The 71,680-nt window shown below is 37.1% G+C and overlaps 6 protein-coding genes and 1 non-coding gene across 8 annotated transcripts in view; 5 read left to right on the plus strand and 2 right to left on the minus strand.

Moving 5' to 3' along the window:
* The first annotated feature begins 17,109 nt into the window (after window positions 1-17,109).
* Window positions 17,110-21,579, plus strand: LOC137735237 (synaptotagmin-3-like). 2 transcript variants are annotated; one of them, XM_068474646.2, is made up of 12 exons: window positions 17,110-17,515; window positions 18,093-18,191; window positions 18,295-18,345; window positions 18,417-18,540; window positions 18,730-18,848; window positions 18,942-19,043; window positions 19,161-19,235; window positions 19,371-19,447; window positions 19,693-19,939; window positions 20,467-20,835; window positions 21,002-21,127; window positions 21,228-21,579. In XM_068474646.2, the coding sequence occupies exons 1-12, from the start codon at window positions 17,405-17,407 to the stop codon at window positions 21,354-21,356; spliced, it is 1,629 nt and encodes a 542-aa protein (XP_068330747.2). In that variant the 5' UTR covers window positions 17,110-17,404; the 3' UTR covers window positions 21,357-21,579. The 2 variants fall into 2 exon arrangements, with proteins under 2 accessions (XP_068330747.2, XP_068330748.2); XM_068474647.2 differs by having other exon boundaries at window positions 17,389-17,515; window positions 18,100-18,191.
* Window positions 21,580-29,073: 7,494 nt separating this feature from the next.
* On the plus strand, window positions 29,074-33,542 carry LOC137734899 (E3 ubiquitin-protein ligase WAV3-like). The gene is made up of 2 exons (XM_068474216.2): window positions 29,074-29,804; window positions 31,273-33,542. Exons 1-2 carry the CDS (start codon window positions 29,574-29,576, stop codon window positions 33,199-33,201), a joined length of 2,160 nt encoding a protein of 719 aa, XP_068330317.2. The 5' UTR covers window positions 29,074-29,573; the 3' UTR covers window positions 33,202-33,542.
* A 10,477-nt stretch (window positions 33,543-44,019) lies between these two features.
* Window positions 44,020-44,748, plus strand: LOC148695904 (uncharacterized). The gene has a single exon (XM_088697426.1). The coding sequence runs from the start codon at window positions 44,020-44,022 to the stop codon at window positions 44,746-44,748; it is 729 nt and encodes a 242-aa protein (XP_088553552.1).
* Window positions 44,749-51,682: 6,934 nt separating this feature from the next.
* LOC137734401 (F-box/LRR-repeat protein At3g48880) lies at window positions 51,683-52,711 on the minus strand. Its single transcript, XM_068473676.2, has one exon. The coding sequence runs from the start codon at window positions 52,572-52,574 to the stop codon at window positions 51,771-51,773; it is 804 nt and encodes a 267-aa protein (XP_068329777.2). The 5' UTR covers window positions 52,575-52,711; the 3' UTR covers window positions 51,683-51,770.
* Window positions 52,712-53,630: 919 nt separating this feature from the next.
* Window positions 53,631-53,771, plus strand: LOC137749110 (small nucleolar RNA Z247). The gene has a single exon (XR_011070180.2). It is a non-coding gene; the product is annotated as a small nucleolar RNA Z247 (small nucleolar RNA).
* Window positions 53,772-62,120: 8,349 nt separating this feature from the next.
* Window positions 62,121-66,532, minus strand: LOC137734403 (BTB/POZ domain-containing protein At5g03250-like). Its single transcript, XM_088696586.1, has 4 exons — window positions 66,332-66,532; window positions 64,488-64,557; window positions 63,042-64,253; window positions 62,121-62,777 (listed from the first exon to the last, which is right to left on the minus strand). Exons 1-4 carry the CDS (start codon window positions 66,388-66,390, stop codon window positions 62,238-62,240), a joined length of 1,881 nt encoding a protein of 626 aa, XP_088552712.1. The 5' UTR covers window positions 66,391-66,532; the 3' UTR covers window positions 62,121-62,237.
* A 3,252-nt stretch (window positions 66,533-69,784) lies between these two features.
* LOC137734837 (dolichyl-diphosphooligosaccharide--protein glycosyltransferase subunit 1B) overlaps window positions 69,785-71,680 on the plus strand; it is a 4,802-nt gene continuing 2,906 nt past the window's right edge. Inside the window, exons 1-3 of the mRNA XM_088696588.1 lie at window positions 69,785-70,036; window positions 70,132-70,176; window positions 70,919-71,550. Coding sequence (XP_088552714.1) covers window positions 69,917-70,036; window positions 70,132-70,176; window positions 70,919-71,550 — 797 coding nt within the window. The 5' untranslated portion in view covers window positions 69,785-69,916. The remainder of the gene's footprint in view (window positions 70,037-70,131; window positions 70,177-70,918; window positions 71,551-71,680) is intronic.

Here is a 71,680-nt window from a genome sequence, read left to right on the forward strand (position 1 = left end):
CAGTTGCTCTAAACCCACGGGCACAAAAGGAGTAAGTGTTCCACCGATTCATCATGTGCATTGCATATAGGGCACATTGGAGAAGGTGAACTTCGCCGCTTAAAGAGGTCTGCCATGGTGGCCATAGCCTAATTCAATGCTCTCCACATGAAGCTGTGAATTTTCAAGGGGTCTTCGGCTTCCAGATGAAGTTCCAAACATGGCTTGGAGTCGATAAGGAGGAAGAGGCAACCCGACCAGCTAAAGACACCGCCCTAGAATGCTTCCAATGATATCTCGACCTCACAGAATAGATACCATTCCGATTAATATCCGGCGATACAATTCTATCCTTCCTCAAAGGGTCACCAATGCTAGTATCCAAAATTGCATTATATTCCACTTCAGAAATAAAGGGCATAAGGAAATTGATGTCCCAATTCCCCGAAGTCCCGCATATTAGTGTTTCCACACGTGTATTCCTAGATACCGACCCATCACATTGCAGAGAAGGGATCCATCTATCTAACCAAAGCCTAACGTTACTTCCATTCATTATTTGCCAATGGGCCCCCTGAAGCAGTATATCTCTCCTTACCAATAAACTTGTCCAAAACCACGAGGCCCTACCTCCCCGTTTAGCATAAAAAAAGGGAACAATGTGGGAAGTATCGAGCTTTAAGTACTTGTCCCCGTTTGCAAAGTAGGCATCAATAATTTTGACCAGGCTACAGCAGTTCTGTTTATCAGCCCGTAGAAAGATCAATGTGTCATCCACGAAGAAAATATGTGAGATGATTGGTCCAAGAGGATTAGTGCGAATACTCATGAGATGCCTCCTCTCAACTGCCGTCTGGATAAGTCTTGATAAGACCTCACTAATAAGAAGGAAGAGATACGGGGATAAAGGGTCACCCTGATGAATAAACCGTGACGGGACAAACTTCTTCCCCAGCTGCCCATTCAAGGTCATCGCAAAATCCACCAATTTGACACAACCCACAACAAGATTCCTCCACCTGGTACAGAACCCCATCTTTTCCATTACAGCCTCCAAAAAATCCCACTCACTCTATCGTATGCCTTGTGCATATCAAGCTTGATTCCCAACTCAAATTTTCGTTTTGTACAGAACAAATATTACTGTTGATAGTTTCAATATATGTTTTTCACAAGACAACATACAGAGAAATTGGACAAGCCAATGTCAACACATTTTTATATCTAGGATCTACCAATTCTAATATTTATATAAGGCCAAATCATACTTTTGGTTCCCTTAGTTTAGTTGAAGTTCCTTGATTTGATTTCAATTGTCTCTATTGTAGTTATTCATCCATTTAGTTAACTGAAAAAATCATGTGTCACTCACATGCATTAGCATTTTAGATCTTCACAAACTCGGCTAACCATTTTCAACTCCGGTACATACTGCATCATAATAACAGAAGCTTATTCATCAACACTATTATTTAAGAAAAATGATGAAGAAACAGCTTAAGAAAAAGAGAGAAAACCAAGAACCGTATTCAACTTTCATTTCAAATTTCGATGTTAGGTTTTCCTGATATAATATAATAGTACGAAGTCTTCCAAACTTTCAACTTTTTTTTCTTTCTACATATTAATATTCTTGATTTTTTTTTTATTAATATTCTTGATTTTTTTTTAATTAATATCCTTGATTATGTTTAGTGTGCAATGAGGAGAGAGGATCCTTTCAGTGAGAATTCCAGAAATCCTCCAAACATATCCGTTCATGATACATTGTGCGTCTAATTTTTGTCAGGTACTATTTATATTCAATTTTAAATAAAAAAATTACAATGATTTCTAATCATATGATGTACAATAAATGAGTATGATTAGAGGATCCGTCGAGAATCTTCCTGATGCAATGAGCATTGACGTACCAATCTCAAAGTGCCAAGCTTGTTTCTTAATAATGAGGGTTGCCAGCACATAATTTAACAGATACAGAGTTTTCTTCGACGCTAATATTTTAGCCTGTAAAGCACACCAATATAAACAGAATCTACACATTTAGTTTGTCAAAAAAAAATTAAAATCACAGATAAATCAAAAGTACATCTCCCGTATTTTGTTGTTTATTAGCTGTATTATCCCTCCAAAGTTGAAAGATTCCTTGTACTAATATTCTAACAGGCATATTTTATTAATTTTTCATACTGACTAATTTGTCAGAACATGTAAAAAAGATTAATCTTTGTTTTTTGTTGGAATATATTACAAAGAAGCTCCAAATAATAAAGTTTTAAATTTTCTACCCTTGTCAAGTTTTTTGTATTTTATTATTATTTAATTGAAACCCAAATGGAAAACCACTTGTTCTACTTCCTACCTTATTTTTTTTGGTTTTTCTTGGTGTTGTTTTCATATTTTCTACCTTTGCATGCAGGTCTAGTTTTTTTTGTGTTTTATTATTACTTAGCTGAAAGCCGAATGAAAAACCACTAGTTCTACCTTCTACCTTTTTTTGTTGGTTTTTCTTGGTGTTGTATGTATCATATTTTGTATCCTTGCAGACAAGTCAAATTTTTTGTGTTTTATTATTATTTAGCTGAAAGCAAAACGGAAAACCACTTGTCCTCCTACCTATTTTTTTTGGTTGGTTTTTTTGGTGTTGTATGTATTCATATGATCTATCCTTGCAGACAGGTCAAGTTTTTTGTATTTTATTATTATTTACATGAAAGCTGAATGGAAAACCACGTGTCCTCTACCTCCTACCTTTTTTTCTGGTTAGGTTTTCTTGGTGTTGTATATGTGGATTTCACTTATAAATTTATAATTGCAATTTTTTATTTCCCGAAAGATAGAAATGAAGGTTTAGTTGTACTTAATCCATAATATTTCCAAGTAGAGTAAATTACCGTTTGCTCCCGAAACATTTGTATTTAGTTGTTTTGATATCCTCAACAATACATACCTGTTCTAACATTTTTTTATGAAATATATTTTTGATATCCTAGTGTTTCGTACTAAAATTACAATGTGCTTCTATCCTCTAATAACAAAATAACAATCACATCATCAAGTTCCTCAAACCAGAAGACACATATGTAGTTAAAGACTATGGCACACTAAACATCCTCTCCTAAATTTGAAACTAAGGAGTGTGGCTACAGTGGTACGTGTCACTCAATGCTACGAATTTATGATATTTATGCAAGATTTAACAATTGCAAAGATCTATTAGAGGCCTACATATAAGATCTAATCGTTGATCTTTCTGATAGCTCAATGCTACATATCATAGAATAAAAAATCCCAAAAGAAGACAAACCAAATAAAGTAAAATGAAATATTGAATCTCTAGACAAATTATGAATTGCCCATAGTGGGCAAAAATGTCATTTCAAATATTGAGAACGTAAACATGTTAAGTCAGGATTTACACGTACACGTAGTGAGTATTGAGAGGCACTGTTTTCTTTGAAGCAAAGCAAAGAAACAAAACAAATTCAAAGTCTCATACTTTAAAGAAGATGAAGAAAGCCAGAATAATTTCAGGTGAAACGACATTGCTTTGTTTCTGTTTGGGTAAATATTTGAATACTAGGCCTTAATGAAGGAAAACCCAAGGACGCCAACTAAAAGGGAAATTTGCCTGAAGGCCAGCATCGAGCCCAGAAGCAAATTGAAGCCCTTTCAGCCATGATACAAGCCACGTATCTATAATTGAAATGACAAGTGATGGAGACTAACCTATTACCAGCCAAAGAACACTTTCCAGTGGCATTGTTAGTAAAAAGTTGATGACTCACTACCCTCCAAGTGCTTTCGAGCAAGAGCAACAGCTACAACAGTTGGGTCAAATTGTCTATAAAAGGAAAGATAGGCCCCAGAGTTAAGGACACTCAACCAATCCAACAAATAAACATACAAACTCTGATCTCAAGCTAGATTTCCATCCAAAAGCTGTAATCAACCCAGATTCAGTCCTTTTTAGCGATAGTTCTTTGACAAAGCTATCTCTTGTCTAGTATAAAAGCTCTACTACCTCCCCTAGTGTTGTAGTATCAATTCCCTTATGTGAACTTGCTTACCACCCATCCCTTTTTAGCTAGTGTTCTAAAAAACGCCCTAGGTGGCACCTTGGAACCGAGGCGATTTTGTGCAAAATGGCTGGAAAAATCGGGGTGGCTCTAGGTGGCTGCCTAGGTGGTGCTAGGCAGCTGGGTGGTTTTTTTTTTTTTTTTTTTTTGGTGAAATTTTTTAAAGTCTAAGTTCTAATTATACCTTGAAATTTTGTTAATTTTATAGAATAGGTGTGTTGTGTATCAACTTAAATTCCGGGATGCTAAAGGTAAGTAGCTTGCATTACTAAATTTCCTTATTTTCCTCCTATTTTCCATTTTATGTTGTTTTAAATTGTGAACTTGTTGTACATGTGTCATCCTACAACACTCCTCACTATGGTTATATGGCATATATGCTTAATGTGTTTTTAAATTTTGGACTTGTTGGATACTCTTTTTGCAATTTATCATTCTTTTATTATTTTATCCATGGATTTAATACAAGTATAATTTTTTGTAAGTGTCAATATGCACTTATTTACAAGATATACAAGAAACTTATCTAAATCCATCTAGGCGCCGCCTAGCCGCCTAGGCGTTAGGCACTAGCCCGCCGCCCGACTAGCGCCTAGCGTTTTTTAGAATCTTGTTTTTAGCATATAAATCCTGTAAATTCAAAGAGAAGTGACTGCAAGAAGTTCAACCTTGCCAAACAAGGTGAAATCTTGCTCGAAGCTCTTTGTTTGCTTTCTAAATTAGTAAATATATTGCTTAATGCATTATCCAGCATGTATTCAAGTTATTTCCACCTGTTTTTCTATTCTAAGAGTCCTATTTGTATTTGGATCTGGTTAGTTTAATGAATATGTTTTCATTAAGATTAGTTTAGGATCAAACAAATAACTTAAGGGGCTCTGGACTCCCTTCATTCAAACATACAAGACTATGAACTAAAAGTCCTTGTTTACAAGGCAAGAAAAAGAACTTAATGTGAACTTAACCCATCCACGACAATCCTTTGATAACAAGAAGTTTAAGTAACTTGGGAAGCAAGTAATCAACTTAAAACACACTTGTTCTACATCTGCTATGCCGAGATAGTAGTGGCACGCCTAGCACTCGGTTAGTTTTGATTGTGAGCTTCAAGCCTACACCTAAGGCCCCATAAAGGCACCTTTTAGAACTAACTTTGTTCTCTTCTTGTAGCACTTCAACAAGCAAAAACCCGACTACACATCCAATGTGCCAATCCCTTGGGAAGCTGTGTTGAGGTTCGAGGATCCTTCTCTAGAGAAATCTTTGCCCGAACATAGTTTTGGCACGCCCGGTGGGATACCGTTAGTCTTATATGCAAAGAAGAAGAAGGAAAGAGAGAACCTTTGGGTGGAATATAGAATACAGGCCACCCCAATATCTACCAAGATTAAGCATGACAGATTATCCAGAAGATTTTCCCTCCTTACGAGGACCAGTTATTCTGGAAAGCCCGACTTCATCTGAGAAGTCAGGAGGAAAGGTGACTAAAGAAGACTTACAAGCCACCATGGTATGATTATTGAAAAGTATGGAAAAAATTACTCTAGAGACTAGAGGAGAAGTGAGTAAACTCTATTCCTTAACAGGGAGTCTATAAAGAAGATTAGATCTGGAGTACTCTATCAGAGAGCAAAGCCCTGAGAAAGAACTAGTTATTCCCCTATTTCCTTTGCTTGAGGAAGAGAATGATAAAGGGAAAAACAAGGAAGGATCGGGAGTTAGTCAGCCAGTATTAGAAGAGATTCTGGAAGCAGAATTGCCCGACCCCCTATTATTTTCACTAGTTAATAGGTGGCAGAGCATGCAAGAAAGAAAGAAGTACAGGATGCTCTAATTAATCGGAGAATCTAGCGGGAAAGGTGAGCTCACAATTGTGGACAAACCTCCCCCTTATAGGCCACCACCATTGGCTAATAAGGGAGGAGGGGCCAGATGGAGGAAACCTGAACTAAAAAAAGACAGGGAAGATGAATTTGCCTATCTCATACTAAAGTTGAAGCTATGAATTTAGAACACTGTTAATATACAAAAATTGTGTACGAATTCAAAATTGTTTGCCTACTATTTTTACAAATTAATGTAACCATTTTTTTTTTTTTGTTACGGGAAAATGTTTTTAGAGAAATGCTAAGGAGACTCTCAAGGTGGACTCTCCACTAGTTCACAGTTTAACATCAATTTCCGAGCCAACAATATAAAAATTATGCAAAAACACGAGGTGTCATATAGTCCATGAAGAATCGCATTTCTGAGAAAGTCTTCTCAGCATTTCTCATGCTTTTATTAACTGTTGATAGTTTCAATATTTGTATTTCAGAAGACAACAATTGGAAATGCCTATGTGAACACATTTTTATATCTAGGATCTAGCAATTCTAATATTATATATAAGGCCAAAGCTCACTTTTGGTTCTGTAGTTTAGTTGAAGTTCATTATTGGTTCATGTGATTTCAATTGTCTTAAAGTTCTTGTAGGGTGGCAAATGATGCAATTTAAGATATGTTATATGTTATATATATTAGGCCCTTTATGCAAAGGATATCTATTTTTTTCAAAAAAATGGGGATTAGGTGTAGGGCCCATTCTATATTGAACTTCAATGATTTGAACCATTTATTTTGTAAGTCTCGATTCATAGGTCATCCTTGCAAAAGTTCAATTCAATCAGAAATCATTTGCCTATTTAATTATCATGATAAAATTTCATTGTTTCTTATATAATAAACTATTCGTTAATTTTTTTGAACCCAATTAGATGTCTTAAATTTTTTTGATTTGACTAATATTTTGCAAGGATGATCTATGAGTAGACATGACAATTTCTTACAAGACTTGTTAACACGACACGAAAATAACGGATTAATAACGGATCCTTAATAGGTTTACGCGAAGGTGACGCGTAGGTAACCTGTTTCGACACGTTAAGAAAAAGGTTATTTTGATGATTTTAATTTTTTAAGCTACTAAAAAAACTTAATATAAAATACAATAGTCATAGTGTATATATATGTATTGTATATTAAATATTTATTATTGTATTATTATTCTATATAAATTTAAAAAATTTAAGTTTTATTTATTTATTTTTATAGTATACTATATGCAAAGAGTGAGATTAGAAAATTATAAAACACATTAAAAAATAATAATAATTACTTTACAAATGCGAAAAAATGTGATATAAATATGCAAAGGCTCGTGATCGCATCCTTTACGCTATGAGTATGGGTACATTGTCGCTTGAATTTTTAAAACCATACAAACCATCATGAATAGTATTTTTAAGGGAGTTTAAAATAAATAAAATTCATAATAATGAATGTACAAGTCTAAAAAATGTGAAAGCATATATAAACGTGCAAGGTTCCTTAACCTTGAAACGGCATTCCCTTCATTTTGCATATCCTTGAACATTTGGTTTTTCATAGTTATGTACTAATGCTCTCTTATTTTGGAGTATGTAACACTTGAAAAGCAAATGGTTTTTTTTTTGGCTTTTTTTCAATGTTTTGAAGTAATATTTATGCGACAATGCGGTATGCATATATACTAATTTAATATTATGTTAATGGATCATAATACCCTTTTACTTTAATAGGTGTTACACGACAAGACCTGTTAAGATATCGAGTATGACATGAATACGGAAAATACGACACAAATGCCAGATCTATCTATGAGGTGCAACTTGAAAAATAGACGGTTCGGATCGTTAAGATTCGATGTGGAGTGGACCCTACAACTAATCTTCGTTTTTATTATATAAAAAAATGAAAACTAATGAAAGGGCTCCAATCTTTGCATTTTACTCAAAAACCATCCACTAACTTTATTTAATGATAAGGGACAAAATAATAAATAAAATAAAAAAACATAAAAAAAACACCACATGCGCTGACGTGCATACACCCTACCCCACCCCTCATTTCCACTCTGTTTTCTCCCCATTGTTAGTTATCATTAGACATTATTTTTTTTATTTTTTTTGCTTAGAATAAGAGAAAGACTTCAAATTGAATTACATTTTTCCAGTTTTATTTTTGTGGTGTTGTTTCCCACTAGTAGTCAAGATGACAAGAGATTTTTCAATGTGCCCTGAACATAGAGTGATACACCATGTCTCTATACAAGTGATGAGATTCTTATGTTAAAAAATAAAATTTCCCAAAACTTGCATAATAACACATGGTATAGAAAGTTAAGATTGTAGGTGGAGAAGAAAAGGAAGCCGCAGATGGGTGGACAATAGAAGAAAATTAAGTAATTGGTGTAGAAAGTTAAGAAATTGAAGAGATACAGAGAAATTTTGATGAGTATTGAAGAAAATTAGAAGAAGAAATTGTGTTTGGAATGTGAGAATATGCCAAGAAAATTCAAGAAGAGTAGAGAGAAGAATGTAGTACCGTTAAGTTTCATAAACGGTGTAGTACTATTAAGTTTCATAAACAGTGTAGCATCGTTAAATTTCATAAACTGTGTAGTACCGTTAAGAAGTTCCATAAATAGTGTAGTAAGTTTCATAAACAATGTAGCACCATTAAGTTTCATAAAAAGTGTAGAAAATTTCATAAACAATTTGTGCGAGGACTCGTGGGTCCAGGCGTCAGATTTTTTTTTTTTAATTGTTTTAATATTAAAATTATGTCTTTTTCATTAAAATTTAAGTTTTTTTTGTCATTTTTTATTAAAATTTAAGTTTTTTTAATTAAATAAAATTATAGCATGGTTTTTTTTTATTAAAATAAACTTAGCTCAAACCCTTTCCATGAAAGTGTCAAAAAAAAAAAAAAAAAAAAAAAAAAAAAAGGGAATCTCATCCCTTAAAAGCTTCATTATATATATAAGTTTGTTAAAAAAAAAAAAAAAGGATATGTTATATTTTTCATCCATTAGTTGACGGAAAAAATTATGTGCCACTCATATGCATGGACATTTTAGTAATTTCACAAACTATGTTTGGTGTGTTAATCATCTTTTAACTCCGGTTATAATAAGAAAAACTTATTCATCAACGCCATCATTTGAGGAAAAAGATGAAGAAGAAGCTTAAAAAAAAAAAAGAGAGAAATTAGAGTCATATTCAACTTTCATTCCAAATTCTAATGTTAGGTTTTCCCTTATATAAAATAATAATACATAGTTTTCCAAAGTACCAAGTTTGTTTCTTGGTTATAGAACCGATTTATTATGAGAGTTTCGAGCACATAATTTATACACTCTTTTTTACCTCTCATACATCATTTTAATATTCAGCCACTGGATTGAATAAATTAAAAAATAATAAATGATATAAATTAATAAAGGATGTATGAGAAATAAAAAAGAATATATGGATATCATACCCTTTTAACATATGGAGTTTTCTTTAACACTAATGTTTCAGCCTGTAAAGCACACCAAGATGTCCACAAAAAAGTTCTAATTAAAAAATCAGAAAATTGTTGTTATCCTAGGTGTCCACAAACCTAAAAGATTAGTTCAGAACATTGAAAAAAGATTATTTTTCTGTTGTTGGAAAATATAAGTAATATTCCAACACTTGCAAGAAGCTCCAAATATTAGTTTTATATTTTTTATCCATGTGGAGTCGTGGACAAGAGATTTTCAATATGCTCATAACAGAGTAAATAAGTTATATATCATTATACGAATTTCCTCTTAATTGTGACATCCCACATCGCTTAGGGGAGTCATCCTTAAATGTATATTTCAATCCCTACCTAGCACGAGGCCTTTTGGGAGCTCACTGGCTTCAGGTTCCGTAGGAACTCCGAAGTTAAGCGAGAAGCAGGCTAGAGCAATTCCATGATGGGTGACCCACTGGGAAGTTGCTCGTGAGTTTCCAAAAACAAAACTGTGAGGGAATGGTAAGCCCAAAGCGGACAATATCGTGCTACGGTGGTGGAGTGGGCCCGGGAAGTGATCCGCCCCGGGCTGGGATGTGACAATTTGGCATCAGAGCCTAACCCTGGTCGCGTATGTGCCGACGAGGACGTCGGGCCCCTAAGGGGGGTGGATTGTGACATCCCACATCGCCCAGGGGAGTGATCCTTAAATGTATATTCCAATCCCTACCTAGCATGAGGCTTTTTGGGAGCTCACTGGCTTCGGGTTCAGTAGGAACTCCGAAGTTAAGCAAGAAGCAGGCTAGAGCAATCCCATGATGGGTGACCCACTGGGAAGTTGCTCGTGAGTTTCCAAAAACAAAACCGTGAGGGAATGGTAAGCCCAAAGCGGACAATATCATGCTAAGGTGGTGGAGTGGGCCCGGGAAGTGATCCGTCCCGGGCTGGGATGTGACATTAATTCTATAATAACATAAGGTAAACTGTCAATTTAGTTCATGAATTATCACTTCAGTGAAAATTAGGTCCCTAAACTTTTTTTTTTTAAATCAGTTATTGAATTATAAAAATCTGCCGATTACATCCCTAATATTATATTTGAAGCTACTATATTCGATTTTCCATCAATTTAAGTCACGTAACTTGTATGTGATACACATTGAAGGGTAGATTTGTAGTTTTTCATAAAGAAATAGTGTATGCAGTTAACTTTGATGAGTAAATTGGTAGATTTTCATAAGAAATAGTGTAAGTTAACTTTGGAGGGTAAATTAGACGTTAGACTCGCAACCTATGTGAAATGTTAAAGGCTTATAGGCAAGAAAATGAAGGTATTACTCTAAAGTGTGTCAAGTAACTTAAGTTGACGAAAAATTGAATAAAATAACCTTGAATATAATAGTAAGGATGAAATTAGCAATTTTTAATGAATTTTGGGACTTATTTTACCCAAAAAATAATTCAAGAACCTAATTTTCACTGAGATAATAGTTCAAAGACTAAATCGGCACTTCACCCAATAACATATAGTGTACCACTCCGTGTTCTGGACACATTGAAAGTCAAGCTTTTTATGTTTTATTATTATTTAGTTGAAAAACTGAATAGAAAGCACCCTGCCTAGTTCTACCTTGGTTTTTTTGTTGTTGTATGTTTTCACTTATGATATCAATTTTTTATTTCTTGAAAAATAGAAAATTAAGGTTTAGTTGTACTTAATCCATTGCATTTCGAAGTATAAAAATTGTTTATATTAACTGTTGATAGTTTTAATATATGTGTTTCACAAGACGACAAACAAAGACATTTGACAAGCAAATGTCAACACATTTTTACGCTTAATTAGGGGTTTTTTTGGTGTCTGAGAAGGTGTCTTTTGATGAAGGACCCTTATGGAAACGTGTTTGGGACAACTAAAGCTTCAAGAAGAGCCATCTTGGGTCTGTTTTGGAGTTGCATAGGGTCCAAAACATGGCCGTTTTATCTACTGCTAGATTCTCCTTGTCAACTAGGGATTATGTTTACTACTTTCTCTTAATTTATTTTGTTTATTAGTCTTATTCTAAAACTTTTTCTAGGAAGGATTTATAATGTAGTAGTATAAATAAAGCCTTTGGCCGGCCCTAGTTTTCTTCTTCTGGATGCGATTTTTTAAAGAGGAATTCGGCCAAAGTTTAGAGATTTCAGATTTTTACGTACAAGGAGTTTTCAATCTTTTCTTTCTTTCTTTTTTTTTCAATAAAAATTCATTTGATTTTAATTATTAATATGCATAACTAATCTCTTTTGCTAAGGTGAGGTCATAAATTGTTTTCTTTTCCTTCTATTTAATATTGCAGAATTTTTTTTTAAAATTTTTTTAATTAAATTCTTTTCTTCTTAAATTAGGTCATAAATCAATCTTTCCAAAATTTTGTTTTTAAATAATTAAATGGGATTTTTTTTTTCTTTTAAAAAGGAAGACAACAGATGGCAGACCACAGTTATCTACCCCTTCCAAGGGTCGGGAAGACTCACAGAGGCATTTTAGCCTCCATCTGGCCACAAGTCTGGCTGCCACACCAACAGCGGGTTTCGAACCCGAAACCTCCAGTTTTTAGTTTTAAGGAAGCCTCGTAATCCATTGGACCACAAGCTTATAATTAATTAATAATCCTTATGAAGAACGATAACCTTGTTTCTCTTACAAATATTTTACGTATTTTTAACCCTTTTTATGCATGTGATAAAAATCCTATCAACTATAATAAGAGAAGCTTGTTCATCGACGCTTTATCACCCTATCAACTATAATAAGAGAAGCTTGTTCATCAACGCTATCCTTTAAGGAAAAAAATGAAGAAGAAGCTTCAAAAAAAGATTAAAAAAAACCAAATCAGAGTCGTATTCAACTTTCATTTCAAATTTCAATGTTAGATTTTCCCTCATGCAATATAATAGTACAAAGTCTTCTAAAATTTGAACCTTGTTTTCTTCCTACATATTAATAATCTTGATTTTTTTTAAATTAATATTCTTATTATGTTTAGTGTGCAATGAGCATTGACAAACCAACCGCAAAGTGTCGAGTTTATGGGCTTATTTGGATGTACTTTTAAAATAATTGAAAGTACTTTTAGTGAAAATGTTTTTGGAATCAATCCTTAGTAAAAGTGCAAGTAAATCCTAGAAAAGCACTTAAAGTACTTCCTGGAATAATCACATAACTGGTGTTTCTTGCATAAAACACTTAAAGTACTTTTGGAACCTAAAAACATTTTCTCTAAAAACGTTTTCAGCCATATTAAAAGCACATTTAAACAAGTCATATTTCTTTGTTGTAGAAATGCATTTGCGTGTACGGAGTTTCCTGTAAAGCACACCAATGAGAAAAGCGTCTACAAAGTTGGTTTGTCCAAAAGAATTTCTAATTAAAATTATAAAAAATAAAAAATAAAAAAAAAAGCACGGATAAATCAAGGGTACATATATTTTGTTGTTCATTAGAAGTATCCTAGGTTTCTCTCCCAACCTAAAAGATTCATTCAGTTTGTACTCACAGGCATATTCTATTAATTTTTCTTACTGACCAAATTATTATCTTTTTTTTTTTTTGGCCAGGGGGGCATAAGCCCAAAAAAAAAAAAAAAAAAAAAAAAGATTACATAAGATTATCATGAAGTTATGAAATCCGAGCAATATCTATAACTAATAACCGACAACAAGAAGGAAGAGTTTGCGTAAAAAAAATAAACCTAAACTGCATGACAAGCCACAAATCCAAATAAGCCAAATTACCAACAACAAAATCTTTCACCGTAAAAATGTCAAATTTACAAAACTAGTTTTAGTGCATGAGAGCACAATAATTCAATACCAAACTTCACATAAGAAGATTATCGACTTTAGCATCTAAACCAAATTTAATATTTTGCCAACCCATCAAGCAATATATTAAGCAGAACACGTTAAAAATATTATTATTTTTTTTGTTGGATATGTAATATTCGAACACTTGGAAAGAAGCTCCAAATATTAAAGTTTTGTATTTTGTATCCTTGAAGACATGTTTTTTTGTGTTTTATTATTATTTAGCTGAAAAATCGAATGGAAAACACCTTGACTAGTCCTAACTTTTTTTTAGCATCTAAACCAAATTTAATATTTTGCCAACCCATCAAGCAATATAGTAAGCAGAACACGTTAAAAATATATATATATATATATATATATATTTTTGTTGGATACGTAATATTCGAACACTTGGAAAGAAGCTCCAAATATTAAAGTTTTGTATTTTGTATCCTTGAAGACATGTTTTTTTTTGTGTTTTATTATTATTTAGCTGAAAAATCGAATGGAAAACACCTTGACTAGTCCTACCCTTTTTTTGTTTGTTGGTTTTTCTTGGTGTTGTATGTATTCACTTATGATATCAATTTTTTGTTTTCATGAAAAATAGAAATCAAGGTCTAGTTGTACTTAATCTCCTGCATTTTGAAGTAGAGCAAATTACAGAGTGAGATTCACTTTGAATCTTTATGTCCAAAGCCTGCGAGCTAAGACATTCAAATTACTCAATTCTTGTTGTTGTTGAAAGTTATGTTATAGTCAAACACTTACAAAGAAGCTCCAAATATTAAAGTTTTAAATTTGGTATCCTTGCAGACTGATCAAGCTTTTTGTATTTTATTATTATTTAGCTGAAAAACCGAATGGAAAACACCTTGTCTAGTCCTACCTTTTTTTTTGTTGGTTTTTCTTGGTGTTTTATGGAACGAGATCCTTTCCGGATCACTCTTTCCAAAGCCCAAGGATCAAGTAATTCGGGCCTTTGAAATTTGATTCTACGGCTAAAAATTATTATAGCTTTTAAAAGTTTTTACTAACTTCTCTATTTTTAGCCGTTGGAACAAATTTCAAAGCCCTGGATCACTTGATCCTTGGGCTTTGGAGGAAGAGATCTGGAGAGGATCTCTTTCCGTGTTTTATGTATTCACTTATGATATCAATTTTTATTTTCTTGAAAGATAGAAATCATAGGTTTAGTTGTACTTAATCCATTGCATTTCAAAGTAGAGCAAATTACAGATTGAGATCCACTTTGGATCTTTGTGTCCGGAGTTTGTGGACCGAAAGATCTAGACCACTCATTTTTTGTTGAAAGATATGTAATATTCCAACACTTACAAAGAAACTCCAAACATTAAAGTTCTATATTTTATATCCTTACCGATCAAGCATTTTGTGTTTTATTATAATTTAGCTGAAAAGCCGAATGAAAAACACCTTGTCTAGTCCTACCTTTTTTTTGGTGTCGTATGTATTCACTTATGATATCAATTTTTTATTTACTGAAAGATAGAAAATATGAAGTTTTAACGAAACACTCATAGTACTGTTCACTTTTAACGAAAATGACATTTTTACTCTAAAAAGTCACTCTTGGTACTATTCACTTACAACACCTTTTTGTCATTTTGATTAAAATTTAAAATTTTCAAACCATTTTTATTAGTTTTCCTAGAAAATATAGGTTAGTTGTACTTAATCCCTTGCATTTCGAAGTATAGCAAATTACAATATGCTCCCAAAACACTTGTATTTAGTTGTTTTGATATCCTAAATAATACAGACCTGTTCCATCATTTTTATGAAATATATTTTTGTCTATTTCTCTTTGAAGTGTGAACAATATCCTTTTAAGTTATTAAGAAAATAGACATTGTTATTCCACAAAAATTGGGTCTATTTCGGGCCACAAGCTTCAACAGAATGAGATTTATTCTTGATTTTTGTGTTAGGAGGCCGTGAAGCAAGAGATTTAAACTGTTCAAGAGAGAGAGAAAGAGATCCAAATAGTTCAAATTTTTGAATTTTGATGAATTAAAACAGTGAATTGAGCTAATAAAAGTTGTAAAATCAAAACTAAATGGTTCGAGAAAACTAAATGGTTCGAATCTCTTAATCGACTTCAACACAGAAATCTAGAGTCCTCAATATCATCAAAACGAGGACAAGTTGTCTAGATAGGTTGATGGAATTACAGATAAGCACAAACAAAGAAAATGTGTCTGCATTATTATTTATTTCTGATGGGATGTCTTCATAATTATTTATGGATCAGGATTCTCTCCTGATCTTTGTATGAAGATCCTCATGACCAACAAGTGTGGACAGTTGGATGAAAATCCAACGGTTACAAACAGGAAATCCCTTTAAAGTTATAATAATTATAGCCGTTGGATTTTCATCCAACGGCCCACACTTGTTGGTTATGAGGATCCCCATACAAAGATCAGGAGAGGATCCTGATTCATTATTTATAACAATGACAAAGCAATGCTTATTAAAAAGATAGCTCTTATTTCTTTTTTACAAGTGTAACATTTATTACACAAAATGCTAAATTTCCAGAATGGTCAAAAAGAAAATCTTCTTTTATTGTTAAAGAAGGATGTAATTTTCTTCTTTTGACAAACTATATATTAGTGAGTTAAATTGTTAATTGTTAAGAGAGATAAATTAGTAGGGATCAAACCCACATCAGGATGATAGACATAATTACTTTTCATTACTGCGATAAAACGTAATCTGCGAAGAATGAAATTTAATTACTATCCAAGATAATTAAATTTATTATTTGTAAATAAAATACTTAAATGGATACAAATCTCGATAATTATTGCAAGATCCCTGATTTAATGTAAATGTAATGTACATGGGATTACATAAATAGTTTTGAAGACAAAGACGGACAGGGAGCTTTTATGTGAGCCTTGATAAAAATATTGTCAAGAATTTCAACTAATTGAAGGGAAAAATGAGTGCCTTTATACTAAAATTACAACGTGTCTCTATCCTCTAATAACAAAATAAAAATCAAGTCATCAAGTTCCTTGATCCAAAATACACATATGTAGTTAAATACTCTGACACACTAAACATTATATCCTAAATTTGAAAATTACGAGTGCGGCTACAATGGCACATGTCACTCAGTGCTACGATATTTATATAACATTTGACCGTTGTAAAAATCTATTAGATCTTGAGGTGTGATATCTACACACCCCATTTTACTTCTCACACACCTTTTTAATTTTTGGCTGTCAGACCGGATGAATTGAAGAAGATCAATGGACAAAAATTATCAAGGAGTGTGTGAGAAGTAAAATGGGGTGTGTGAATAGTACACCCCTAGATCTTTATATGTAAGATACAATCTTTTGATATTACTGTAAGAAGAATGAAGTACAAAACAGTGATCCAAGTGAGAAGGATATCAATGGTTAAAACAAAGGCACTTGTTAAGAGATTAAGTAGGCTGTTATGATAGTTAGAATATTGATGGTTAGAGATATAGTTAATTGGGATAGGGAGATAGTTAATTGGTTTAAGGACGTAGTTAAAAGAAGATTACTTGCTCAGTAAAATTGGTATCGAAAACACCTATATAGGTAAAGATTGTAAACCAACACAGATTGATGAAGTAAAAGTTTTACTGCTATACATTTCTCTCAATATTTCTCTCTGTTCTTTTCTCTTAAAGTTCTTCGATTATGTCAACTTTACAATTACGACCACTCATTGTTAGGTGTAATGGAAGTAAAATTGCAAAATAAGACATCCCAAACCAAATAATAAAATAAATTAAAAAGGAATTATCGAATTTGTAGACAAATTTTGAATTGGCCAGTGTGGGCAAAAATGTCATTTCAACGTTGAGAACGTAAAGCAAAGCAAAAACATGTTAAGTCAGGACTTACACGTAGCGACTACTGAGAGGCGTTGATGATCAGCCAAATGGCCGTTTCCTTCGAGGCAAATCAAAGAAATAAAACAAATTCAAAGTTTCAAACGTTGAAGAAACAGAAGAAGCTGCTTCAGTACCTACCCTCCCAAGTTAATTCTCAACTTCAAAAACAACCGATCGCCATTAAATCTTATTGTAAACTAAAACTGAGTTTATTGCTCTTCTTTTTGTTCTGCATCTTCTTAGAAGTAGCAGAGAAAAAACAATGGGAATTTTAAGCACTTTCTTTGGAATTGTCGGCTTTGGCATTGGAAGTCTGGTGGGACTCTTGGTGGGTTTCTATCTCTTCATCTATTCAGAGCCTGGGGAAGTGAAGGTAAAATCTTTTATTATTTGAAGCTTTTGATTTCTGGGCTTTTGAGATGGTGCAAGAATCTTTAAGTGGGAAAAGTCCTTGTGGTTTTTTTGTTGTTCATGGTTTTTGCTTAATTAATGGGGTATTTTGTGTTCAGAGAGATTTTGGATTAAACAATTGGTTAAACTTGCCTGTGTTGCATGTAGTTGATTGCATTCAATATCACCTGCATCTCACATGAATTTCTGAATTTCAGAAGAAACTGGGAATCTGCAAATTCCAGTTTTTAAGTTATTTTTGAATTTTGAGCTTTATGTCTTCAATTAGTTGAGAGAAAAGTTTATGCTGATTCAAAAGCAAAGTAATTGGTTTTCCGTTTACCCTTTTGTTTCTTGACTGCAATCAATATGCCGGCTGCATTCGGTTGCCTTTGAATATCTTCTTAAGAATCACGTGAAGTTTTCATCTTTCATGTCACTAATTAAATTAATTTCACCTCCCCTGCTTTCCCCTCGAGTCTATAAGCATCAAACACTGCTAAACAAAAGTACCGTGAAGTGTTACGTGCGTATAGTGCTCAACCTACTTACTGTTGCAGGATCCAGTTATCAGGCCGCTGCACGAATTAGATTCTAGCACTTTGCAAGGTCTTCTACCTGAAATACCGATGTGGGTTAAATTTTCCGATTTTGAACGAGTTAGTATCCCCTCTCAATCTTATTACATTGAGCTTTTGCCCTTTCTTTCTCTCGTTGCTGCTAACTCTTCACCTCTATGTTGGTTATATGCATCCTATGCAGGTAGACTGGCTAAACAAGTTTCTCGTCGACATTTGGCCTTACCTTGACAAGGTGATAATCTAGTTAACAGTTCTTTTTTTTTTTTACACTGCTTTTTGAGACTTGGTTTATTTATTGCGCAGGCACTTTGTTGTACAATAAGAAACACGGCAGAACCTATCTTCGCAGAGTACATTGGGAAGTATCGCATTGAGGCAATTGAATTTGACAAGTTAAGTCTTGGAAGTCTGCCACCCATAATCTATGGTTAGTCTACTCACTTTCATATCCTAATCATGAATACTTGTTACTTTTCGAGCACAAAAGGCATTTTGGTTGCCTTATATAGCACTTATTAATCCTCTTAGTTAAATTTTAAATGCAATGAATCTTCAGAACTTTAGGGCACTTCCAGATTTACTATTATATAATTTTCGTTTTTTTTTAATCTTTCAGGTCTAAAAGTTTATGAGACTAATGAGAATGAATTAATCATAGAACCGGCATTTAGATGGGCTGGCAATCCCAACATAGTTGTGGTGTTAAAGTTGTTGTCTCTAAGAATTACGGTTCAGGTAAAAGCAATCCTTAAAGAGAAGAAACTGTTCATTTTTATTATGATATGCTTGATTCATTCTGTTCAGAATACTGATTGTTGTTATTATCAGTTAGTGGATTTGCAAGTATTTGCAGCACCACGGGTTACTCTGAAACCTCTTGTGCCGACGTTTCCATGTTTTGCAAGCATTGTCGTGTCTTTATTGGAGAAGGTCCGATAAGAGCAAACTTTTCTTTTCATCTTTTTCCCTTTTTATTTTAGATTGCATTTTTCTTGACTGGTTTAGATAGCTTACATTTAAACGATGATTTTCTCCCATTATCTGCAGCCACATGTCGATTTTGGAATCAAAATATTGGGAGGGGACGTCATGGCCATACCAGGCCTCTATCGGTTTGTTCAGGTGCTTCACCAGTAATCCTTTTCTGGGTAGGATTGTGATTATACATTAGCTGAGTTTTGGATAGCTGTTTAGATGATTTATGTTTGCTCAGATGTTGATTTGATTTGCTTTAACTAATCGTCTACGTGTTTGCAGGAGACCATTAAAAAGCAAGTTGCAAGCCTCTACCTATGGCCCCAAACACTGGAAATACCTGTTCTTGATGCTTCAATGTGAGTATTTATGAGATGGCATAGCTGGCCTTGACACATCTAGCTCAGTCTTTCACCTTAAATTTTTTTAGTTCCATATGTTCTTTTACTTATATCTATTTTAATCCATGAATCAATCATCTGGAACCAGGCTTCACAGACGTGGAGCCATCACAAGATGACGGGAACAAATTTACTTCTATCAATGATCTATCAAATATACTTTTTGTTTCACAAAAATGATTTTCCTTTAAATCTTTTGACAGGGTGGCCAAGAAGCCTGTAGGGATACTTCATGTAAAGGTCGTTCGAGCACTGAAACTTTTGAAGATGGACATCTTGGGAAGTTCCGATCCTTACGTCAAACTAAACCTCACTGAAGATAAGTTGCCCGCAAAGCAAACCACCGTCAAGATGAATAAGTTGAATCCTGAGTGGAATGAGAAGTTCAGGCTTATTGTGAAAGACCCCGAAACTCAAGCTCTTGAGTTACAACTCTATGATTGGGACAAGGTTTTCCCCTCGCATTTTCTTTTGGCTCAAATACTACATAATAATATTCTGATATTTCATCCATTTGATTTTGTTATTTTCTGCAATAATGTGAACCCTTGTTAGCATTGACCTCTGCTTAATGCTAACTGCTACGGAATATGAAGCTTATCAATGATGTAGCCGTATGTCCTTTTAGAAAAGGGATGTCTTGTTCGTATGTCAGTATAGGTTCTCAAGCCCTTTTGGTCTCAAGCGTGTGTGTTTGAAAGCATATTCGTGGAACAATAATTCGGAATATCATCAGAGTTCGTTATACTTGTTCTTGCAAAGTTGGTCGTTAATAAGCTTCTACCAACTTCTACTGAATAAGAGTAAAATCGTTATCTTTTCTCTATTAATCATTAGTACTTAAATGGTGTCTCCATGAGTTACTCTTAAATCTGCTCTGAGTCTGAGGTAAGATTTAGACGAAAGATTTTGTTTGTTAATTTCTGAATTTGTGAACAAGGTGCAGTTTCAGTTTTGATCATTTTTTGTGTTGACAGGTTGGCAGACATGACAAATTGGGAATGCAGTTAGTTCCTCTGCAAGTGCTAACACCCGGTGCGACAAAGGAATTTGTGCTAGATTTGGTCAAGAACACAAATATCAATGATCCTCAAAACAAGAAGCGTCGGGGGCAAGTTATAGTGGAGGTTGCTTTTGTTCCTTTCAAATCAGAAAGCAGTAAGCATAATGGAACTAGTAATGGATATGGGAAAAGCGAAAGTGGAAAGTCATTAGAGAGTGATGAGTCCCTCAGCGGAGCTGGCGTACTATCCATTTTGATCCAGGGAGCTGAGGACGTAGAAGGGGAGCATCACAGCAATCCTTATGCCTTGCTTTGCTTTAGAGGAGAAGTAAAGAAAACTAAGGTGAACTTTCACTTTGTTTACTTTCAGCTCCTTTTTAACTTGAACAACATCTTGTGAACGTAGATTTCTCATGGTTCCAAAACAGGGATTTGAAAAATCCCGTAAGCATTCTCGTGGTTCCAGTTACCCATTTTCTTAACTTACGGTACTTCTATTTTGTTGGCAGATGATAAGAAAATCCCGCAATCCACTTTGGAATGAAGATTTCCAATTTATGCTTGATGAGCCTCCTTTGCATGACAAGATTCGTATCGAGCTCAAGAGCAAAAGCAGAGCCCTGATCCGAGCAAAGGTATGAAAAATACCATTGTTCCCTTATATTTATAAATGCCGTAATCTTCTCCACATGCTTTACAATGCTCAGATTCCTCTGTATCATCTCCTTTGCGTAGGAATCACTAGGATACGTGGAAATTAATCTTGCCGATGTGGTACACAACGGACGCATCAATGAAAAGTTCCATTTGATTGACTCCCACAATGGAAGGATACATGCAGAGCTAAGTTGGACAAAGGCCTGAAAACATGGGATTAGAAAACAATGAGTTGCAAGTAATCTCAAGTCTCGACTAACATTTCCAATTTGTTCCGACCGATGATTGCGCGATTAAATAGGAGGAAGAGAAGAGGAGAGGGAGAGAGAGTTTTGAATCTCGTAGATTGTTTTGATACTTCAATCTTTATAGTAAATAGGGTTTGACATTTCCGTTTTCATCCCAATAATTTTGAAGTAGATTTTGGTGATTTTGCTTTGGGTTAGAGTGGGCTGGATGCTTACTCTTTTTAAAATCAAAGTCCAATTTCAATTGTGCTAGCTAGACCAGGCTAGTTTGAGGCTTGGGTTAAACCCTCTGCAAGCTTTAGGCCAGACCAAGTCCAAGTCACATTTTCTATTTCCTTTATTTGGATGGCAGGGAGTGTGGGATAAACGTGGATGACAACACTGAAAGATTTTCAAAGTGAGAGACCAAACCAATCAGTTTCGAAAACGTCAGAGATCGTATGCGAGAAGAATACCACTTCTATTGAGTCTACAATACGAAAAGAACATGTTAACAAATTGAAGGCAAAGAAGAAGAAAAATTGACTACAGAGTCTGATTCTTATTTATTACCAAAAAAAATAAGAATACTACATATTGCCAAGACGGTTACATAACCAAAATACTACATCTTCTCAAGATTTGATTTTTCTACTAAGTTACAAGATGCATTTATAAAGATTGAACTCTAGACAAACAAGGTCCAATAGTAAACTCTTAAGATGTAGGTACTAAAAATACCCCAACATAAAAAATAAAATAAAAAATAAATAAAAAAACCAAACTACTAAGCTCTAACTTTTCTAGCAAAACTTAAGACATATATACTGCATGATAGGTTTGGATTACCGACGCCGAGAATTCTCTCAAGTTGAGCATGTAATATGCATGTCTAGTGGCAAATCTTGTATATATTGATGCCTTTTTTATTTGAGCTGTGCAAAATGAAAATATTGTTCTGTAATTTCATAACTGAGACCGAATAAGCCACTTTTTGGAGATGAAATGAAACTATGATTTGCTAAATCTTTTAACTGTTGCTTCCCCAATTGTATAGCACAAGTAAAGCAATGTTCGCTGAAGAGATTGAAACGAACAAGTAATTGCAGCACGTCAAAGAGAAGCAGCGCCTCCATTTTCTCATTAATCTTATTTAGGGTTTTGTTCATAATAGTTGAATGCGCTGAAGGTGTTGCATCAGCTTTCCTTTTTGAATTAACAAGATTATTATTTTATAATCTCTATGTTTCTTATTGGACGCTGAGAGCTTTGAAATGTTGTACGATCAAATTTTAAATCAATCACGTACTACGTTACGTTAAAATGTGGAGTGCTGTAATCACGACATTATAAATACAAATAAAATTCTATCCCATATGTGTGTTTCTTATTGGACGCTAAGAGGTTTCTTGCAATTGAAATGTTGTACGATCAAATTTTAAATCAATCACGTACTACTTTACTTTAAAATGTGAAGGGCTGCAACCACGACATTACAAATACAAATAAAATTCTATCCCACATGTACATAAGCACATCAACATACATGAATATGCTTAAAAAGATACAAATAAACAGTGAAAAAGTTTGAAAGCGACTTGCACAAACTCCAAATTAGGCATGATCTTAAACATATGGAGCCCACTGAATGCATGGATTAGGTTTGACTTGCAGATGATCAATTACATGTAACATCATAATTAAGGAAAGCTGCTCGGGCGATTTGTTTGTTCCCTGTCGTAGATATGCATGGTTAACCTCCATCTAATATTATCTTAGTTAAAGAGAGTATAAAAGAAAAGCATACATGTAATAATTAATGTTCCAATCTACCAAGTAAAAGAATTCTCGACTTTTGCATAAATATGCTTTTGGTACATAATCTCTGTCTCCCCACTAAAGTAAACGTAGCATATAATATATATATTCTCTAAATTCTTTAGTTGACACAATAAGTTGTTATGTGTGTATGCGTTCTATGAGAAACGACAATAAAAAACCAATATGCCTCAAGAAATTTGATCTCTCAATTGATTTGATATGCCAAAATATTCGTGGATAATTGAGAACTATTGATCGAGTTGATTAAACGGTAAATTCAACTTAATGTATATATTTAGTATACTTTAAAAAAAAAAAAAAATAGACAGTACCAGAGAATTTTATCGATAACAAAAAAAAAAATATATACCTAGTGAGAGGACATAAACTTACCCTTCATAATACAAGAAAAAAGAATTAAAAAATACATAAAAAAAGAAGGGGAACATAAATCTTATTCATCCAGAAACGAAAACAATAAAAATACAAGGAGAGGGGGGGGGAATGAAACTTAACTCCTCTAAAGTCAAATCTAAAGGTCTAAACCTGCAAAACAGAAAGCAACATCATAAGGTTAAGAAAAACCAAGAAAGTGAGATAATTATTAATTTAAGAAGCGAAAGCCCGTAAAACAAAGCAGGACGAGCCACCAATGAAGAGAATATTTAGTATACTTAATTTATCCAATAAGAGAGAGAGAGAGAGAGAGAGAGAGAGAGAGAGAGAGAGATAATATGAGTTATCTAAGCAATGGATGCATGATTTTGAGTATTTTCTAATGCAAGACATCGAATGCCCTTAATCACTTTCACTACCCAAGTGGGGAGCACCATAAGAGAAGGGATTATTATTCCCCTTGGATATTAAAAAAGGTCAGCTTTCTCGTTGACTTGCCCCAGAAAGTCTGGCAAATTTTAGAGATAGTAAAGGGAATCCTATACCCTCCCCTCAAAGGGTTTTTATGAGGATTCTTTCTTTGTTATAATGCATCTCCACTCAATGCAATAGGAAGCCCTTCATGTCTCTCTCTCTCTCTGTGGTTCTCACTCAGTAGCTAGCTAGGGCTAGTTGTTGTGTGAGGCATGCATGTGTGCTCTCAAAAGGAGGTGGAAAATGAAAAGGGTTCACTTTCTTGGTTCTTTGTTGATGTTCTTTTGTGGGGGAAAGGAATAACTTTTGCATTTCTAAAAAGCTACAGGATTTGAATTTTCCTTTTAAAAAGGTATATTATCTTGTGATGTATGAGAGGAGGCCATGGCAAAGTGGCGGGAACAGGGAGCTCCACTCACCTCATTATATGATGGTTAAGTCTTTTGATTATTTGGATTTAGTGTTTGGTGCTTGGATGCCTTGGGGCACTGCTGTGCTGTGTGCACTCTCAGTTTCAGAAGCTGATCCATGAGGTGTCACGTCTTTAAGGTTCTTGTGATTGAGATAGAGCAAGATGTTGAGAGCAAATCTCACGTCGGAATGTTAATAGATTTTGCATGTGTTTATAAGAAATTAGATTACTCTCTATATTTTTAATTGATTTTATAATGGAACCTGTGTACTTCCTTATTAGAGAGAACAACTGGACAAAAATTCTTGATGCCTCAGTAGACCTTTACCAAATGATTGAAATAATGGGAGATACAAATTCTCTGAGCACTCAGCTCCCTCCAACCCACATTTTCAAACTTGCAATAACCCCACTTCCCAATTGACACTATAGATAGAGATGAAAGAATGTATTTGCATAGAGAGAACAAAGTTGTGTATGTGCCTGTACTTTCCAGTTATACTATTCCAAACGTAATGGGAAGGGAAATATTTGATTTTTGACCTAATTTCAATTTTCAACCAAGGCCACCCCTATTGATAAACCGCATTTTTTTTTTTGGTCAATTTGGGGAATGCATAAAGGGGTTTTTGAAGATTAGTCTTTGAAAAAGATTGAAATTAAAAGAAAAATAGTTTTAGATTACATATTGATTTTAATCTTTTGAAGTGTATTTTTATTAAAATTCACATTCTTTTTTTGTTATTTAATGTCTCCATAATAAAATTTTGATTTTATTAATATGTACATTTTAATTCTTACAACTATAAATAAATCTAAATGAGAAAACATAAAAAAAAAAAAAGTGATACATAAGAAAAATATGTAAATACATAATTGTACAAAAATAATTGTACGAAAATATATCAAATTGATTTGTTTGTATCGAACTATATTATAATAAATTTTAAACACATTAATGTAAAGGAAAAAGTAAAGCGTGGATGAATATTTTCGCTAAACAATTTTCGGACTGAAGAATCAATCAATACAAAGCCCCCAATGCATGAAAAAATATTAAACGAATGTATATCATATTAAGACAAATTACTCGGTCAACTCAGTGCGTAGTCTTCCAAGAAGAGTATATATCATATATGTAATTTCAAGAACGAGTTTCCTCGAAGAACACGTGCATGCATGGTTGCCCATAGCCTACTATTATTAGTCAGGGTTTTGTTGAATATTCCCAAGTGCCAGTTTTTGACCATTGAATCGATATGCCAATTTCTAGAGGCTGATGATGTGCATGGTTCACCGACCCAAGGTTTGTATGTTTTGGAATAGACACGAAACCGAGTAACATATTTGTTTATAAAAAACAGAAGCGAGTATTTCAAGTTCTGGAACTTTGAATACATCGTTTTAGGTGGGAAATTTGTTTAACAATTTATTTACTGTTCTAGCTAGGAAAATGAAACATGCATGCATGGTTGGTTTACAATTGTTTTATTTTGTATTATTATTTTAAGAAATCGACAGTCCAAGATGATTGTCTAGGCATACCTAAACCTACTTTGTCGCGAAAAGTTTCTTCTATTTCTTTCTTTTCGTCCTTTTCTTGTTGATTATAATAAGAAGAAACCATATAATTAAAAAAGATGGGGTGAAAGAAAATTTTGCTCTTCGAGGCAAGAGGCAAGAGGATGTTCACACCAATATTTTGGCTGGTTGCTCTTGGAAGAAAGGCTTTTTCAGCTTTACCCCATGGTACCCAAGAAAAACATCAAAGAAACATTCAATAATTTTATGCGCTTGTTAATATTTGAAAATTGAAAGTATTTATCAAATAATGAGTTTTCAGTTCAAAAACAAAAAAAAAAAAGAATGAAAAAAATTTGAAAACAATTATCAAATGACCCCTATAGAAACATGTCATTCTCTTTATGTGTTTCGCAATTGTGTAAGGCTCATTTGGTTGTTGAAGGAATCTATAGAAAATAAAACAATTTGGAAATATAAACAAATTTCATCTGTGGAATATTTTAGAAATTTGTATTTGATATTCTTCCAAAAAAATATGACCATTTCTAGGTCCAAATGTTTTTTTCTACTTTATGAAAAATCCCAATGGAATGTGATGAAAAATTCACCAAAAGATCAATAACCCATATTAACTGAAAAACGATATATCATTCTAATGATGTTTTTCTTTAGTTAAATTTCATTTTCATTTGCTATTAAAGTCAAAGAGAAAAAAGCTAAATAAAAAGGAAAAGTAAAGGAAAATACAGAAAAGAGAAAACAAAAGAGCAATCCAACTCATGTGATGATAAGATCTAAGTCGTAATGTCAACAGAGTTGACATGAGAACCCACAAAACGACTGCTGTCTTGATGTGCACGTGTGGCAAACTTATCATATCATCTCATGTGTAGGAATATAAAAAGAAGGTATTTTTGCTCTCCATTTTTAAGTGATGATAATACTTATAACTCTACTAATTATTATTAGATGAGTTTAAATTTTGAGATTTATGTCTATTTACTGAACATATTTAGAAATTTAAACTCATCCAACGACAATAAATAAGATAACAAACATCACTATCACTTAAGAACAGTGATTAGAAATATTCCTAATTAAAATAAAACAAAATGTAAAAATTGCATGATTAAAAGAAATGGCACCATTTGACTCCATGGCCAACAATGATTCATCATGATGATGCATAATAAGCAGCACGGGGGCCATGGCCCCCAACTCCATTATTCATGATACAAAATTGATTCATACATTTTGTAATGGGGGATTTCTTTTTGTCAAGTAAATTATGATCCACTCAACATTTTGATCTTATTTTATCAGCCAAAGTAAAAGATATGTTTCAGAGATCATGGAGAAAAGAGGGATTTGACAACCAGCCACTAACACTAAATCTTGCTGCATAAATATTGTCATTTGTTTATATTTATATATAAAATGAACTGAGTTACGTATTAATTTACAGTACTTAATATATTATCAAAATTTAATTAACTACTCTATTAAAATATGATAATATCGGCTAATATTAACGTAGTAATACAGAATGTAAATGCTATCAAAAGGTACTAATCTATTTTTGTTCCAATAACAATCCTTAATTATTTCTCTCATTTGGTCATGAATAATTTATTATCAACCAAAATTGACAATGCAAGATAAAAATAATATATTTTTAAATGTTGAGAAAAAAAAATGGTCATGGTAGACAATTTTTATTTTTTGGCTAGTCATAAAATGCTTGTTTGGAAATGTTTTTAAAATAACTGAAAGTATTTTTTGTGAAAATATTTTTAAAACCAATCCTTATCCAGGTAGATTTTGGAAAGCACTCAAAATGTTTTTAAAACCCAAAATCAATTTCACCAAAAATGATTTCAGTCATTTTAAAAGCACTGTCAAACGAGTTCTAATTAGCCATTCTTCGTGAACTTAGTTAGAGATTTTTTAGGTTTCAAAGGTTCTTATAACTTAATTCTTTTACGAAATATAAGAGGCAATTTTTAACGGTGCAATATATTTTCTCTTTTACAGCAACCAGTATTTTATTTTACCCCCAAGAAAGATTAAAAATGAATTTCTTTTGTTTTTAATGAAAGGCAAAACTTGAAGTTGACTATACATACAACATTTTATTTTTCAAGTTACTGTTCTAATCAACTAAATATACATTAGCACTTTTAAGATATACTTTTCTTTTTCTTGTTATGCAGAAAATTCACGGAAACTGAAAGATATAATATTAAATGAGAAAAAAAGAAGGGAACAAAAAGAGAAAAAAAAGTTAGGTTCAATAAATGATAATTCGACGAAAAATAAAGTGAGATATAATACAGAAGCACCCAACTTTGCCCAACTCAACCAAAACGTGCTTTTACATTTGACAAATATTGGCCCGACTTTCTTTTTAAGAGTGAATCACGTGCTGGTTACGTGTTAGTATTTGACGGTAAAATAAGTAAAATTTCATCAATTTAACGGTTAGGGATTAATTGTCTAATTTCAAATAGTTTAGAGGTTAATTTACTAAAAAATAGTTTAGAAAATCAATTTCAACTAGAGTAATAATTCAGGTGATCAAACAACAATTTACTCTTTTCCACCATTCTCTCTCTTTCTTTTCTCCTTTCTCTCAGGAGTTCACCATTGGATTTTATTATTTTTTTATATTTAGCAAAATAATTACTCTTTAAATTTAAAGAATGACAATTTATTTTAGGGAGTTTTAACGAAACAATTCTGGTATTATTTACTTTTAACGAAAAATACATTTTTACTTTAAAATTCACTCTTGGTACTATTTACTTACAATACTTTTTTGTTATTTTGATTAAAACTCAAATTTCAAGTTATTTTCATTATTATTTTTTTTATTTTACTATAATAAAGAGAGTATTTTTTAATTTTGACTATTTTGATTAAAACTTTAATTGTTTTACAACATCTTCATGCTCAAAGCATTTCTCTTTATATTTAAGTACGTGTAACTCCTTTTACCGTTTTTTAACTTAAGTTTTTTTTTCTTTTTTTGGTTCAAACAACTTAAAGCTCATTTTCTAATAAAACCCACAAAAGGACCAAACCAAGGTCAAGATCTTCTCAATAAACACACACACACACACACTAATGCCAAAGCAAAATCAATCTCTCTCTTTCTCTCTCTCTCAAGGCGGCCACGGACACCAACAAGAAGACTAGTACAACCATGTCGGTTGCGCTGTATTGACATTTAGCTTCTGTTTTCTGCAAATACAATTCAACCCCAGTTTCTTCTAGTTTTCCCTCTAAACACCTCCATTAAATACATCTCTCTTTCTCCCTCTCGATTTTCGTGTTCCATTTCAGCTTTTGTTAAAGCCCACCATCTCTCTCTCATTCCAACAACTCTATCCCAGCTGGGGGAAAGACCAAAAAAGCAGCTTAATTTAAGCACTTTGAGATCTGGGATTTGTGAGTTTTGCTTACATTTTCAGCCTTTTTTGTGCTATCTCTTAAGTTTCTTTAAGCCTCAGCTCAAAGCAGAGATTTTGGGTTCCGGGTTTTAACCTTTGAAACATTTTAAGTTAAAAAATGGGGAGCAAATGGAGGAAAGCAAAGCTTGCACTGGGGCTGAATCTGTGTTTATATCTTCCCAAAACACTAGAGGATTCATCTCCCTCCTCTGTGGACTCAGCTGAGAGGTTGTCTGATGCTGCCTTGCTTTCACCTGCCAATTGGGCCAATGGCTCCTCCAGGCCTACCACTCCAACTCCATCCTCTCATGGTTTGAATCTCTCCAGAAATGGAAGCAAATCCTCAAAGGTTTGTCTTTTTATCTAATTGTCACAAATGAAATGGATTTTCCTCCTTTGTGTGAGCTTATAATTGATGGGTTCTAATCAGTTTTAGTTTATTCTGTTTGGTTGCTGAGAAATTGAAGTTTTTGTGGTTTCTTTGTGGTTAGTTTAGAGAAGTCAGGCATAAATTTCAGCTCAGAAGCAAAATGGCTTACAAATGGTGCCTAATTTAGACTTTGGTTCCAAAAATTATGCATCTTGACCTCCATATTTTCATGAAAATCATTTCTAGAATTTACAGATCAGGTCTCAATTCTTTTGGCCTCAAAAGACATCAGGTCTTTGATAAGATCATATTTTAGCAGATTTTGAGGAAACAATTAAATCTTTGAATGTGAATATTAATGTTTATGTTGTTTTCCTGTGTTGAGCATGTGGGGTTAATGCACAATTCACTTTCAGGACCATTCTTGTTTGCCTAAATGGTAAAAAAAAGACTAAAGGGTTTACCTTTCCTTTTCCTCCTTCTCTGTTGACTGATCATCTGCAAGCTTTCTGGCAGTGGCAGTAAATTTCATCAAACAAGTAAAAAAAGAAAGGGGAAAGTAGTCCCATAAAGCATCTTATCAATTCCCTTTTGTTTGATATATTGGTTTCTCTGGCTCTTTTCAGAGCTCTGGTTTGGTCTAACGGTTAAAAACCCCGAACTACAGGATACTCCAGAGCACCATAAAAATCGTTCTTAAAAATTGTTTTTCCTTTTCATTTGTTGTGTTTTTTCTTTTTTCAACTTCGTTTTCACTTTTCTCAAATTAAGTGGAGGGTATTTATTCTTTCCTGTTTGATTTTCAAGGCATAAAATTGAGCAAATTGTTGGGTTTAGTTACCTGTACAATGGCTTCCATGATAAATTTGGATGCTTTCCTATTATGCCCCTTGCATGTTGGGAACTTGGATACCTAACTTTGACTTTTATCGGCTTACCGGTGGATCTATCACTCCCTTTTATTTATCTGTTTGTGATAATTCCACTTGCTTAGCCTATCCTATGTAAAAAGGCATCTCTTACCACACAATTATGAGCATGTACAGCAGACTTAAGACGAAATTGAAAAAATTTCCTTCCTTTTTGTTGGCATGACAAGTTATTGATGTACTGATCGTTTTTGCCCCCGCTTTACTTGCTGCGACATATCATGATCTTACTTAGCCTTTTCTGTATAATTTTTGTTTAATAATTAAGTCAATGTGTTGCGAACTGTATCTTTTTTTTCTGGAATATGTGTGTATGTCGATACTATAGCTGTCCTTGTACTCATCACAATACTGTTGAATTCCTCAATGTACTAGAACCCTCACACCGTTGATAAATGATAATTTCTTTGAGATTGTTTAAATTTTCAAAGTTCCACGATACCAGTGCGATAATCTATACTGGTTGATTGATATGGCTTATTTATGCTCTCTTTCTTACACTTGTTTTGTGTTTTCAGCAAACATGCTCGATATGCTTAACCAAAATGAAACAAGGAGGTGGCCATGCTCTTTTCACCGCTGAATGTTCACATTCTTTTCATTTTCACTGCATCACATCAAACGTGAAACACGGCAACCAAATTTGCCCAGTTTGTAGGGCAAAGTGGAAAGAAATCCCAGATCAGGGTCCTAGTTTGGATCCTGCCCCTGGAAGGGCAGCTATTGGTCCGGTAGGTTGGCCCCAAAATGATGCTTTGATGACTGTGGTTCGCGGACTTCCTCCTCCTCGAAGACACTTGAGCCGACCACACATCATGCCACTTTACCAGGCCCATGAGCCAGCTGTATTTAATGATGATGAATCCTTAGACCAACCTGTGTTTGCTGAGAGAAGCTTGTGCGATAAAAATGGTGCAGATGACAATTTGGTTAGGACGATAGAGATCAAAACATTCCCAGAGGTTTCAGCTGTTTCAAAATCCAATTCTTGCGGCAATTTTACAGTTTTGATCCATCTGAAAGCGGCTACTTCAATTACAAGACAAAATCCTAGCAGAAATCAGTCCACTTTGCCTCCTCAGTTTTCTCAGAATCATCGTGCCCCAGTAGACCTAGTCACAGTGCTTGACACCAGTGGTAGCATGGCAGGAACCAAGCTTGCATTGCTAAAAAGGGCTATGGGGTTCGTAATACAGAATCTTGGCTCCAATGACAGACTCTCGGTTATTGCATTCTCTTCAACAGCACGTCGCCTCTTTCCCCTCCGCCGGATGACTGATGCTGGACGCCAGCAGGCATTGCAAGCTGTTAATTCTCTGGTCGCAAATGGTGGGACCAACATTGCCGAGGGCCTAAGGAAGGGTGGCAAGGTATTGGAAGATCGAAGGGGAAAGAATCCTGTTGCCAGTATAATACTGTTGTCAGATGGGCAGGACACTTATACTGTCAGTGGCTCTGGGCCTAACCAATCTCAGCCAAATTATAAGTTGCTCCTCCCTTTGTCTATTCATGGTGGTGACAATACAGGCTTCCAGATTCCAGTGCATGCATTTGGATTTGGTGCAGATCATGATGCATCATCGATGCACTCGATTTCAGAGATATCTGGGGGAACATTTTCTTTCATTGAGACAGAAGCTGTCATCCAGGATGCATTTGCACAATGCATTGGGGGGCTTTTGAGTGTTGTGGTGCAAGAGCTGCAGGTGGCAGTTGAGTGTGTGAACACAAGTCTCCGCCTCGGTTCACTAAAAGCAGGAAGCTACCCAAGTTGTGTGATGGCTGATGGGCAGAAAGGGGTTATTGATGTTGGAGGTATGTATGCTGATGAAGAGAGGGATTTTCTGGTTTCAGTAAATGTCCCAACAGAGTCTTGTAGCAATGTAACGTCATTGATAAAGGTGAAATGCATTTACAAGGATCCCTTAAATAAAGAAATGGCGACAATAGAGAGTGAAGAAGTTAGAATTGAGAGACCTGATGTAGTTGGGCAAGCAGTAGTGTCAATAGAAGTGGACAGGCAACGTAATAGGCTCCAGGCGGCCGAGGCAATGGCTCAAGCACGAGCTGCAGCTGAGCTGGGAGACTTAGCTGGTGCAGTTTCAACCCTTGAACATTGTCGAAGGGTATTGTCAGACACCGTGTCAGCAAAATCCCAAGACCGTCTGTGTGTAGCATTGGATGCTGAGCTCAAGGAAATGCAAGAGAGGATGGCAAGCAGGCAGGTGTACGAGGCATCTGGCAGAGCATACATCCTTTCGGGATTAAGCTCACACTCATGGCAACGAGCGACGGCTAGAGGTGACTCTACTGATGGTTCGAGTCTTGTTCAGGCTTATCAAACCCCATCAATGGTCGAGATGCTTACTAGATCTCAAGCTACATTGTTGGGCAGTCCATCAGCCCAGCGGCTAGTCCGACCAACCAAGGCCGAGGTAATCATATAGGGTTGCTGTGTGCTCATCCTTTGTTAATCATTTTTTATTGGGGAGAGGGAGATAAATTGAAGAGAAAAGGAGAGGTTTTTTTGGATGTGGTTTGGCCTCCTGCCTTGTATATGTAAATCAATAAAAACCGAAAAAAAGAGAATGAGATGTTGAAAAAAGGTATAATTGGGAAGGAAAGAAGAAAAGGAAGAGTAGGGTTTAGGGTTTATAACATCATGTATTTCTTCTTGTGTTTTTATTGGGTGGCGTACAAAAAGGAAAACGGTACGGAAAGTATGTAATTGTCAAAATGGTATTGTAATTTACACTGCTCTCAATTCATTTGACAAAGTTTTGTTCAATTCATGAGTAATTTTGTTTTGTGTTTTTTATTTAATTTTTTTTTTTTTTGAAGGAAGACAATTAGTGATAAGTCACGGTTATCCATCCCTTTGAGGGCAGGAATAAAATGTGATTTATATACACAAGGAATCATCCGCAAACCAGATATTTAAAAGGAAACGATTGTCAAAAGATGGTCAAAAGTGGGCAGGAGAATCGGCACACTGCCGTACTACATTTTTCTCGCGTAAACAAAAATGTAAATACAATTTGTTGTACAAACATGCTCTACCAAAATCGCTTTTTTCGATGGACAACAAACAGTCAAAATGTCATACACAAAATCAGATGAAGGCTAAGAACACAAGAAATTATAGTGATTAGGTGAATCGTGCTTACATTCAATCTGATGTTAATCGAGATATCTCACTAGTATGGAAAGCCCCTTTGATTACATAAAAACCTCATTTGCTCCTGTTAACCCTAGTTTATCTAACACTTGTCACAATAAAACTCCAAACCAACTCTAAATGGAGAAATTTTTGATCGTTACCGGAATACGGATCGTACATCACGTGTATCTATATAAGTGGTGAAAAATTGTATATTTTTAAGTTATTAACCTTTTAACACATATATCGTACTATTTAGATAGTGACACGTGATGTACCATCCTGTATTTTGATCACACCGAAAAATCTCTCCTCTAAATTAGCTTTAAAAATACGAAAGAAAATAGGTAACGTGCGAAACCGATCGGCCGGCTAGTCAGACCAATCGGTCTCCCGAGGCAGCAACTTTCTTCCTTGTGGTGCTGCTACGTGCTGCTTGTTTCTGTCCTTCCGACCAGTTGCTCAACTGATTGTCCGTTCTAGAAACTTGTTCATCACACTTCAGAAAATTTAATGACTAAGCTCACGTAACAAAATATTAGAAGTGTTTAAGTTGTAGAAGGAAATAATTTAATGACAAAAAAAAAAAAAAATTGTGGCATTATACTTTCTTTGTTGTAATCCTATTAGATTAGGAATGTGATTGTGTAAATCCTAATATATCTTGGATATCTCTTATATTCCTATTAGGAGTTGATTATCTATTAAAAGTTGTAATCATAAAAGAGTAAGGAATTAACCTTTCCTACTACTATAAATAAAAACACAATGAGATGTAATAGAACACACCTTACAATTACATATCTCTCTCTTCTCTCTTTATGCCGCACCTTCCCTCTCTTTATGGCCTCCATAATTGTTCAGTAAATTATGTCTACAACACGTTATCAGTACACTCTTGAAGCTGCGCTAACAAGAGAGTTTTATCTTCAATTAGATGAGTATTACGTTTTTAATCATTATTTTTGTGATTAATTTATTATTTTGAATTGATCTACATGCTATTGATTCAATTTATTTTTTCTGTGTTGAACGTGATACAACGCATTGGAGATGCAATTCCAGCTTTTCGAGATGGATCTTCTACAAATTCAAAGGCTTTTGTTGTTTTTTGCCAATCAGGTACGCTTAAAATAAAGGAAGATATTTGAAACGACCTTGAAGCATGAAAACATTCTCCCTTACATTTATATTTACCTTTCGATATGTGTGTGTGTATATATATATTGTATATGTTTCATATATTTGTCAATATATACACACACACACACACATTTCATGCATTACATAATTTTAGTATGTGGAATATGTGAGTCAAAGAATTGAAAAAAAATTAGAAGCAATTTTGGGTTTTTTCAAACCCTAGAAATTAGAAGTAAAAAAGAGAAAAGTATATGGGCTTGCAGCGACAAACCAGGCCAAACGCCTAGGTTCTTCACGATTAGGCCTGCAGCATCCAAATCTGTGCCAGCCTTATAAGAAGCCAGCTTTGTTGGGCTTTTGCCTTCGGCCCACATGTGACTCAGCATCTTGCAGCTGCATCCTCATGTGACTTGGCACAATCTACAGCCGTTATTGGGCTTGCAACTCCAGCAGCTAGCACCAATCCGACCTAAGTTCTTTTCTCCTCTGCTGACTGGCCTATTCCTTTCGGCCCGCTGCCACTTGCAGCCATTTGGGTTGCTTTGTAACCATGACCCGAGCCTAACATGCAGCCCTTGATGCAGGGCCTTATTTTGGACAACAACCAGCAATTTTTTGTTGGGCTACCTTTTGTTCTTGGCCCAAAGCAATTTTGGCTTGATTTTTTTTTTCAACTCGCACCCATATTTTTGGTGCTCAATTAACCAATTTTTAGGGCTTTTCTTTCGAATGTCCCGTAGCCGTCTAGCCCAAAATATCATCTGAAACTTTGTATTATTTTGCTTCTATGATCAACCTCGAATGGTCATGATCTATTGAATTAATTAAAAGTGACTAGCAGTCCATTAATCCGATAATTAATCCAAAATTATTGGCTTGAAGTGCACTTTTGGACATTAACGATTCAATAATTTATTTCTCTTCTTAGAATCGTTGACTCACTTTCGTAGTCTCGAAGCGCTCACACTTGAGTTCCTAAAGCAACTCAAATCCACTATATTTAAATCAGCATATTGCATTATGTGTTCTTGTAGGAACCTCTCTTTTATGAACTAAACGTTCATAAACTAAATTGAACCTTTAGTTTCAAATTTAGTGCCTTTGAAACCTGAAGTTTTCATAAAACAATACACCTATGAAAACTTGACGTTTTTCATGAAAACCATGTCTTCGAACTCGAATGTTCTAACTTTGATGCTTATGGATGATTCGTTCTCATAACACCAATCACAGTCTTGTTCCTTCCAATTCAGTGGATTGTCGAACCATCACAAGTTTGATTTCCTTATAGTACCTAGGATCGTTAACGCAATTCATCTCTTTAGGGCGCTTGCATTCGGGTAGCTCGATCACCTTCTTTTCCAGCAAGTTCTTTAACATTCTAGCCACATCAGAGTCCGGAAAAGGGTAGGTCTTCTGCTCCAGCTCCCTCAAGGTGTTTTTGTACCTGTCTTGGGTGCAAGAAGGCTTATTTCTCTTCATCTCCTTCGCTTTGTTCTTGGAAGAGATCTTGACGGGTACAAATGAGGTCTTGACGGTAAAAGTTTCCTTAGCGGGCTTCTTCCCAATCTTATCCACATTCAGAGAAAACACCTTGTTCTTCTTGAAGTTGGTGATTGGCTCATTTTTCCCATGATTGACGATACTCAGCTTCATGTCGTGGGAACGAGTTACTACCTCCTCAAATATCCTCGGCTTTATGCCTGGGAAGATGTAATATAGCCCCCAGTGCATGCCTTGAATACACATCTCAATGGTGGAGGTTTCAGAAAGTCGATCTTTGCAATCTAAACTTAATGAACACCACTTATTGATGTAGTCGATAACAGGTTCATCATTCCACTGCTTCATACTTGTTAGCTTCAACATGCTTACTGTGGATGCAAATTTCCACCTTCTTCTTCTTGGACAAAATTGCACCTACTAAACAATTACACCTTAGGTCAAGGCTAAGAGCCTCACGCGCCCACGATGAATTGAGGGGGGGCTTTGGCCGAAGAACCTCCGATGCCAAAGTTAGAATTTAGAGAGAAAAGTGTTTGGAGAGTTTTTGAGAGTTTTGCAAGAGTGTGGAACTAGTCTTTCAAAGAAAATGGAGTCCTATTTGTAAAGCATGGTTGGCCCTTAGATGTTTTTTGGGGTGTAATGGTGATTAATTTGGTGATTAATAGATTAATTAGGAATTAATCCATTAATTAGCCTAATTAATTTAATTTATATGGAAGGTTTTAAAGGTTGTGGAATGATTTCCTTGTAAAGGATATGAAGTAAAGATGGATGAGATAAATTTGAACTTGTTACCTATTTTGGGTACTCTTGACTTAGTTGATGGATGATTCTTTACTGCTCGCATGTAGGAAACCCAGTGTGTCTCAAGGGTAATTTTGTCCTCTTCACCTAAAAATCCACGTGTTGCCTCTTGATTACTCTTGGCTCCACAAATGCCCCCACACCTGCTGGGCTGCTCGTAGGAAAAAGCAGGAGTTATAGAGATCTTCTTGCTTTAGGACTGCTTCATATTTTGATGTAAACTCCATATTTAATATGAAATTAGATCATTTCAGGAAAGAGAAATAAATTTCTCTCAAAGCCTATTTAAGTCCACCTTAAATGGGTTGTTAAATCAACTTTGGAGAGCGATTTATTCTACCCTACAAGAGAGAGAAAGCTTAGAGGATATTTGTTCTCCCTCCTCTAACAATCTTCTACATCTTGCCCGTGTAAAAGATCATCTTTCGTTGCTTGCTTCGTCTCCACGTCGCACCGATGTAAAAAATTTAATTTCCTTGTCTTTTTCTTGGATAGTGCTGTCGTGGTGCAGCCATGGGGGGTGATGCGGCACATCGGCTGGCAGGGGCCAGGAATCGGCTTGGCATGAGCCATGGAGGTGGTGTGGTAAGGGCCATTGTTTGTGATGCTCGGCTTGAATGAAGCCAATGATTGGCTCGGCATGGGCTGAGGAAATGACGTGGCATGGGTTACGGCTTGGGCTGCCTGTCGGAAATAAGGAAACTGCTTGAGTTTGATTTCTCAGCTGCCATAGATGGAGCAGTCAAGGATGGAACTACCAAGATCGGAGCTACTGAAGATGAAGTGTTGGATGAGCAAATTGTTGAGTGCAAAAAGTGGTTGCTGCCCCCTGACCATTTTGCTTCCTACTCGATCTTCAACCATTTGATCCTTTGAGCTATGTGGCTTTCTCGCACTGGAGAGCTTATCCAGATGGGTGTTGGAGAATTAGTTTACCTTCTCACACTGGAGAGCAATTAGTTTATCCTCTCGCACTGGAGAACAGACCCATATGGGTGTCGGGGAATTAGTTTACCCTCTCGCATTGGAGAGCAATTAGTTTATCCTCTCGCACTGGAAAGCAAACCCTTTCTGGTGTCGGGGAATTGGTTTACCTTCTCGCACTGGAGAGCAATTAGTTTATCCTTTCGCACTGGAGAGCAGATCCTTTTGGGTGTCGGGGAATTGATATACCCTTTCGCATTGGAGATCAATTAGTTTATCCTTTCGCACTGGAGAGCAAACCCGTTTGGGTGTCGGGGAATTGGTATACCCTTTCGCATTGGAGAGCAATTAGTTTATCCTTTCGCGCTGAAGAGCAGACCCATATGGGTGTCGGGAATTGGTTTACCCTCTCGTACTAGAGAGCAATTAGTTTATCCTTTCGCGCTGGAGAGACCTTTTTGGGTGTTGGGGAATTGGTTTACCCTCTCGTACTGGAGAGTAATTAGTTTATTCTCTCGCGCTGGAGAGTATGGAAATCATTGTCGTGAGTGCAACTGAGGAAAGCTGGACTGCTGGGACAACCAAAATAATCCTTAGCCTACCCTTGGTTCTTGGTAGTTGGGCTAGTATGTCTTTCTAGTACTCGTCTGCCCCAGGCGTGCCATTAGGCTGAGCTGCTACATTTTTCGGAACAAAGGTAGTCTTTATATCCAACAATCTATATGAGGTAGTTCTGTCTGCTCAATCTTATCATTGAAAGATGACTCGCTCATGTTGGTCATGTCTTATCGGAACGCCTTGTCAATAGCTTCGTTGCGCAGGAAATTGCACAATCCCTAGGTCGGGAGTCTTTCTACTTCTTCCTGAATTTTCTTTTGTTGGGAATGGCAGAGTTCTCGGCTGCCCTAGTCTTAACCTGCTGGTCTAGGCTGCTCTTCTACGTGCTTGGCTCGTCTATGCTGTGGCAGCGGTGCATATGGTGAATTCCTAACAGGCGAGGGATTTCGCAAGCTGCTGGTTGAACTTGAGCCGGATTGAGTGACTACTTCTCTCCTCCCGTCATGCTGGCTACTCCGATGTGATATAGAGGATGTTCCTTGCTGGCCTAGCTGAGAATGAACACTTCGCTTGGAAGACTGCTCATGTTGATTATTGGAGTGTGGCCCCAACCATGAGTGTATGCTCGTCCGTGGGCCTAGTCGAGAGTGCACGCTCCTCTACGCACTAAAACGGGATTATACGCTATCTTAGGGGCCCAATCGGGAGTGTACTCTACCCAAACGCTCAATTCGTGGTAGGTCGAGTGGTTGCTTGTCAAGACGATGCTGGAGATGTTCTTCATCTGCCCTTGTCCTTCTCTGGGACACCTCATTTGGAACATGTTGCATCTTCATACGCTGCAAGAGCTGGCTCACCAAGGTCGTCTGTTGTGCTAGGGTGCTCGTCAACTCTATGACTTGTCGAGACAAGTGTTGTTCACCATTTGGATTGGAAGAGCTTGGAAGGAATGTTTCTCCATGAGCAGTGGAAATGTGGTAGACTCCGGGCGCCAGATTTGAGCTGGGAAATGTCAAATTCATAGAAAAATATGGTGAAAATGCTCCCGGTTTGATCATTAGTCCGGAAATTTAGAGCCGAGATGGTTGAACTAGTCTTGGACCAATTTGGGCTGCTTGGAAGGTCACGAAAGCAGACTGGGCTGTGGGAGCAAGCTGCTCGATAGGAGTAGGTTAGACCACGGGAGCAGGCTGGGCCATGAGAGCAGACTGCTCAGCGGGAGCAGGCTAGGCCACGAGAGTAAGCTGCTCAGTGGAAGCAAGTTGGAACGTGAGAGTGAGCTGTTCGACATGTGGCACATATGGGTGCGAGGCTAGGGCTTGGAGTAACATGGCTTGGTTCATGGCCTTGGTGCCATGAGCCTTCGATGGCACGACTTAGGCTTGCTTTGGTGGCACAGCTCGGGCCGTGGTAGTGGTGCTATGGACCTCGCCGCAGGTGGCCACTGCGTTTGATGGATGATAAAAAATTCTAATAATAAGAATGTACGAAAAATACAAATGGACTAGAAAATAGAGAAAAAACCTTTTTACGAGTGTGAATTTCAACTCTCAATGAAAGCACCAATTTGTGGATGCAAATTTCCGCCTTCTTCTTCTTGGACAAAATTGCACCTAGAAAATAATTAATACCTTAGGTCAAGGCCAAGAGCCTTACGCGCCCATGATGAATTAGGGGGGGAAGGGAGCTTTGGCTGAAGAACCTCTGATGCCAAAGTTAGAATTTAGAGAGAAAAATGTTTGGAGAGTTTTTGGGAGTTTTGCAAGAGTGTGGAACTAGTCTTTCAAAGAAAATAGAGTCTTATTTATAGAGTATGGTTAGCCCTTGGATGTTTTTTGGGGTGTAATGGTGATTAATTTGGTGATTAATGGATTGATTAGGAATTAATCCATTTATTAGCCTAATTAATTTAATTTATATGCAAGGTTTTAAAGGTTGTGGAATGATTTCCTTATAGATGATATGAAGTAAAGATGAATGAGATAAATTTGAACTTGTTATTTATTTTGGGCACTCTTGACTCAGTTGATGGATGATTCTCCACTGCTTGCGTGTAGGAAACCCGGTGTGTCTCGAGGGTAATTTTGTCCTCTGCACCTAAAAATTCACGTGTCGCCTTTTGATTATTCTTCGCTCCACACTTACGGTGTTGCAGATGCTGTAGAAGCGGTTGAGGAATTCCCTTTCAAGCTGGTCCCAGCTGTTGATGGATTCGGGATTAAGGTCGGTGTATCAGTCAAAGAAGTTACCTTTCAGCAAGCGTACGAATTGCTTGGCAAGGTAATCTCCTTCCGTATTAGCATTGTTGCAGGTTTCAATGAAATTGGCAATATGTTGCTGAGGATTGCCTTTTCCATTGAATTGCATTGGGTGGTTGATAACCCCTTGGCATCTTCAAGGCGTCAATCTTCTTGGAGTAAGGCTTTAAGTACAGCATGGAGTACCGTGAGCTTCCTTCGTATTGCGCCTTGACGGTGTTTGCGATCATCTCTTGCAACTGTTGGATAGAGAGATCTTATGAATGCCGTTGCTTGGTTAAGCTTTTCCTCGGCTTGCTCCATCAAAGGCTCATCTTTTCCTCGACTTGATCAATCTTCGGGTCAGCTTTGTTGTCGTGCTGTGCCTCTAGCCGGTTGATGAGTGTAGCAATCTGCAAGTCATTTTCCTCTATGGTTTTGGCAACCTCGCAATCACTTTGCTCATTTCAGCCAGTTGCTCCTCGATGGAAGTCGTACTAGTAGTCATGACTTGCATGGCTACGAGATACGAGCTAGTATTTGAGGTGGCATTGGAAGTCAAGGACTCAGAGTACTTCTTCGAGCTTTCTTCTTTTGGCGCCCTTAGTGAGGCCAAGGTGATTATGGGCTTGTGACTTGGGTTATCTTGCTCATTCAGCAGAGTTAGTGTAGGGGTGGAAGGCACGACAAAGAGAGTTCTTGCCTTGCTTCGGGTTGTGATATCCAAATTGCCACCACTTACGATAAGGCGCCCTTGTTCTTCCCATTGATTGCGGGAACAACTTGATCCTTTTTTTATGCCAGTTGTGTTTCTTGTGGATTTGAAGATAGAGAGCAGAGGCAGAGATGTCTTAATGGGCGTGCCAAATTTGTAAACACGAAAATTCTAGATTGAATGAAACAAGAACACATGTACAAAGTAGGTTTGTATTGATTTGAATTTGTAGGTTACAATCTCTGTTTACAACTTTTCCTGTTATTCAGTCTTCAAATTTGATGTAGATGGTTGATTGTTGATCCAAGGGTCAGGATAACTTGATCTTGGATGAACGATTGAACTATTGCTTCAAGTTTTGAGCTTGAAACAATGCGTGGATGGTCTTCACCTCATGGCTTGTGTGACTTGCGGCAAAGGTGGTGTTGATGCAGGATTTCATTGATTTAAAAGGTCTTGACGACTTGATCTTGAAACGAATGTCGTTACAAGTTTTGAGCTTCCAACAAGGTCTTGAAGGAATCGGCACAAGTGCTTGTTGATTCTTCAAGGGAATGCTTCGGCTTTGGTTGAAAGAAAGCTTTGACTTTGGTTGTGCGTTCTTCAAAGAGAGCTTTGGTAGCGTATTAGTCTTCAAAGATTTGTGCAAAGGTTCTTCTAAATGTAAATTTTTTTTTACCCTTATGCTTGTCTAAGGACCTTTTATTTATAGACTTCCAAAGCCATACCTTTGAGTGGATTTGGCTTTGATTTGTGTCTTTATTCGTCTAAGGGAGTATTTAGGCATATTTTGTGGCTTAACTTCCCTTGCGTGGCCGAATTGTAGGGCTTGTTGCCTATTTTGTGAGCAATCTTCAATTCTTGCTTGTTTTGTGAAGATACCTTAGCTTTCTTCTTGGTTTTAGGAGCAATTTGGGTCCCTTGCCGATTTTAAGAAGGATTTCCTCCTGCCGAGTTTTAGGAAGGTTTTGTACTTCCTTTACTTGATTTGTGCCACATATCATTGATAACTTGTCCATTTGTGATAAGTCATATGCCACTTGAAGCTTTGTAATGCATTATTTGTATGCAACAAAATTTACATGTCTACAATACCGATGGCTTATTTGTTAGGTTCGTTAAGCAAGTGGACAAATAAGCCGTCTATTGTAGTAATTATTAATTAGTTATTTTTTGGACTCATCTCAAGACACACACATTCTTGGAGTACGTGACGTTTCGAATGCTTGGGCGAGACCCATTTTCATTTTCGGTTTTAATTTTCAGTATTAAGTATTTTTAACTTACATTATTATTATTATTATATATTCGAATCAATGACGAAATATATGGTGAGCTACATTCAAAAATCACTAAAAATTACATGTAAAATTTTATTTTCTACCGAAAACTACCTGGCTATAGCCCAGGGTAGCCCTTAATGTGGCTTCGTCGGTGCCTCCGAGATACGTCTAGGATTGACATATGACATCACCAAAAACCTCTGAGGTCCGATTGGGACACCCGTCCAACCTATACACAAAAACCCATCCCACCGGACACAAGACTGCCGCCTCGTGCTTTTGATTTTCTGATGATAGATATATAATTTGCTTCTTGTTTGTTGATCTAGTTTAGCGTCATGTCTTAGTGGATGGTTAGCTATTCGGGTAGCAAAATATAATTTTCAGGTTATGGTGTCGCGTCGAAGAGGCTGGGGCACTTGAAAAGTTAAGAAAAAAAAATAGTAAAATATTCAATTTAAAGTGCAAATGACTAAATGTGGAGCCCGAATCGCTCTGGAGGATACAAAAGAGGAAGGTGCAGTTTTTTTTTTTTTTGGTTGAAAATAAAGCTTCTGTAAACGTGAGTTATTAAAATAAGTACGTAAATATATTGTAAATATTAGGAGTCTTTTATTAGGAAGGATTAATTGTTGTGTCCTTTATTGATTATTCTTTCCATATAGAATAAGGATTGTATTTGTATATATTTCAAGGAAGTAATACAATGAAAATTATCCTGTAAAATTCTATTTGGCATCAGAGCCAAGGCTACATTAACCTTAGCTTTTTTTTTCCGCTGTGCTTAGTCGACTAGTTTTCAATAACTCTTCTCGCAAAACTCAGTTCGGCAGTGTGTGTGTGTGTAATATTGTCGTGTGTGTGTGTAGCAGCATGGTGTGTCACCGTTTCAACGTGAGATACCAAGACGGCTGTCCAGATTTGTGTAAGGCAAAATGGCGTCTGCGAAAGGCAGTGGTATTTTAAAATTGGAAGGCAGTGCTCGTAACCCAACCAATAATCCAGTATTGAATCATGTCGTTATTCAGAATGATGCGTCTACTGTACCAAACACCATGAAACTAAATGGATCGAATTATCCTCTTTGGTCCAGTGTTTTAGAGATGCACATCGTTGGACGCAGTAGGAAGGGCTTTATGATTGGGAGTACCAATGAGCCTACTGAGGACAGTGCTGAGTATGAGACGTGGGAGACAGGGAATGCAATAGTAAAATGGTGGTTGATCAATTCCATAGAACCTGCTGTCATGGGATTTTTTATTCACCTACGTACTGCTAAAGAAGTTTGGGAAAAGGTGGCTCAGACCTATTATGATGGTTCAGATATTTCTCAAATTTATGAATTGAAGGTTAAATCTTTCAAACTCCGTCAAGAGGGTCAGTCGGTTGGTGTGTATTACACTGACCTCAAGTTCGTTTGGCAAAAGTTAGATCAAAAGAGACCACTCAAGATGGAGTGTGTTATGGATTTCAAGACCCTTCTAGAAGAAATTCAAATTGATCGTGTTTATGTTTTTTTGGCGGGTTTGGATGATATCTTTGATAAAGTACGGAGTGAAATTCTATGTACTCAACCTTTACCATCTGTTGAGGAGGTGTTTTCTGTTGTTCAGCGTGAAACACAACGACATGCCACTATGATGGATGGGAGTCACAACCAATGAGGGCTGCCGTCCCTGGCCATGGCCTTTCGGCTAGCTGCTGCCCCTCGTCCTAATAATCTTTCTAATCAATCTTTAAATTCTTGTCCCTTTACCCAAGAAAATGAAGATGATTTGAAGTGTACTTTCTATGGACAAACCTGTCATACTAAGGATATGTATTTTGCCAAGCATGGGGTGCCTGATTGGTTTCCAGAATTGAAGAAAAAGTTACGTATAAAGGAGGCCGAGACTACCTCTAATGACCTGAGTCAAACTTTGTTGACTCATCCTACCCATTGTGACTCGTCCTCCACCGTAGGTACTGTAAAACATGTTCTTTTGGCCTCCGATACTGAGCATCATACAGGTTGGATTCTGGACTCTGGTGTAATGGATCATATGACATACGATAAGAATATGTTTCAATATATGACAACATCTCATAGGGAATATATTGCAACCGTCAATGGTACCCATACCCCTGTTGTTGGTGTTGGCACCGTGTATCTCACAGCCTCTCGCCTTTTACACTGATATTTTCTTGTTCCATCTTTATCACATCATTTGCTTTCCATACCACAAGTTACTGAACAATTGGATTGTGTTGTTCTAATGTATCCGTCCTTTTGTCTACTTCGGCATATTTAGACCAAAGAGATAATTGGACGTGGCACTAAGAGATATGGGTTGTACTATGTGGATGATGTCGTTCCTAGCAGAGCTTATGCAGTACCAATGTTCCGTGATAGTAATTTACAAGAAGTATGATTATTGCATCATCAATTAGGGAATGCATTTTTTAGATATGACCTTTTCCTTTTGATCTTGTTCATTTCGATGTTTGAGGGCCTTTTCCAGTTACTACTTTTTCAGGGATTAGGTGGTTTGTTACATTTGTTGATGATTGCACTCATATGACTTGGCTTTATGTGTTGAAAAATAAACGTGATGTTAGTGCCATATTTCGATCCTTTGCTCAGATGATTCAGGTCTAATATTCTTCCATTATTAAAGTTCTCCATTCTGATAATGGAGGAGAATACATCAATTTTGAGTTGTCAGAGTTTCTCTGTGATCAATGAATTTTCCATGAAACCACATGTCCACATACCCCACAACAAAATAGGGTTGCGGAACATAAAAATCGCCACATTTTGGAAACAGCTCATGCTTTGCTCCTTGGGGCCTTGGTTCCTTAGTGTTTTTGGCCTGAACCTGTTACCTATGTCATGTATGTCATTAATCATATGCCCTCTCAAGTGGTTAATTTTCAAACACCTCTTCAAGTCCTCACTCAACATGCTCCAATGGTGTTCAGTAATACTCTCACCCCTTGAGTCTTTGGTTTTGTGGCTTATGTTCATATTCAGAAAATACATTGTAGTAAATTGGATCCGTGTGCACTACAGTGTGTCTTTATGGGCTTCTCGTCTCACCAAAAGGGGTATAAGTGTTACCATCCTAAGACCCGGCATATGTATGTAACCATAGATGTGACCTTCTCTGAAACGAAATATTTTTACACTTCCGTACCTTCAACTTCATATAACCAGGGGAAAACACTGTTGGTAATATGAGTTGGTTGGATCTAGAAGGAGATGTGATTGTTGAGCAGTGTGCGGAACCTAGAACTGTTGGTGCCGAATGTACAATGGGTACTGAGTGTACAGACTATTCGGTCGTAGGTGCTGTGGCTGATGTTGATGATTTACGGTTGAGTCTAACCGAACCCATAAGAGAGTCTTGGCCAGCTACTGTCGAGGAAAGCCCTGTTGTACAGCAGCCCCTTGCCGAGCCCAATACACCCTCTCTCTCTAGTTCTAAAGTGTCACCCAATACATCATTTCTGAATATGCCTAAGGTAAGTATCGTAAATGATTGTGTAACTAATCCAAGTAATAATGTGAGTACTTATAAATTGCCACTAAGACAAAATTGAGGTGTGCGTCCTGATTGGTTTTCTCCTGAAGGGAAGGTGAAGTATCCGATAGCCAACTATGTATCATGCAACAAGCTTGCATCAGAGCGTCAAACTTTGGTGAGTAATATGGAGTCTATTCAGGTACCAACTCGAGCGGAGGAAGCTTTAAAAGATCCAAAGTGGGCAAAAGCAATGGATGAGGAAATGTTGGCATTGCAGAAAAATAATACTTGGGAATGATGATGCTACCTGCAGGAAAGAAGACAGTGGGATGCCGGTAGTTATTTACAATTAAATATAAGGTTGATGGAATGGTAGACAGTTACAAAGCAAGGTTGGTGGCTAAAGGGTATACCCAAACATATAGGGTGGATTACCAAGAGACTTTCTCCCCAGTTGTCAAGATGAATACGATATGTGTTCTCATATCTTTAACTGCAAACATGGACTGGCCATTAAAACAGTTTGATGTGAAGAATGTGTTTCTCCATGGGAATTTGGAGGAAGAAGTATATATGGATTTTCCTCCGGGATATAGCAATGGTGGGAACACCAGAGTATGTGGGTTGCATAAGTCACTCTATGGACTTAAGCAATCGCCTTGTGCATGGTTTGATATATTTACTCAAGTCATGAAAATGAATGGATATTGTCACAGTCATTCTGATCATACTTTATTTGTGAAGCGTAGACAGAATAAAGTGACAACCTTGATTATCTATGGAGATGACATGATTATAATAAGAGACGATGTTGATGAGATGTCCAAGTTACAAGGAAACTTTACGTCCGAATTTGAGATGAAGAACTTAGGAGATTTGAAGTATTTTCTAGGAGTTGAAATTGCTCGCTCGTCTAAAAATATCTTCTTGTCTCAATGTAAGTATGTACTGGATTTATTAAAAGAGACTGGTATGCTAGAATGTAAGCCAATATAGACTCATATTGTTGAGAAACATCATTTGTGTTTGGATCCAAATCAAAAACTGGTTGATAAAGGTAGATATCAGAGGATTGTAGGGAGACTGATTTATTCGGCTCATACTCGTCCTGATGTTACCTATGATGTGAGTGTTGTGAGTTAGTTCGTGCATTTACCAAGTGTGGATCATATGGCTGCTGCTATGTGTATATTGGCATACTTGAAGTCGGCACCTGGAAAATGAGTCTTGTATGAAAAAAAGGGCATTTGAGAATTGAAGGGTTTACTGATACAAATTGGGCAGGTGATGTAACTAATAGACGGTCTACTTCTGGGTACTTTACTTTTGTTGGAGGGAATTTGGTGACATGGTGAAGTAAAAAATAGAAGGTGGTGTCACGATCTTCAGCTAAGGCCGAATATAGAGGCATGGCTCAAGGAATCTATACACCCTTTGGCTATGAAAACTTTTTTGGGGACTTGGGTTTAAGCCGAAGGATACCATGATGTTGTATTGTGATAACAAGTCAGCAAGAGATATAGCTAATAATCTGGTACATCATGATAGAACGAAGCATGTAGAGGTTGATCGTATTTTATCAAAGAGAAGCTTGAAAAGAAGATTGTATCAATACCATTTGTGGATTCAGAGGAGCAACTTGCGGATGTTCTTACTCATGCAGTGTGAAGTCGAAAGTTTGGTGACTCAGACTCACTTGTCAAGTTGGGCATGTGTGATATTTTTTAGACCCAAAATTACATCATCGGTCCAAGTAATCGAGATCGTTGAATGAGCAAAATTTTAGACCATTGAATAACAAAGTGGTTGAAATGATTTTCAATTATTATTGAGAAATAATATTATGATTTTAATGATGATATTATCTCTTAGTAATATATTAAATTATTTAAACCTAATATTTGTCTAAATCCCAATTGATTTGAATGATGATGGAATATGGGGATATGCATTAAGGCATGGCGTTAGAAAACAGCATGCAAAGATATCGGGGATACATTTTGCATATGTGGTATTGCTTTGGCCACGTGACACATGCATCACTAGGACTCCTATGCAAAGTGGTATTTGATGGAAGATGGCATCTCAAGTGATTCGCTGATATTGCAATTAAATTGCATGCATGGTTGCAACTGGACAGGTGTCGTGGGAAGGAAGCTTTATAGTATGCATTAGGAGTCTTGGCTATGCATGACAACTTAATGGCATAAAGTAAGGCTACTGATGGAGTTTTGATGATGAGATAAGAAGCCTAGGTGGGCTAGGCTTCTGATGTGATGTGATAAGCCTATATAGGTTTTTATCTTGTTTAAAAAGTCACGAACAACAATCTAAAGGATATGCCTTGGCCTCTGACACATATCAATTTCAAGTCTGCGAATTAGAGTTGTAATTGGACTCTAGAAAATTATCTGGTCGTGCCAAGTAGAATATATGAGTGCTATAAATACAGAGTCGCAGACAACATTTGAAAGCCTCCTCAAAATCAACACACAAATTACCCTGCGCAAAACTTCTCAACAATCCTGAGATTTTTATCCTTCTCCCATTTCTTTCGCCAACACATCTTTAGTTTGGATAAACAACACTATGAAGGCAACCGGTGACATCTTCAGTTTGGATAAACAGTATTGGAGGCATAAAATCAACCGATCAAGGAGCACCTTCAGTTTGGATAAACAACATTGCTTTGAGACTGACTGGTTATTTATCCAAGTCTTGGTCGACAAGGATTTTTGAGTCATTGTTGGTAGAGGTCATCTCATAAGCCTTCTCGGCAACGTGAGGTGTTACAGGTTACTACATTCAGCACATTGAAAGCCGAATTTGATATTGAACCTCGTAGAACTAGCAACCTTGACTTCAGGCTCTAGAACCCGAAGGCCGAGATGTGTTCCTTCCTTGGCCGCAGTCGCAAGATTAAGAAGTCAATAGCACGTCCAACGCCACATCAATATATTTTACTCCTTGGTCGAACTCGGCCGACGAGTTGGCACGCCCCGCACATAATCGAAAGACGTAGTTAGCTCATTAGTTACTCGGCCTGTGTGCCACGTAGGCTTGGTAGTTTTTAGGGTCAATAGATATCTATGCACCAACTTAAGGGGGAGTGTAAACGTGAGTTGTTAAAATAAGTATGTAAATATATTGTAAATATTGAGAATCCTTTATTAGGAAGGATTAATTGTTGTGTCCTTTATTGATTATTGTTTTATATATTTCAAGGAAGTAATACAATGAAAATTATCCCGTAAAATTCCATTGCTTCATTCATGGAAGGGAGAATACAATCTGTGCAAGATAGGCCTAAACCCAACCAAAATATTAAAACATAAAACCCTACATAAGAAAAGCAAGACTTAAAATAAAAACAGGCTCAAGCAAAGAGAGAGCAACAACCCAATACATAATGGGAGGCTCACATACACTTAGGCTTGTAGACAAACTAAGAAAACACAACATCAAAGCCACGTCGCTGCCACCACCGCAACAGCCGCCATGAAGGAATACATCGCCCCAAACTGAAGAAAGCACCCTAACCAAAAGCTAGATCTAAGAAGGTTGTGCAGAATCCATCCTGGAAGGTGTAGTTGAGAGAATGAAACATCAAACATCATGTTAAATTGTTTATTGCTTATTGATGGAGCAAAAAACTTGAACTAATTCCCGCTAATCACATAAACAAAACAAAACCACATGTTAATCAGTCATTTATTTATTGCTTTCAATTGAGCGAGGAATTGGCTTGTAATTGTACTTGTTAATGTCCACCTTCTGCTACAAAACCTACAAAATCGAATTGGTAACTGCCAAAATCAATCAAAAAGCTCTCAAAAACACTTTTCAACTGCTTATGGCTTTTGGCTTATTTGAAAGCTTGTACCCTGAGCTCTTCCTCGAGAGACGTCTTCTTTGGTTTGTAGGCGGGTCCCGTTCTGGAAAGTGCATTTCGGCTCTCGTTGATCTCCCACTCCATCGTCCTTCACCTTCGCGATGTCCTTGCTTCCTTGAATCATGTGACCGAGCCCCACCGTGCCGCACACTGTGAGATCATCGGAAGGCCGTACCAGATAAATGGGTGTCTTCCTCAAGGGCGGTGTTGAGGGGAAGCGAAACGTGCAATCGCTCTAGACCCCAAATTTGAAGGGACACCAAATTTAAAGGGCCCCCAATATTTTTCAACATCTGAAATTTATATGTAACAATGGTATATATTAAAAAATTACTTTTATTAGTACTTTAAAATCTCGTTGTACACTTTTTATAAGTGTAAATTTTTTTTCTTTCTAATATAAAAATTTGGAGTACACAATGAGATATTTGAAATGCAAACAACAATACTCTAAAGTTGATTTTTTTTTTCAAAGTTATTATATAATAATGCTATATATTCAAGTGAAACTTTAAAGTTAAGAGTTTTTAAAGGTTTTTTTCTTGTTTAGTTGTTTAAGATTGAACTGATTTGATTATTAGTGAAGGTTATGTTTGTAGACTTTTTATTTATTATTTAATAATATTTGTAAATTTACAATCAGTGAGTCCTGAAGTTTATTGTGATTTAGGTTATTGTCTTCTAGCAATTATTTTTGAAAATCATTTTAAGGATGGATCCTTTTATAAATTTCACACAAGACTCTAAAAATCTCAAAACGGTCCTGGTCTCTGCCCCTATTGCTTGTACGTCGATGATTTGAGTGCAGTCATGGCAGCTTTTGTTTTGCTGATGCTTGTAATCGCCACGCTCATCGGACCCAAAACCATTGCTAAAATGCCATTTGGCTTTGTTCAACAATAAACCTTAAAAAAAAAGGTGTGATATCCACACATCCCATTTTACTTCTCACATACCTATTTAATTTTCGGCCGTCGGATCAGATAAATTGATGAAGATCAACAGACAAAAATTATCAAAATGTGTGTGAGAAGTAAAATATGGTGTATGAATAGCATACCCCTACAAAAAACTACTATGATTTAGATAACACACAGTCCAAACCTGGATATGGTAGATTTCAAACACACAACTTTAACCAACCGATCAAACTCACGTCTATGATCCATTTGCATATTAAAATAATGAAATGAATAATAATAAAACTAAAAAAGTCCAGTCTTTTATTTATTCCGATTTGGTCGGTATAGAACTGGTACACTCTTCTCTTTTTCAGCAATCTCGCTAACTAATCCAGGGCAATGACATGAACCAATGACCCATCCGACATACGCAACAGGTGCTCCTGGGCACAAATCCTCGCCCCCCGACACAGAAACGTAGGAATCTCCGAAGCCAGCCGCAAAATCTCCTCGTCCTGCTGGTCGAACCCGACACACTCCCTCACGTCCAACAGCGCCAGGTTCTTCATCTCCTTGAGCAGCATCACCATCAACTCCCTCGGGATCTGCGACCCCCTCAGAGACAGAAAGCTCAGGTTGGGCACGAATGTCACGATCGCCTCCACCACGCTTGGCCCGATCGCTGCATTTGTCAGCTGCATCCCAGCGAAGTTCTTGCAGCACTTGCCGACGTGCTGGAGGGTTTTGTGGATCGCGAACAAGTAGTGGCTGAGGAGGCCAGGGATTTTCAGGAACCGGAGGCTGCCACCGCTGCGGTCGATGACCATTTTCATGAAATTCGTGATCGAGAAGTGTCGCCACAGAATGTCATTTTCGCGCGCGAATGTCCGGATGAAGACGTCGAAACGCTGATTTTCGGTTCGATTCGCCGTGGTCCAGGGGCGGTCCAAAACGGCGTCGTTGAGGCTGAAAGGATCGGTGACGTCGTCATTGGCGTCGGGGAAAATGATGCGCTCCCAGCAGGCGGGGTTTTTGGTGGCGCGGTACCAGGATTTGCACACGAACGGGATGAAAAGGAGGAGCGACTCCAGTCCGACTCGGATGAACACTTGAGCCAAACAGTTCTGTTCCATGTCCTCCCAGCTGCGGTTGAGGTTCCGCCAGTGGTTGAGCTTCCTCGGTCTGTCCATGGCGGAAATTGGGGGTTGTTGGATTTGGGGATTTGGGAAAATGGATTCCCGTGTCTGTCGCTGTCTAGGTTTGTTTTACTCGAGACAGTCAAGATTATGATAAGACGGCTGCTGGGTGCTAAATATTAAGGATAGTGAAGGACCACCAGACTATGATGAGCATAAGGCACTAGATTAGAACTAGATTAGAACTTAGCTTAGCTGTTAAGCTACAGTATTGATGATGACTCAGCATTAGTTAGATATTTTATGGACATATATATATATATATATATTCCTTGTATCCTGCAGATAAGGTTAATGAGAATGATTTCTTCTTTAACAATTGCAATCTCTCTCTCTCTCTCTTAGTTCTGTAAAGTTCTACATGGTATCTTCGCCGAAGTCCACCGACGTCGATCCTCCGCTTCCCCTTCCTTGATATTCTTGCATTTTCTTCAATCCCAAACACGTCTTACCTAATTTTTCTTTCTTGCATCTGTGCAATCTGTCTGTCTTTCTATGGCGACCACTCTTAATTCCTCTGATTCCCCTTCTCCTGCTACGTCTTCTGGTCCTCCTCCTCTTGGTGAGATCTCCAACACTGTACCTCCATCGATTGCGACGATTACTGTCCAAAACATTGCTGGAATGGTTCCGACGAAACTCAATCGTCAGAACTACATCACCTGGCGCAGCTTATTTCTTCCCGTTCTTAAGCGATTCAAGCTTTTTGGCCTTATCACTGGTGCTGATCCTTGCCCTCCTCCGTTTGTTCGTGATTCTACTGGATCTCAGATTCTCAATCCTGCACATGAATTGTGGTGTGAACGTGATCAGATCTTAACGATCTGGATCAATTCCACCCTTGCTGAAGATCTTCTTCCCCTGACTATTGGAATGGAAGATTCTCGCTCGCTGTGGCAGTCTCTTGAACGCCGTTTCGCCGGCGCGTCGCGCACTCATGTTCACAGTCTTCGCTCTAAGATCCAGACTATTCAGAAAGGTGATGCTTCCATGACTGATTATCTGCACTCTATTAAGGATGTCTCTGATAAACTTGCTGCTGCTGGCGAACCGATTTCTGATTCTGATCTGGTTGCTTATATTCTTGCTGGTCTTCCTGATGAGTATGAATCGTTTGTTGATTCGATTGAAACACGAACTGAATCTGTGAATGGTGATGAACTCCATGGTCTCTTACTCAGCAAGGAGATCTCTCTTCAGAAACGCAAAACTCGCGCATCTTCTTCCTCTACTGTTGCACCGTTTCATGCTTATGCTGCTCAACAGGGATCTTCGAATCCAACCTCGTTTCGGGGAGGTTCTAAAGGCAGATATCAGAATCAGAATCGCAATTACTATCAGAATCGCAATCGTTTTCCTCAGAATCGTACTCCTGGTCCAAATCGTCCACACAACAACTCTGGAGGTATTCTTGGTTCTGCTCCCTCTCGCTTCTCCTTTTCTGGAAATACTGGCCAAAATTCTGGCAATTTTCAGTCGGGACATTCTCCAGTTCTCTCTGGTCGTTCTATGCCATGTCAACTATGCAATCAATATGGCCATTCTGCTCTCTATTGTAGTCGTCTCTCTCAGTTTGCTTCTCAACATCCTCCTCCTATGGGTTTGACTGCTATGACTGGTTCTTCTACTCCAAGTTATTGGATTACTGATAGTGGCGCTACACATCATGTCACTCCTGATCCAGCGTCTCTCAATTCTGCTATGCCCTACAATGGCTCTGACCAGCTTCTTGTTGGTGATGGAAAAGGTCTGTGTATTACTCATACTGGCCATGCTTTACTTAACACTCCTAATGCTGTGTTTCAACTTCATGATGTGCTCTTAGTACCTCAGGCCTCTCATAATCTTCTGTCCGTATATAAATTTGTGTATGACAATTGGTGTTCCCTAACCTTTGATCCATTTGGTTTCTACATCAAGGATCTAAGCACTGGGAGGATGCTTTTCCAGGGCCCCAGTGAAGGTGGTCTGTACCCTTTCTACTGGAATGCTTCCAATGGTATTTCTGGTATTGCCATTTCGCCTCATGCCTTAATGATTGCTAAAGCTGACATCGCTACATGGCACAGAAGACTTGGACACCCTTCTAGTTTAGCTCTCCATAAAGTTGTAAATAAAGGTCATTTGTCTGTTGTTGGTCCAGTTTCTCAGAAGTCGTTTTGTTCCGATTGTCAAATGGGGAAGGCCTCTAAATTGCCATTTTCTACTTTGCCTTGTACTTCCACTCGGCCATTTCATCTTGTACACACTGATGTCTGGGGTCCTTCTCCTACCTCTTCTTGTACTGGATATCGCTATTACCTAATTCTAGTGGATGATTTTACTAAGTACAGCTGGTTATATCCACTGCATTACAAATCTGATGTGTGTTCTGTTCTTCAGACTTTTATTATGAAAGTTCAAACCCTGTTTGCTAGTTCGATTCAATGTATCAGGTCTGATTCAGGGGGTGAGTTCTTAAATGCTCCTTTACAAAATTTCTTCAATGCTAATGGTATCACTCATCAATTAAGTTGTCCCCACACTCCTGAGCAGAATGGATGTGCAGAACGGAAACATAGGCATGTCGTCGAAATGGGTCGAACATTGCTCTCTCAGAGTGGTCTACCATATCAGTACTGGATTGAAGCATTTCAGACTGCTGTTTATTTGATCAATCGGCTGCCCCCTCAGACTTCCTCTGTTAGTCCTTGGGAATTGTTATTCAAAGCTTCTCCAAAATATCACACCTTGAAGACATTTGGCTGTGCATGTTATCCGTGGCTTCAACCTTATTCTTCCAGTAAATTGGCCCCAAAGAGTAAGCTTTGTGTTTTCTTGGGATATAGCCTCAACCACAGTGGGTATCGATGTCTCGATCCTGTCACCAATAAGCTGTATATTTCGAGACATGTCGTGTTTGATGAAACCTCTTTTCCTTTCAAACAATCCCCTGTTTCTCCCTTCCTTCCGTCTTCTTCCCCTATCTCTCCTACATTTCCCAACCCTATTTCTCTCACTATACCTCTTTCCACTTCTCCCTCTCCTTCTCCACTCATCCCTGCCCCTTCCCCTATCTCGGCACCATCACCTGCACCCCCACCCTCTCCTTCTTCTTCCCCAATAGCCCACCCTCCTTCTGATATTCCTGTTAATCACCATCCCATGATGACCCGTGCCAAATCTGGCATCACCAAGCCCAAAGTCTTTACCGCCTCTAAACACCCTCTTCCACCCTCTGTTGACCACCTCACCACTATCCCTTCTCCACCTACCACTTATCATCAAGCTTCTAAGAATCCTCATTGGGTCCAAGCAATGGCAGATGAGTTTGCCGCTCTTCAAACCACTGGTACTTGGGAGTTAGTACCTTCTCATCCAAGTTACAATCTCGTTGGTTGCAAATGGGTGTTCAAAGTCAAACACAAAGCTGATGGTTCCGTTGAGAGGTATAAGGCTAGGTTGGTTGCTAAGGGGTTCCATCAACAGGAAGGCCTTGATTTTTCCGAGACATTTAGTCCCGTCGCTAAACCAACCACCATCCGAATTCTCTTGTCTATTGCTGTCACTCATGATTGGTTTGTGCATCAGTTGGATGTGAGCAATGCTTTCTTGCATGGTTCTCTTAAAGAGGATGTATACATGGTTCAACCTCCTGGGTTTGTGGATCAGTCTCACCCTCACCATGTTTGTAAACTCAAACGGTCTCTCTATGGCCTTAAACAAGCTCCCAGAGCTTGGTATGAAGCTCTTTACAGTGTCCTTCTTTCCTTGGGTTTCTCCTCATCACCCTCTGATCCTAGTCTTTTTTTTCAGAAAGGTTCTCACATCACTTTCATACTGGTTTATGTTGATGATATTATCATCACTGGGAGTTCTCCTCCAGTTTGTCAGTCCATTATATCCAAACTGCAATCTCTCTTTCCCGTCAAAGACTTGGGTGAGCTCCACTATTTTCTCGGCATTGAAGTTCACAGGTCTGCCAAAGGTTTACTTCTCAATCAATCCAAATATGCTATGGATCTACTCAAAAAAACTGATATGCTTGGAGTCAAACCCTGTTCTACCCCTGTTAGTTCCACCAAATTGGATCACTCTGGTAGTCTTCTCCCTGATCCTTCTTCTTATCGATCCACTGTTGGTGCTCTCCAATATCTCACATGGACCCGCCCTGATCTGGCCTTTGCAGTCAATCAAGTCTGCCAATACATGCATAGTCCTCGCACGATTCACTTGCAGGCTGTTAAAAGGATTCTTCGCTACTTGAAGGGTACTATTGACTCAGGTTTATGGTTTTCTAAAGGCAAGCAAGTTCTCACTGCATGGACGGATGCTGATTGGGCAGGATGCCCTGTGGACAAACGTTCCACTAGTGGCTATTGTGTGTTCTTGGGTCCTAATCTCATCTCTTGGAGTGCCAAGAAACAAAGCACAGTCGCTCGGTCATCTACTGAGGCAGAGTATCGCTCACTGGCTCATACTGCTGCCGAGCTTAGCTGGGTTTGCAAAATCCTGCAAGATATCTCCTTTCCTCTCCTTCAAACTCCACGAATTTTCTGTGACAACAAAAGTGCCATTGCTCTAGCCTTCAACCCGGTTTTTCATGCCCGCACAAAACATGTCGAGATTGATTATCACTACATCAGAGAAAAGGTTCTTCTGGGCCATGTTCATGTTCATCATGTGGCTTCGTTGCTTCAAATTGCAGATATATTCACTAAGTCCTTACCTGCTGACAGATTTGCCCAACTTCGCTTCAAGCTCTCAGTTCGATCCCCTTCCTTCTGCTTGAGGGGGTGTATTAAGGATAGTGAAGGACCACCAGACTATGATGAGCATAAGGCACTAGATTAGAACTAGATTAGAACTTAGCTTAGCTGTTAAGCTACAGTATTGATGATGACTCAGCATTAGTTAGATATTTTATGGACATATATATATATATATATATATTCCTTGTATCCTGCAGATAAGGTTAATGAGAATGATTTCTTCTTTAACAATTGCAATCTCTCTCTCTCTCTTAGTTCTGTAAAGTTCTACACTAAAAACATATAAATACTCGGTCTTGTCGGAAACTTATCCACTAAGTTCGGCTAATTAGGGTTTTGGGTTTTTTTTTAATTATCTCACTGTGTCTGAATTTCCCCAGTCGAGTTACTAATTTTCATAATTGGTTATGTGTCATGGACATAGAGTATAATATTAATCAGTGGATAAATTAGTTATAATTAATCAGTGGATAAATTACTTCTTTGTGCCGTATCAGAAACTTAAAGTGGGTATTGACGGCATTTTTAATTTATTGGATTCTTTTAAACGCTTGTATCAAGCTTATGTAAGTTTTGATGGCATTTTTAATTTGCTGGATTCCTTTAAACGCTTGTATCAAGTTTCGAATTTTCTTTTTTAAAACAGAAGATAAGTTGTATAAGAAGAATTACCTCTTCAATTGAGTCACGTGGTGAGATTGATTGAAAAAACTCAGAGTGGGTTTCATGAACATATTGTAAAAGTCCATTGAATGGATACACATGCTATAATATGAGTACGTCTGCAGGACATGGCGACTTAAATATGCAACCGCATTTAAATCTCCCTCTCAATTTACATCTGTTTGGACAAGTTTTGTAGTTTTTATTTAATGTGCATGTTCATATGGCTAGAGCGGATATGTAGCTGCATTTGAATCTCCCTTATACTATGTTTAGATGAGGAAATTTAAAACTAATTAATAAGAAATTACGCTTAAGGGAAGAAATGTTCTTGGTGGATGCAGCACCTGGGACCCCCAGAATTTGTATGCAAGATGAGCCTACCAAAGTGCCAATCAACTGAGCCGCCAGGTTTGAGAATAAGGTGGGATCCCTGAATGTAGTGGGCGGTGAATCACTGATCAAAAAGCAGATTTTGGAGAGTTTCTTCATCGATGTAGTGGCCGGTGAATCACTAACCAAAGAGTGAGCAACCACCAGGTTCAAAATGATGGAAATAGAATTGACGGAATTCTATATTTTAGAATTTGTGAATTTCCTTGTTTGGCTAACCCAAAAAAAGAAAAAAATAAATAAATAAAATAAAATATTTGGAAATGACACTTATTTACATGAAGCTTAAACTTGGGAACTAGAGGTCCCAAATTCCAAGTTTTTTTTTTCATGTGAAAATTCTAAATTTCTATGTTTATGAATCCAAACAATAGAATTGAAGCATGTCAATTTATAAATTCTGATTTTTGTCAAAATTTCATGTTTATTTTCTTTGTCCAAACATAGTGTGTGTTAGGAGTGGAATTTATGCCAAATTACTATGCTAGCCGTATCATGCCGATTTTGTGCCAATTGGTAATGGCACGGTATTGTACTAAACCAAAATTTTTTGGCACGATATTGTATTCGATACCATTACTGATCGTATAACCGCACCTTATAATATATATATATATATATATATATATATTTATAATATTTAAGAAAAAGCCCTTCATTGCCTCTCATTCCTTCCACACTTTCTCTCTTCAACACACTCTATCTGTCATTCTCTACAAGGATTGGTGTTGGTCTTCTTGCCTTTGCTTGTTGCCTGTGGTTTCTCACTGCAGGGATTCTGTTTGGGTTTTGTAATTTAGGCGACCATATATGAGACAAAGCCATAAAAATAGAAATAAAAAAAAGTTTGCGCCCTGAATTCGATAGAAAAAAAAAATCAAAATTGGGCCTAAAATAAAGTGGCAATTACCATTATCATGCCAACCGAACTAGTTGTCATATTGAAATTCGATATACTGAAAGTTTGGTATGGTAATGATAATAGATTTTGCCATATCAAAAGTTTGGTATGGTAATTGGTACGGTAACTGACACACCCCGACCGAGATCAGGGAGTGCTGGCCGTCACACGAAGGTGACGTAGCCATGTGCGCGTGCGAAAGCTATTATGATAGTAATATAAAAGTACGAATAATTAAAAACTAGCATACAAAGTACTAAAACAAGTGCTAGCGTATGTGAGACACAAATTCAGAGCAAGTCTACAGCAGTCCGAAAGAAAAGATACGACATAAATACACCCGACGGTGACCCTACAATGGTGAGTGTCTGTCAGAAATGCCGGGACGCCCTCTGGGAAAAACCACCGAACCTGCTAGACCACTAGAACCTGGAGGGGCGCAAAAACAAAAGCGTGAGTGGGCAAAAACAAAGCTCTTTGAAAACTCTTTAGCAAAATACATTCTAACCCCTCGCCGTAAAACCTGTATACTTCCCAGAAAATGAACATATATATACGTATGTATAGTTATGCCAATCATGTTCCAAAATATGCCATTCATGCTCGAGAATATGCCACAACGGAATCTCATAATCAAATGTAAATGCTCAAGCGTAATTCACATCAATAACATATAATCTGGCAGCCGGGAGTCACCTAACGTGACCTGTACGGCTGCATATAGAGCTCCAATCTCAACTCAATAACTGAATCTGCACACGAGTCGGAACCACCTAATGTGGTCTGTACGACAGGACTGGGTGTAATATATACGCTCTAGTGCTACGATCACGTGAAGACTGTGTGAATAATCGCGGGTCACCTACGAGTCGGAACCACCTAATGTGGTCTGTACGACAAGACTGTGCACCTAACTTGGATCCAAGCTGAGCGTGTGGTGCGGGTGAACATCACGTGAAGGACTGTACCCTGGCCACGGGCGGGAGCACTAACACCGGGGGTGCAGATTATGAGCTCTCTAATCATCTCAAGCTACTACTGAATACAAACATGAATACCACTTACCTGGCACTTACCTGTGCGTCCACAGCACCAAATACACATATATAAATGTATGCCGCTACTAATGCATGTGATGATGCATAAGCGATAATAATAAAGTGCATGGCATAAATCAATTACTCTTTTTAATCTATTTCTGGGAATTTAAATGTATATAGGTATATACGGAAAACAAAAGCCCACTCACTGATAAGTGGAAGGGTCGTAGCCCCCCTGCCTCGAGTGTGTACACTCGTCCTCGGAATACGAATCACCTATACGCGAAAAAACTACGAAAACGTTAATTTAAAAGCACATAACCAACTTCTCGTAATAACTTCTCATACATTGCTCAAAATGGACAATTGAATATACCAACGTGCTCTACACAACCTCAGGATCACAACCATATTTTTAGAATATTTTTCCTCCGCCGCACGCGCCCCCACGCGCCGGCCAAAGCACGGCCCTACGCGCCCCCCACGCGCGGCCACGTGCCATGCACACTGACGGTGTCAAGGGACGCCGTCAGGAATATTCCGTTGAACTAACGGAATATTCCGTTAAACCTAACCAGATGCCGTTAACGGCGTCAGGAATATTCCGTCAATTTGACGGAATATTCCGTCAACTTTGACGGAATATTCCGTCTCCTTCTCCAATCAGTCCCCGACGCCGGCGCCGTCGCCGTCGCCGGAAAACCTGCAAATCACGATTTCTCGCTCGTTTTTCCACCTTTTTCCACGTTTCTTGCACCAAAATCAACCCTAGAGCTAGTAGAACATGTCCCAACAAGTTTTAAGGCCTAAAATTACGAGATTATACCTGTCCAAATCTTCAAAACTCGGCCAACTCCACATCCAACGATCCTGACGTCCAAATTCACCCAACGAGCTACTCCCAAGCTCCTGGGAACCTCACAAACACAAATATAAGCTTCAAATGTCCAAAAACTCACTAAATTAATCTTGCATGAACAGTAACTAAAACGGACATGGCGATATAGACGTGAAAACGTCGAAGTTCTTACCTGAAAATGGCACCACTGGACTCCTCTCAGCCTCACCAGCACAACTACACCCTTGGTTTCCTCGATTTGCTATGGTTTGAGTATGTTTGTGTGTGGTCCGTATGTTAAAGAAAGAAGAAGAAGAAGAACTCGGGGAGAGAGAGAGAGACAGAGAAGAGACAGGGAATGAGGGAATCCCGGGAGGGAAAGAGAGTGTATGAGTGTGTGTGTGGTCCTACAACACCACACAACACAAAACTACACGTAAAGTAACGAACTAGGGGATAAAATCGTAAATTCACACGTACGTTAAAATGAAACTTGGGACGGGATGTCACAGTAACCATACCGAAACCACCCCTAATATTGGTTTATATTTCACCTAGACAACTTTGGTAGGTTTCATTAACGGGTACAACCACATTAGTTAGAACTGAAATGCTACCGAGTTTGAATTTTTCTCTCTTCAACATATACTCGTTAGAGTGAAATAATGTATGAACAAGAAATCTGATTACGAAATTAAAATATCAGGCATAATTGGAAGAAAATAAAATCCCAACATGACCAAGGTGGTCATTTTCAATTTTATTTATCAAGACGAATAAACAAATAAGTAATTGTTCAATTAATAAAACAATGGTTTTGGGGGCTGAAATTAAGAAAAGAAAAAAAAAATTGGCGTATTGAAAGAACATACATTGGCAGATGAACATTATATAATTGAGAAAGAGAAAATTATATGTAATACAAAAAGTATAATTACAGAGGCATATCCTAGAGCAAACACTACACTAATCATTAAATAAATAGAACAAAAAGGGGTAGGAAAAAATGAATAAGAAATTATCCCAAATAAATAAAAACAAAGTTGAATTAAAATTCGAGTTTTTTAAATATCAATCTCTTAATTTATTATTTTCATAATTTTGTTTTCCATTCACAAGTGGACCTATAGATGTTGGTTGTTCTTTGGAATTACTGCAGGGTTTGGGTGCTTTTTTTGCATCAGATTTTAACTTGAGCCTCAAACCAAACCTCTTCAAGAATGTGTTCCAACTCCCCTTTGTCTTCACCAGCTTCTCAATCTCTTGCTTCATGCTCAAGCACTCTTTCTCGAGCTCCAAAACTCGTTCCCTCATGTCATCAACTGTTACAACATGATCGCGCACAGTGCCAGCTTGAGCACGTGCCTCATTTCGAGCAAGCGCAAGATTTCTACTTTGGTTTTGTGAGTTCTCGACGTTCTCAGATACAAAGAACCAACCGGAAATTGATGTGCGCAGGCGAAGCTGTTCGAAGAATAGAACTTGGACGATGACGCGAAGCGGTAGCCTCTCATTCTGCGCTGCGTGCGTGCTGGCTTCCAATGAGAGCTTCTGGCAGTTCATGAGCCGGCAGATATGTTCCCTCTCGGAGTCTGTCAGCCAAGGATGGGCCTGAACTTGAGAAAAATGTTAGCAATGGAATGCTAAGTCAGAAAAAGTTATCAAACAGATTAAATATGTTGAAGAAGTAATTAAATATGAACATTTCAATGGATGCAATATCCAAAAGTGAACATGTTTTCAAGTCCCTGTAGTACGCAATGTTTCCACTTTCGTTCCTGTATTTTTCAATTGCAAAACTACAAGAACCAAACATGCGCAGCGCTTAAGTTATCAAATAATCTTGAGTATGAACAGAATTTAGAGCATCTTTACCTTGAGGTATATATCAATGGCGCGATAAATTCCATCATCTAATGGTCTGGCATATTCCGGGATAACAGCAGCTAGCGACTGAAATTTCTGCAGTTTCAAGTTAACATCAGGTGCAACTTCAGCCAGATATCCATCAACCAGGTTAGCCACTGAGGTTATTGCAGTCAGTGAATGAGAAACGCCCTCATCAACAATACAGCTAGAAGTATAATCAATTGAATCACGGTCCATGAGAATGAAGTGGTCAAGAATCCGCTGAACGCAGTCAATATCATATAGGGTCTCCACTGAGTACCCCATGTTTGGTATCAGAAGATCTTCAAGAACTGCTTGATCCAATTGAGCCCCAACTCGTTTCTCTAAGCTCTCACAACATGATGCACTAGCTTGCAAAATCATAGATGTTCGGAGAAGCCTAAGCAGGAAGCTCGTTGGCACAACGCCCTTCTGATCAGAAAGTAATCCCACAATCTCCTCAAGGAGAGTCCTTTGCTCTCCATCAGATGCAGCAGGAACAGTTGATAACGGGGCAGCACGATTTCCATTATGGAAACTCGATTGCCTACCCAACAAGGAAAGGTGCCTCTTTGCATAGTGCATTATGGAGCCAGCCTTCCTCTCTTGGTTCATGCCTCCTAATTCAACCGCTCGAATCAGCCTCTTGAAAAATGGAAACTTCAGAAATGAGACATCTTCATACCACCAATCTTCACTGACTGGATGTGGCTTTGCTGTTGTGCATATTCCATTCCAAAACACCGCACCCTCTGAGCTCTGCAAGGCATCCTTTCCCGACACAGGCCAACTAAATGAACCTGGATCGGTACTCACTTTCATTGCCAATGAATTGATGCATCTCGAAACAAGGTGAAGCTCTTCTGCATGAGGCAAGACCTCTTCGCAGGTTTCAAGTGCTTTAATGGAGTCACTCCAATTGCTGAAGATTTCGTTTAGAAAATCCTCTGCTTGTGTGATGAGGTTTCCCTCTCCATATTCTTCACTCATGTGAAGATGCTCAGCAGCGCACCTCACACTAACTACATTCAACGCGTTCAGTTCTATTCTTACACCGTAACAAAATTTGGCTACCAGCAAGAAAATTTTGGCTCCACCTGGAATGTCATGCAGTTGCACTATGCATTTCTGATCATCCTCGCTAGAAAGTTCTCCAATAATTTTTTCTAGTAATCCACATCTGGATAGCAATGGAAACTGGTGGATATATCGAACAAGGTAGAAAAATTAAAGCTCATGAGCATAGGCACGAAAGAAAACACAGAGCCGCATATATAGTCAATGGAATAAAATCTACAATAATTTGAGAGGCAAGGTAAAGGATAGGCGTTTAATTTTCAAAACGAACTCTTAGTACTAATATATTGTGTAGAGTTCATGATGAGAAACGAAAGAACAACATAATTTTAAGCTTGAACAAGTAAATTTCACCTTGTGGAGATGGAAGGACGTTTCTTCAACTTCAACAATGACATCACTAGCAAGTCCAGTTGAGCAAAGCCTGCCAAAGAGAATACTTATTCTCAAGTACAGAAGACAAAGGACATAGAGGTCGAACTTATTAACAAAGGCATAACTGTTACGTATTTTTTTAATAGTAAGAGAGCAACAAGGTATGCACAAACATTGACATCAATGCAGAAATAATATTTGTCTCGTCGAAGTTTGGTTTTCACTCGTCTGTTTCACTTGTGTTACATTGCCTGAAATCTTTTTCTCTGTATGCTAATTAGGCTTTCTTTTTTTGTAAATCAAGGAGAATGTACATTGATCTCACCATTCAAATCAACTGCTATCGGAAACTTATCTTTTATCCTCAAAAAAAGGCCATTGAGGGATCTTCTGACAGAAAAATGACGACTAGAATGTGCAGATGTGCATATAACAATCGCTACATGAAGCAAAAGTGGGCAACAGGTTTCAAGCAGGCCAGTGACCTCAAAAGGATCAAGGATGAAGGAGTTTTAACAGCAGAGAGCAGAAAATTATGTGACAAAAGAATACAAAAATTCAATTTCAATCCCAAACCACATAAAACCCGCCTGGCAAGAAAGCATTAGCAAAAAACTAGCAAGGTTAAGTCATACACTTTACGATAGGGTAGTGCTATCCACACCCCACTTGTTACACACTTATCAATTTCCGGCCTTCGAATTGAATAATTGACGAGGATCAAATAATAGAAATTAACAGGGGGTGTGTGGAAGGTAAAAAGAGATGTGTAGATAGCACCACCCTTTTGATATTACTTAAGTCAACAATTTTCAGAGAAGATTGAAACAGATGAATGTAAGTACATAAGGCATTGCTCTTAAAAAAAAATTAAAAAAAAAGGACAGTTTCTTGTCACAATGATACAAGTCTCGATGTGGAAATTTCTACGGTTCTGCAGTTGTTCATAAGACTCAGTCCATGCTTTGGTTTCCTCTTGAACACAAACAATTTATAAAGCAAAAACTTATACTTCTAAATCTCTGTATGAACTAAATCAATGCACCTTCCTCTTATCCTTGTCTACTCGTGAGAACATTCTACATTGTATCTTTGAAGTTGTACATTATGCTTAACCATATCAGTTCACCCTGCAACCACTGGTAAATTTTCAAACATTTCTTCACAAGAAAACAATTGATCACAGATCCCGGCTTACATATGACAGATTCCTTTGAGTGACTTTACAGAAAAATAACAAAGTACAACGGAGTGAAATTTTTTTACAATGCCAGGAAATGATAAGGGAAGGAAGGTGCTTTACTATAAGAAAGCTTTCTTATGATTAGTCATAGGTAAATACATCAGAATACACAATTTACGTGTACAATGTGCAGAGTCACACACACACACACACACACACACACAATGATGCTTACAGTCCACAGTCCCGGATCAATGAAACAGTGAAATGTATATACCTCAGCATATCAATAGTATTGGTAAAACGAAATTAACCATCAATTAATCATCCTCAGTATTAGCAGAAGTCAGTGATTCAATTAATAATGTTTGATTAATTCATAAATCATTGATCAAAAAAGAAACCCAATTGAGCAATTTTCTACAAGAAACTAACGGGAATGAGAAAATCCCAGAAACCAGAAATTAAAAATGCAAATAATTAAAGCCAAACCATCAAAATATTTTCAGTCGTACATATGAATATATGATAAACCCAGCATCCTGAAATCACCTTGTTAATACAAATGTGGTAGCAATAAATAGAAACAAATGAAAACCCTGAAGCAGCAGGAAAAAAAAAAAAAAAAAAAAAAAGGTACCAAGTTTTGCCATCAAGGTAAAACGCTTCAGATTTGGATCCCAGCTTCACGCACGCCATGTCCGACTCAGTAATCTCACTGTTCTCTCTCTAATATCACTCAAAACAGTCCAACGTACCAAACGAGGCCGCTAAGCGTAGAATATCATACAAAAATGTGATGGCAATGATGAAAGGCAGGTTGGAGATGGTCCCGAGTCCAAAGGGGGGGATCTAATCTAAGAGAGATATAATTCAGTTCAGTTGCTGCTGTTACGGGAAAAGGGCATTGTTTGGTGCATCACTCTCTAGAACACATTTTTTATTTATTTTTTTTCGTAACTTCCAACGTTGGATGAGTACGTACACTGCATAAGAATATGGGAAATTTGGAAAAGTTACCATATTTTAGACTCTATATAGAATTATAGCCATTATTTTAGCTTTATGATAATTCTAATCAAAACTTACTTTAAAAGTACTAATATACCCTTAATGACAAAAATGTCCCCATTGCTCTTAACCATGAAAAAACAACAATTAGTTGAGATCTTGAAGCATAAAAGAGGTAGCCTCTTGAATACTACCAAGTACCCCTTCTCCGATTGCTCAAGACATCTCTTTTCAACAGCCAGTTTTTCATTTAAAAAGCATGATAGTCTTTAACTGCAGAAAAGTAGTTCAAGTGTAATCAGAGAACATGAAAATTGAAGATAACCCAGTAAACTAAACATAAAAATTAATCAAAAACTGAATCTTCGAAGCAAAATTTGAATCTAAAAATAGAGGAGCGAAAACCCTTTTAATCTAAAATATGTGTGAGGTTTTTCTGCTAAATTGGTGATTGAAAATATAAAAGCCAATAATGTAATAAATTCTGAAGAAAAACATTTACATCATGCGCTGGAATGGAGTCTAATTGGATTCTTGCAAGTTTGGCGATTGTGGCATGTCCCACCATAGCAACTGCACTTTTTCACTATCCTTTCCCCCCTTTGAGATGGGATTATGTTTGTCTTGCGTCTTCCAGATACAACTTTCTAATTGGAGGTAACAGAACTTTATTTTGCACCTCTTCCGGCACACTCCATTCATTCTTATTTCCAACCGGCCAAATGGGATCCGCATACGATAGCACAACTGCATTGGTTGTGTAGAATTTGGAGCACATATTGTACACTGATGTGTTGTGAATTCAACATGCGGCAGTTGCATGGCACATGGAAGTTGGTCGAGATCAAACCTTCTACATGTGCATGTCTTGGCATTTAGGTCAACTATATGATATAAGTCTGCCTCATGTACTTGCAATGCATAGTGATTAATGGAAGATATTTGCACAGTTGTCAACCATGTGAAGAAAAAAAATTAAAAAATTCACACACAATACCTTGAAGAAACACCAAAACCGAGAATATGTCTCAAAACTCACATCTATTGAAGTCTCGCTAATCTGGGCATTGTCTTGAAGAACTTGACTTGGTTGTTCATCACCCAAAATGTCATCATTCTCTTGAATTGCCACTGTTGGTGATGGGGAACTGCATGCAATTGGGTGTTCATCTTCAAGTTCATTTAGAGGATATGTTGTGACATATAACGGAATCTTGTCGGTTTTGCAGAAAGACTTTCACATACCCAACTATTCACATCGTCATTGTTACAATCTCCATCATATTTTGCATCCCTAAGTTGCTCATGCATTGATAATATACCGAGATTCTAAATTCACTCAGACTAACACGAATACGTTTATATATACCATGTATAAGATCTTGATGAGTAACTTTGGTTGACATTATCATTGCTTTTGCTTGACCATCTGTGTATTGGCTATCAACCCTCCTCCAACCGTAGTGGACCAAGGTCACAAATTGAGTCATATTCTGAAGGAAAAAAAATTAATTAGCACATCTAACTAACCTGCAAATATATTAAAATTAGGAAAAAGTTTTAGAGAAAAGTTAATTAGCACATATAACTAACATGATTATGCAAAGTGTCAAAGAAACACTGATATGGTCGCTTTATAGGAGCTTCTAATTCTTAAATCAATTTGTTGATTTGTGGAAGGATTCATAATACATTCACCTGCATTGGAACATGAAAATCATTAAAGTTTTGACTAAAACCATGATATGAAGTATCAAAATTTTGAAAAGGCTGCTGCGTCCTGCTGCCTATTTTTTTTTGTCAAAATATCCCTGCTGCTTAATTATGCAAAATCAGCAAAGAGTGCTCTTTTAAAGTGAGAAACCAGAAGGTTGCAAGAGAGTTTAAAAATGTTTTGTTTTTGTTGTGAGAAACCCTAATATTAAAGATATATTAGTACTTTTACATCAAATTTTGGTTAGAATTATCATAAAATTAAAATGATGGCTATAATTCCGTATAGAATCTAAAATATGATTACTTTTCCAAATTTCCCTAAAAATATCCGACTGTTCTGAACCCATTAAAAATTGTCTAAACCGCTTCGACTTCTCTTCTGTACGTACACTGTACTGTGTTCATCAAATCATAAATAAAATTATTCTCTTCCCTTTTGTAATATTTTATAAATGGTTACGGTTGTTATCCATTTTTAGAATTTGCAATGGTCGACTGTTCTCCCTTCTCAACAGTTTATATTTTTCACGTTATGGTTGGTTTTTGAATTCCCTAATTCTACCCCCTACTTAGTACTTACCAAGTTAGCATATAACAACGATTTAAGTTCTGATTTCGGGTGAAATATCGTTACTCGTAATCGAGAGAAATATCGATAAACATATTGATATACTAAGAAAATTTAAACATAAAAGATTGGAAATTTGTGGTAAAACATAAAAGTTACGTTTCATACTTCTATAAATTTCAAAATCAACAAATAATGCATCAATGTAACAATATAAACTTCATAAAATTTACTGTGAATGTAAGGAGGAAAAAATGACATTAGCCATATACTTTGGGCTCAATTTTTTTTTTTTATCTTATTGATAGTAAAAATTTCTATATCACTAATTGTATACAATTATGTATCACGTGATATGTAATAATTGAAATAGACACATAGTTTTTTATTGGTCATCGATTCTAAATAATCATGTATCACATGACATATAGTGACAATTTAGACAAGTGATTATGCCATACAAAATATCACTCGTTGTATACAAATTATGTATTATGACATATAATGATAAAAGAATTAAGAACCATAATAATTACATACCAAAATATCACCTTTTTACGCTCTAAAAACGTTTTTCACTGTCGATTTGCCTCAATAAAGTCGGAAAATAAAAGTACTGAAACTAATAAGAGGAGCCAGTCAATTGCAACTCATTATTATGGTCCGCGATAATTCTCTTTATTTGTAATTAAGAGGTCTAATATTCGAATATTATGAATGACGAATTTGATACTAATTTATTATAAATATCGTTTGCTCAAAAATAAAAATAAAAAGGGGCCAGCCAAAAACAGGTCCATCTAAGCCCAAGACCCATGAAACCCAAGGTCAAGGCTTGAATACCATGGAATAGCCCTGCTCCCCACACTATACACCACGATCAGTCGTCGCTGGAGGTCAAGCTAAGCTAACACTCTTTCACCGGAAGCCATGGAAGCACTGCGAAGCTTAGGTCAGCTAGTCATAGCCTTGTCGATCTTCTCCCATCTCTCTCTGCTCGCTTATTCCTCTTCCCCTCAGGATCTCCAGATCCTTAACGCCGAGCGCAGAGTAAGCTCCTTCCCTTCATTTCCGCTCCATCAATACTCAAATTTGATTTGATTATATCTAATTACGTTTGATTTGATCAATTTATTGGGTTGCAGATTGACTTGACCTCCCATATTGTGAAGGTTTTCTTGACGTTAAAGGTATGGATTTTTCTGTATTGTTGGATTTTCTGTGTAGTGAATTGAACCCAATTTGTGAAAATTTCGAAACTTTGATGGGTTAGGAATTTTAAATCTTTATCATGGTTTGAGATTTTGTGCATGTTTTTCATTTATCGTATTCGACATGAATGTGGATGCTTGAGCTTAGGTTCAATCTTTGATTTGAATTTTCATGCTGCACTCAGATCGTTTTTTGCCCAAATCTGGCATAATGTGGATGAATGAACTACTTTTTATTTTGGATTCTGGAAACTGTGGGTCGTTATGTTTACAAATTGGCATGCTAAATGTACTTTGTACGATTGTCTGTCTATTGTGTACATGACTATAAACTACTTTTTTTTTTTTTTTTTTTTTTTTTTTGAATACCGGAAGATGTGAGTCGTTATGTTTATAAACCATGGTCTTAACTCTTAAGAAGCATTTTTCTGACAAATAAAGGTTTGATTTAAGTTGTCATGCTCTACTCCATTGTTTTTGGCCCAAATATGGCTTAATGTGGATAATAGATTTACAATATGATAGTTTTGAGTTTTAGTCTTTACTAATTGGCATGCCACCTACGAGTTTGGGACACTATGCTTGTAACGGTAACCAACTTGACACTGTAGACAGGCATACTTTATGATCATACGGATTAGCCATTTTGAAAGTAATAATTTTCTCATGGTACTCTACTGGGATGTTTATATTTTATTAAATTGATGGAGTTGTCTTTCAGGTTGAAAACACTGGCACATCTCCTGTTTCGGAAGTACTTCTTGCTTTTCCACCCACACAGGTTGATCACCTAGCATTGCTCAAAGCAGCTATCACTGTTGGAAAAAAGAAAAAGAAAAGTTATGTTCCCCTGGAAGTCAATCCCACTGAGCTACCTGATGCACCAAATGGGGCTAAATCGTTTTCTATCTCGTTGCTCAACCCACTAAATTCAGGTGAAACTGCAACACTAGAGGTGCTTTACATATTGACACATTCTCTGGAGCCTTTCCCAGCGGAGATAAGCCAATCAGAGTCTCAGTTGGTCTATTACCGCGATAGTGCAATAATATTGTCACCGTATTATATCAAGCAGCAGACTACTTTTATAAGAACGCCTAGTACTAGGGTGGAATCATTTACAAGAGTGGAGTCCACTAACCGTGCTGGTTCCGAAATAAAGTATGGGCCATACAAGGATCGCCCAGCATACTCTTATTCTCCAATAATTGTTCATTTTGAGAATAACAATGCCTTTGCTGTTGTTGAGGAGCTTGTACGCGAAGTGGAAGTATCTCACTGGGGCAATCTTCAGATCACAGAGCATTATAAGTTGGCACATGCTGGTGCTCGACACAAAGGAATATTTTCGAGGTAAGCTCTGCTGCTGGTTGTATCTTGTGTATTTAATGTAAAGGGTTGCAGTCAGTGAAAAAAGTTTGATACAATAAAATTGAATGAGTAAAACTTTTGTAGGATAAATTGATCATAAATGTCTCTATTT

This window comes from Pyrus communis, chromosome 7 (genome assembly GCF_041283825.1).
Source record: "Pyrus communis isolate YQ-2024b chromosome 7, ASM4128382v1, whole genome shotgun sequence".
Lineage (NCBI taxonomy): Eukaryota > Viridiplantae > Streptophyta > Magnoliopsida > Rosales > Rosaceae > Pyrus > Pyrus communis.

Bases quoted from the DNA above. Each gene is read 5' to 3' on its own strand.
- LOC137734899 (XM_068474216.2), top strand. From the start codon at position 29,574: ATGGGGAGCAAATGGAGGAAAGCAAAGCTTGCACTGGGGCTGAATCTG. The intron at 29,805-31,272 runs GTTTGTCTTTTT...TTGTGTTTTCAG, and splicing joins ATGGAAGCAAATCCTCAAAG to CAAACATGCTCGATATGCTT.
- LOC148695904 (XM_088697426.1), top strand. From the start codon at position 44,020: ATGGCGTCTGCGAAAGGCAGTGGTATTTTAAAATTGGAAGGCAGTGCT.
- LOC137734403 (XM_088696586.1), bottom strand. From the start codon at position 66,390: ATGGCGTGCGTGAAGCTGGGATCCAAATCTGAAGCGTTTTACCTTGAT. The intron at 64,558-66,331 runs GTACCTTTTTTT...TCTCTTTGGCAG, and splicing joins TACCTTGATGGCAAAACTTG to GCTTTGCTCAACTGGACTTG. The intron at 62,778-63,041 runs GTAAAGATGCTC...TCTCAAGTTCAG, and splicing joins CCATTGATATATACCTCAAG to GCCCATCCTTGGCTGACAGA.
- LOC137735237 (XM_068474646.2), top strand. From the start codon at position 17,405: ATGGGAATTTTAAGCACTTTCTTTGGAATTGTCGGCTTTGGCATTGGA. The intron at 18,192-18,294 runs GTTAGTATCCCC...CATCCTATGCAG, and splicing joins AATTTTCCGATTTTGAACGA to GTAGACTGGCTAAACAAGTT. The intron at 19,448-19,692 runs GTGAGTATTTAT...ATCTTTTGACAG, and splicing joins CCTGTTCTTGATGCTTCAAT to GGTGGCCAAGAAGCCTGTAG.
- LOC137734401 (XM_068473676.2), bottom strand. From the start codon at position 52,574: ATGGACAGACCGAGGAAGCTCAACCACTGGCGGAACCTCAACCGCAGC.